Genomic DNA, 72,089 nt, shown 5'->3' on the forward strand with positions numbered 1-72,089 from the left:
GTGATGAGCTAGGGGACTGAGTGTGACCATACTATTTAAGTTATACAAAAATTTAACAATTTTTTATATAAATCAAAACTCATGAATAAAATAAATGTATTTAGTTTATAATTTTCTTAATGTTTAATTTTGTCTCCATTGTATTACACTCAATTATTTATTTATTTATTTTGTTTGAAAAGTTAGTGCATGTTACAATCAAATATATAACTACCTAAGTTTTTTTTTTTTATCTTTGCTTTCTAATTCTGACAACTCTGATAACTCTTGGGATAGGAAACACCACCACCAAAGGGCAACTTATTGATTAATATTAGACCTTAGGCTAAGTTAGGTATTTGTACCCTTTTATAGAAAGTTTCTTAAAAACTATTTGTATTTTTCAAATAAATTTAAAAAATGGGTCATTAGGCTAAAGAAGCCCCAAGCATGGCCTAGCCCGCGAAGCCCAAAACCGGCCTATTACAAATATAAGGAATAATATATTTAACAATACAATTGTTACTAATATGTTTAGAGGAAATTATATTTTATATGGCTTTTTTAAGAAAGTTTTAAAAAATATGGCTTCTTTTTTACAAGTATTATTTTATGGCTTTTGACACATTTTATTCACTATTATGGGTTTTTTTTTCCCATAATTTTGTATTAAGTTATCATTATGCCATATTTTGATTACTAATGATATTTTATAAAAGTAGAAGGGTAATCATGTAATTTACATGTTATTTCAAGTATTTTAAATTGGCTATTTAGTTAAAAAAAAATCAATGTTCAGTATTTTAACTTTTTAATTGATTTTATATATTAAAACATTTTGTTTTTATTTACTTTTTACAAAAGCTTCATACCCATATGTGGTGATTTGGGGCTTTCTGCAATATTGGGACAATCCGGCCACGAGCTTGAAGGCGGGCGACCATCGGAGTTGAGTGCAGGCGAACAGTGGTCGGTGAATGGAGGCGAGCTGTGGTCTTCATAGTCGTCGATCAGAGCTGACTTACTTCGGTGTACGAAGTGTTGCGGCTTCAAAGAATGGAGGTTTCGAGTGGCGAATGCCGAGATGCCAAAAGAACTTGATACTCAGTTTCTTCGCCAAGATATTGCTGTTAGCTTGTATTTTCATGGGAAGAAGAAACAAGAAGATGGATATTTGACTGACAATGAGTTTAGTGAAAAGCTTTTGGATAAGAGGCAGAAAATGAGGAAGACTGCTGCATAGGTTATTTAGGAAGCTTTAGGAAATGATATTAGACTTTTTTTATTTTGTCTATACTCTAGACTATATCAGCTTTTGGAAAGGATATTTGACTTTTGGAAATGATGACAAATAGTTAGTTGGATACTTGTATATGTTAAATTGCTACTATTGTAAGACCTTGGTTACTTAAGACTATTTTATATATCTTTTGATCTTTTTTGTGTTCTTTATCTGTATATATTTAATTAGTTTTCATGGATATTTTAATGGTAACTAGGTACTTTTTTTGGTCTTCATCTTATATACAAAAGGGTAGCTAGTTACCTTTGATGCTTGATGTTTTTGCTATTTTTTTGTGTGGCAATTGTTAGAGAAAAGTACCCAATTTTATTTATTTAATTTTTTTTTTGTATTTCACGTTTAATAACTATATATTATAATATTCCACTTTTTAAAGCAACTGAGATACTTTAATGGTAACCAGGTAATTAGTTTGGTCTTCATTTTATATACAAGGGGTAATTGGTTATCTTTGGTGCTTGATGCTTTTGCTATTCTTTTTCTTTTTTTTGGCAATTGTTAGAGCAAAGTGCCTAGTTTCTTGTTTATTTCTTTTTATGTATTTCACGTTTAATAATTATATATAATATATATTCCACTTTTTAAAGTAACTAGGATATATTAAATGTAACCAATTACCTAGACTATTGTGTTTAATTTTTAAAAAACATGTTTTTCAGGTGTTGGTGGCATAAATATATAACATGCAACAAAAAAACCAACAATTTATTCTAAAAGGAATTTTATATGTTTGTGTAATCATTCAATGTATTTGAATTTGTAACAGACCTAATATAATACTCAATAACAATTTATAAATATGAAAGACACTCATTTAATGAATAAAGTTATGATATGGTTGTTTTGCTATAAAATATCAAGCTATGTCTTCTGCTTTTTCTGATTGTTAAAATCTCAAGTTAACATATTTTCATTGATGGAAGCATTGTTTGCTTGCATTAATAATGCCCCCACCTCCATTTCTTCTGCTGTAACTTTCTGATTTGTTAGTAGAATAAGGTTATTTTCATTGCTTAATTCTTGAACTATAGTGACACACAATGGTAAATTTGTTATTTTTGCAGCAACTTTTTTCTTTATTTCCATGTAGAAACAACACTTAATTGTGTGTTTCAACATTCATTGGTGGTGTTCCTTTGGCTACTTGATAATAAACTTCAATAGTTGATATTGTTTCCTTTATATCCTCTTTTATCAAATTCACCAAGTTGTCAAGAGAACAATTTGGTGAAATCAATATCCCAGTCATTGTGTTCCATTCGTACTCGTTTTTTCAATCCACTTGCCTCCAAATTGAACCAAAAAAGTAGTATTGTCCATACCTGCAAAATTTGGCAAATTTTTCAAGAGTTAGTTGGTTGTTACTAGGGAAGGTAACTGGTTACCTTAGTCTGTAATCACATACCCTACTGAAACACTTAATTGAAAATATTGACTGTTTTTCAAGGTAACTGGTTACCTTGTTGTTACTGAATGTTATTGCAGTTAAAATTCACACCAATATCCAATGAATTTTTTTTATTGAAAAGACAAGTTAGAATCTAAAATTTTCATAGTTCTTGTGTTTTTGTCTATTTTTTTATCAATCAATGTACATATATCAGTAGGATTAAATATTTTTTTTTAATTTTTTAGTTTATAAATTGTTTGTGTTTTTAGAAAGCACATCATGATCATCATTATTATCATTATATTCAAGATAATAGTTAAAAAATAATTTCAATTTTTTATGCAAACAAAATATATTTATGTAGAACATTTAGGAAACTAATAGTTTTGAAATAGAAGAAGATGACAATAGAATATAATTGAATATATTAAGGTAGCTGGTTACCTTAGTCTGTAATCACATAAATTACTGAAACACTTAATTGAAAGTATTGACTGTTTTCAAGGTAACTGGTTACTTTGTTGTTACTGAATGTTTTGGCAGTTAAAATTCACACCAATATCAAATGATTTTTTTATTGAAAAGACAAGTTAGAACCTAAAATTTTCATAGTTCTTGTTTTTTGTCTATTTTTTATCAACCAATCTACATATATCAGTAGGTTTAAATATTTTTTTTTAAATTTTTTTAGTTTATAAATTGTTTGTGTTTTTATAAAGCACACCCTGATCATCACTATTATCATTATATTCAAGATAATAGTTAAAAAATAATTTCGAATTTTTATGCAAACAAAATAGATTTATGTAGAATATTTAGGAAATTAATTGTTATGAAATAGAAGAAGATGACAATAGAATAGAATTGAATATATTAAGGTAGCTGGTTACCTTAATTTGTAATCACGTACCCTACTGAAACACTCAATTGAATATATTGACTGATTTTCAAAGTAACCGGTTACCTTGTTGTTACTGAATATTTTGGCAATTAAAATTCACACAAATATCAAATGATTTTTTTATTGAAAAGACAAATTAGAATCTAAATTTTTTATAGTTCTTATTTTTTGTCTATTTCTGATCAACCAATGTACATTTATCAGTAGGTTTAGGAAATTAATATTCTGAAATAGAAGCAAATGACAATATAATAGAATTGAGAGATGTGATGATTTTTGCATACCTTGTTTCTTGATTGTATACAAAAGATGCAAGTTGTTGGAAATGCCAAAAATTGCAGCAGAACTGATTGGAAAATTTCTTTAATTTGAATTGATTTTTGCAGAAGATGATCACCAATTTTCTTGCAAAAGTGACCAGATTTTCTTGAAGTGTTTTTGCTTGAGATGAGTTTGAAAATAACTATTGTTGATCAAATGTTGAGGTGGTCGTCGGAGATAGAAGTTTTCGCCGGAGAAGGAAGGTATCGCTGGAGAAGGAAGCCGGAGATGGAAGAAGAAATTGGACAGAGTTACGGCAGAGAAAAGGCAATGTCACGGTAATGGGTTTGATTGATTTTGAGGAGTGTTGTGTTATTTATTACGATTCTACCCCTCCTTGGGCTGATTTGTATTTGCTTAAATTTTAATTACCATATGTAGTTAGTTTTCCCATAAATTAACTTTTTGTTGATTAAATTTTTCCATATAGATTAGGGAAAGTTTAATTCCCATATTTTGCACAATAATAGCTAAAAAACCATATTTATGAAAAAATCCCATATGTTTATGTGTATATATAAATACCACTATATGTATATTAATTTGTAGAAATAGAATTGAGGGTAGGTATCAGTTGGTACCATGTGTTTTTACAAAGTATCATTTTGGTATTTTGTATTTACAATAATGTTTATTTAGTTCTCAATATTTTAAAATCGTACATATTTGGTACTGTGTATTTTAATATTGTACATATTTGGTACCCTAAACTCAAATTTAATTAATAAAATTTTACCAATTTAATCAAACTACTATCAATTATATAAATTTCAAATTTAAATTTAATTACTTAATTACATATAACTGATGACAGTTTGGTCATATTGACAAAATTTTATCAATCAAATCTAAGTATATGGTATTAAATATGTATGATTTTAAAATACAGTGTATCGTATGAGCATTATTGAAAGCAGATGGTATCAAAATAATACTTTGTAAAAACACAATGTACCAAATAAGTAAATTTCCTATAATTTATAACTTTTACTTTAAAATTTCATCACCATTACATTCTATTAGATAAATTTCCTTGATAACTTTTGTTTGCAATCTTTTGAAGATTCACACACTTTAATCAATAAATAGTTTGTGTTAAAACTAACATAGTTTTTTAAAATATTATGTGTTTTTTTCAAAGTAATAGGAAATTTCATTATAGGATTAATCCAACAAAGTACATAATGTGCCGAAATACTTACAAAATAATTTAAAATGATCAACATAGGCTAAATATTGAGTCGTTTACAATGTCCGCCATAAGAGAATTATTAACCCCAATAATGAGTAAAGACCTAATGATAATCAAAACATCATTATAAAAAATATAGCAACAATACATCTCTCTTGTGGATACTTGCGCATCACATCAATATAACACTAAAGAGACGATTAATAAACATATTAACAAACTCTTGAGTGAGATCTGAAGATGGTTCAATCACATTTAGCCTAGCCAATCACACTTATTAAAATTAGAATCCACTGTTTTAAAAAAATAATGTTACTTCACTGCATGTAATATTTGAGTGCACATATCATTACTCCTTCATATTATACCACACCACATATGACTTCAAATGGCCACCTTATATATTGCATTGTGGTGTGGTGAAGTTTAAAACTAAATATTGAAAGAATTAAGCAATATTCAACATTCATGATATATATACTTCAACAATAATACAACACAGTTTAAAAAATATAACAATACAACTAAAGTTTAAATAACAAGAGCATAATTAAAACTCAAATGAAAATTTTGCAATGTTCAAAATGAAATATAGAAAGCAATTTGAAGAATAATTACAAAATCTCAAGTTGTATACTATTGAAAAAAAAGGGTTATTTGTGGCAATAATACATATGTAGTTAACTTTGTTGCACTTAAATGCTTATGTAAAAATTTTGGCGGCAATAATGCCTACCGTTACGAATTTGGTCCAGACGTTGGTTCCTGGCCGTTAACTCTGATTAGGGACCAACGTGTAGCCATGTGGCGGCACCTGATTGGCCCAATCATTTTTATTTTAATAAAATATTATAAAAATATATATTTTAAATTTAGTTAATTAAAATTTTAATTTAAAAATATAAAAAATATATTAAAAAAAATTAAACTGATTATTAAAAAATAATGTCTTCTTCAACCTCATCTCCCCCCAACCCCATGGGTCTTCTTCAACCTCTACTCCCCCCGACCCCTGCCTTGCGACAAGCTCCGGTAGACGCCATGGGTGGAGTCTCGGTCCCCTCGACAAGCTCCGGTCTAGAGTTTTCTTCATCCCAACGAGTGTTTTGCCTTTAAAAATTTCTTTATCTTTTCATGTGGCTTTCCAGTACCATGCATCGGTAGCTCTGTTGGTTCTCGAACCAGTTGGGTATTTTCTATCTTTTTGATAGAAAAATTGCAACTATTTTTCACCCATTTTCGCTCTCCCTTCATGGAAGAATAAGAACCAAACTTCCCAAAATCCAAGCTTGAACTATAAAAAAAAATCGAGAGAAAATTGACCATCACACCACGAACCAAACTTCCCAAAATCCAAGCTTGAAAGAACTCAATTCAACCCAGAAAAATAAAAATAGAAGGAAAGCTACAGAGATTTTAGATAGTATTACATATGGAATATATATGAAGAAGACCCATGGGGTCGGGGGACCGGAGCTTGTCGAGGGGATCGAAGAGGGTGGAGCCCATGGGGTCGAGGGGAGAAGAGGTTGAAGAAAACCCATGGGGTCGGGGGAGGTGAGTTGAAGAAAACCCATGGGGTCGGGGGAGGTGAGATTGAAGAAGACCCATTGTCGGGGGAGGTGAGGTTGAAGAATACTTTTATTTTAATAATCAGTTTAATTTTTTTTAATATAGTTTTTATATTTTTAAATTAAAATTTTAATTAACTAAAATTAAAAAAAAAAAAATTTATAATATCTTATTAAAATAAAAATGATTGGGCCAATTAGGTGCTGCCACGTGGCTACCACGTTGGTCCCTAATCAGAGTTAACTGCCAGGGACCAACGACTGCATAAAAACATTAACGGTAAGCATTATTGCTGCCAAAATTTTTACATAAGTATTTAAGTGCAACAAAATTAACTACATAGACATTATTGCCGCAAAAAACCAAAAAAAAATACAACTCACACGGAACTACAAAAAACTTAAAACTACTTGTGATCATAGTTTTATTGAAACTAATTTAAATTGAAAATATTAAACAAATCACAAAACATTTGATTGATTGATTATTAAAAAAAATACTAAAATTAAAAAAAAAACTAAAATTTTCATAGAAGAAATATTTTTGAAATATTCTCTTTTAAAAAATTAATTAACCAAATATTTGAAAGTAAATAATTTGAAATATTTAATTTAAAATTATGTTTCAAATTTTGATTGATTAATTGTTAAAAATAATTTTAATTTTAATTTTTACGAAAAATGGGTAGATATTTTTTAAAATAAGTTTTTTTTGTTTATTTATAATTTTTCAAAATAAATACCTAATAAACGTTTTTAGTATGTTTGCAAATTAGATTTTCATAGAAGAAATATTTTTCTAATATTCTCTTTTTAAAAAACTAACTAACCAAATATTTAAAGTGAATTTTAAAAAAATATATTTTGAAATATTAATTTAAAATATGTTTGAAATTATGATCGACTAATTGTTAAAGATAATTTGGGTAGATATTTTTTAAAATAATTTTTTTCTTGTTTATTTATAATTTTTCAAAATAAATATCTAATTAGTATGTTGCCAAATTACAAAATCATCCTCCAAACTTTAACCAATCACGTCAAACTATAATTCTATATATAATGCTCACTTAATTTAGCTTGAAGAGCAAGCAAGAAGAATAAAATCGTCATTTCCTTTAGAATCGAGGGACCAAAGAGTAAATTAATAATTAAACGATTATCTGTGAAGAACCCTAGATTATATTTATTTTTGAGGGCTTCGGCTATAAATAGAGGACGCAGTGGCTCACAAACCCTACCCCTGACTTCGTTCGCTGAGCTGCTGCAGAGAAATAATTTTTCATTCTTCGCGGCCACTTCGATTTCTTCTGAGGTATCTATTCTTCTGGATTCAAGCTTCCTTTCTTTACCGATCTGTTCTATGGTTTAATTTTTGGGTGTTGCAATTTGATATTTTCATTTTGACGATGATTTAGTGGGTTTTTCAGTGGTTTATATATATTTTTTTCCTTTCGACGGTTGTTAAAATTTTGTGAATTTGTTTGATTTTATGATCTGGAGGACTTGTATAATTCCATGTTTACTAGTTTAGCATTTGGTTTTGATTATAATTTATGGATTATTGATTTTGGCTAATTGAAATTATATGTCTGGGTCTTAGTTGTTAAGATGTGTTGTTTTTGTTCTGACTATGAATGATTTTTAAGATCTATTTTTGTAATTCCCAAGTGTCATCTTAAAAAGTTGAAGTTTTTTATATACGTCGTCAGATGCATGTGTGCGTTCAATAATCTTTGATTTTTATCTGGGGTTTTGTATGTTTAGTATTATTTTGGTTTTGGGTTTCTGAATTTGATCTTGACTTGTCCTTTTATTGTGTTATAGTTTACAATTTTGATTCGTAATGGGTAAGGAAAAGATCCATATCAACATCGTCGTCATCGGCCATGTCGACTCCGGCAAGTCGACCACAACTGGTCACCTTATCTATAAGCTTGGAGGAATTGACAAGCGTGTGATTGAGAGGTTCGAGAAGGAAGCTGCTGAAATGAACAAGAGGTCATTCAAGTATGCTTGGGTTCTTGACAAGCTTAAGGCTGAGCGTGAGCGTGGTATCACTATTGACATTGCCCTGTGGAAGTTTGAGACCACCAAGTACTACTGCACAGTCATCGATGCTCCCGGACATCGTGACTTTATCAAGAACATGATTACTGGGACTTCACAGGCTGACTGTGCTGTTCTCATCATTGATTCCACCACTGGTGGTTTTGAAGCTGGTATCTCCAAGGATGGACAGACCCGTGAGCATGCTCTTCTTGCCTTCACCCTTGGTGTCAGGCAGATGATCTGTTGCTGTAACAAGGTGATGAGTCAATTCAATTTTGTATACTTTTCTTTCATGTGTGTGTATACATTTATTGTTTATAACTGACCCTCAGATGACTCTATCCGATAAAGGGGCTCTCTCACAGTAAAATGCTTAGTTGAATATTAGTTTTGGCATTCTTGGACATTTTTGTTGTTCAAAACCGTGACTAGAGCCCACTTTATCGGAAGAATTTTGAGCTTGTTGTTATTGGAGAGATGGCCAAGTTGGTGTAGTTCTCAGAAAAAGAACTATTGGGGGTGCAATTCCTTCTCTCTCCCGTTTGATCTTCAACATTGGAAAATGTTGTTGTGTTTACGCTTGTATACTTTTTACATTCGGATGATGCTTAATGGTTCACTGTTTGTATATGTGATTATTTTATCATCCTCATTGATTCTGTTACTCCTTGCAGATGGATGCCACCACACCCAAATACTCCAAGGCCAGGTATGAGGAAATTGTGAAGGAAGTCTCTTCCTACTTGAAGAAGGTTGGGTACAACCCTGACAAAATCCCATTCGTTCCCATCTCTGGTTTCGAAGGAGACAACATGATTGAAAGGTCTACCAACCTTGACTGGTACAAGGGTCCCACTCTTCTTGAAGCTCTTGACAACCTCTCTGAGCCCAAGAGACCCTCAGACAAGCCCCTCCGTCTTCCACTTCAGGATGTCTACAAGATTGGTGGTATTGGAACTGTACCAGTGGGTCGTGTTGAGACTGGTGTCATCAAGCCTGGTATGGTTGTCACTTTTGCTCCCACTGGTCTGACCACTGAAGTTAAGTCTGTTGAGATGCACCACGAGGCTCTTCTGGAGGCTCTTCCTGGTGACAATGTCGGCTTCAATGTTAAGAATGTCGCAGTTAAGGATCTCAAGCGTGGTTATGTTGCATCCAACTCTAAGGATGATCCTGCCAAGGAGGCTGCTAACTTCACTGCCCAAGTCATTATCATGAACCACCCTGGTCAAATTGGCAATGGCTATGCCCCAGTTCTCGACTGCCACACCTGCCACATTGCTGTCAAGTTTGCTGAAATCCTGACCAAGATTGACCGTAGGTCTGGTAAGGAGCTTGAGAAGGAACCCAAGTTCTTGAAGAACGGTGATGCCGGTATGGTTAAGATGGTTCCAACCAAGCCCATGGTGGTCGAAACCTTCGCTGAGTACCCACCCCTTGGCCGTTTTGCTGTCCGTGACATGCGTCAGACCGTTGCTGTTGGTGTTATCAAGAATGTGGAGAAGAAGGACCCATCAGGAGCCAAGGTCACCAAGTCTGCTGCCAAGAAGAAGTGACTTGTGCAAATGGAAATTGCTGTGGATGGTGTTTCGAAGTACTATTTATCTTTCTATCGTAATAAGTTGTTTTATTTTTACTGTGTGGTTTTGAACTATTTATTGAGTTTTGTTTGGGGTCGTTTTAGTTTGTGCTCGCTTTCCAGTCGTTGCACTCAGAATTGGGTGCTTGACAGGCGGTGGTCACTTTTCGTTTGAGTTTGTTTTGCACTATGTTGTTCCTGAACAGTTTTATTTAGGTCTTGTCGAACATTTCGAGTGTCAAAGAAAATTTATTATATTATTAGCTTTACAATGTCGAATTTTTGTCTAGCACTGTTATACTCTTTTGCCTTATATATATGCGACTTTGAGTGTGATAAATATTGCCAAAAGATATTCTTAAAGTGACCATGAAAATTGAATATAATTAATCCAGATTCCACAAAACTGTTTTTTTTAATACTAAAAAATACCATAAACTAAAAAGTTAATAAAAAGGTGAAAAAGACTAATAAATCATAAAATCACTATACCTAAATATAACCAAAAACGTACACAAAACTTGACTATTAAGCCTAAAAGAGAATGACATTAAGGGAAGTCATCTCATAATCAGATGAACTCAAGAATAGCAAACACCCATTCCAAGCATAACTTTCTCAATGAAATACTATTCCATCCTGTAAAAAATATTTGTTAGATCATACCAATTTCATAGCTGCATAACCATTTTTTTCTTCTTATTCTGTGTTTATCAGTAATGAATCAACTGGAATGAAAAGAACTCTGATTTTCTGAAACAGCCTAAGGAGGATACTTCTTAAAGCAATTATCCATTGGATTGTTTTGGCAATTAGCTTATATAAAACAATGCATAAAATAGTGATAATAATAATGAGTGGAGTTACCATTAAAAACATCCACTGGTGCAATAGTGACTAAATGCATTATCTTTCACAACGCAAATACTTCAAAAATATTTGGCAAATTTGCAATAAAAATATCAAATTTTTGTGATTAATTGTACTTAAGTATCAATTTATTTATTCAATAATACCAAATCTTTACAAAGTACCAAATTAATTTTTTTAATTTGTAAAAAAAAATTGAATTGGTATTTCAATGCAACTATTATAAAAAATTTAGTAATATTGTAGTCAAAAAGTTGAATTAATATTTTTTTGCGACTATCAAATTTTATTTGGTATTGTTTATGCAAATAACCACAATATTATAACGAATACAAAAGATACAAAGTTATTATTCTTTGTTCTCTCTCTTAAACCTTAGTCGCCAAAAGTTTTCTTTAATATTCACCTTCTCCTCTTGGCTAGGGAGGCAATGCCACCTCTGGCGTGCATCAAACTCTTCTAGAGGGGTTGTAGATGTCCCCCTTTTGGGAGGGTGTTCGTTGCTAGCTAGGCTTTTGATTGGTATTGGGATTTGTGCTCCAATGTGACTTCGTCCTCCTATGATTGCTTCTCCTTCTTGGTCAACAACATTGGCTTTTTTCTAAGGTCTAAGATCTAACAATGGTGGGTGTTCTTATTTGGTTGGAGGCACTTGTGGATTTGCTCAGTTGTTCCAGGGGTTGTGGGTTGCGTGTTTCATCTTTAGGTTCTTTCACATGGTGCACCACCCTGTGCACCTCAATGGCCTTGGCTCAGGTTTGGGTAGCGATGCTTTGGTGGGCTTTTGGAATGGGTAGTGGCTATTGGGGGTGGTGAGCCTTGTGGTGGACAATCCCCTCTTCATGTTCCAACTCGGTTTTGGCTTCAGATCATTGCAACGCTTTAGTTTGTTTTGTTTAGTTGTCAGACCTAGTTTTTAATTTTAATAATGGGGATGTACACCATGCCATTTGAGGACTTTGGCTTATGTGTGTTGTACGATCTTTCCCCTGTTCAGATCGCTTGTGGGTGGTGTTGCTGAGTCAACTTTGAGCACTAGTATATTCAACTTAGTTAGCTTTTCTTTGGTCATCCCTGTTGCGAGTTCTATGCAGCTCTTTGTAGCATTGATTGACCTTTAGCATTCCCTTAAAAAGAAAATACAAACAAAATATAAGGGCGTAACTGAAAATATTTAACAGCAGGGGGCAGAATTGCAAACACAAGTCTCCGAAAATTTGAAAGTGTGCAATTGGGGGGCAAATGATAAGTGAGTGTGCGCAAGAAATGACATTTGGCGCGGTGGCGGAGTCCACTTTGGATTTAATTCAAACACTCTTGTGGAGCGCGCAACGGGAAATACAAGACGCAGAAAAAGAGCGTCAAAGAAAGCTTGCGTTTTTCAGATCGCTCGCACCAGAGCTATCATTCTTCCATCATGGCGTCCGGCTCGCCCCGGTCGCGCATTGATCAGGTTCGTTTCTAATTTCGCCTCCATAACCCTAGCAAATTTTAAGTGGCCATGTATTTTCCAAGTTCGTGTTTTTGGAAATCTCTTATTTTGGAAGTATTTTGTGTTTAGTTTGTTCTGAATGGGTCGCCAGTGGTCCTCTCGCAACGATTTTCTTTCGTTTTTGAGCTTGTCTTGGTTTGTTGATCGGTAAAGATACGGTGTATTTGTATTAGGTTGCAGGGAGAAAAAAAAACTTGTTTGGATAGAGATTAATTTTCACTGTGAAACCCTAGATTTTGAGTGAAAGCAGCGAAATTGAATTTCTTTTTTGGAATCTGTTATTGGGTCCGTTACGCCAACTATGAAACCCTAGAGACTAGACATGGTTTACTTTTATGTGCCTTGTATTGAGGGCATGTGAGCGTAATTCTTTGTGGAACGGACTCTAAACCAGGGTTATTCCTATGGATTAGCTTCTTTATGAATTGAGTTGTTTCTGGTACTTTTTTTTTTTACCATTTCATTTGAAAGAGGCTCATTGTTGGTTGGGGTTACCTCTTGCAGTTTTTTGCTTCGAAGAAAAGGAAATCCGTGTCTCCCTGTTTGAAGCATGAGAGAAAGGAAAAGATTGTGAAAAACCTAGACGGGTCTCCTAGTGCCAAAGGCACCTTGGACAGCTACTTGGTGACTTCACAAGGCGATAATAACTCGGATAAGCCTTCGTATGCTGGTCATGATGCATTAGCTCCGCAAGATTCGGTAAAAAGAAATTTGTCATTAGAGATTGATAAGTCTAGGAAGGATGATTGTAAAAGGCTGCTTTCGTCATTTCAATCTCAAGCTGCTGAAGAGTTGGAACCAAATCAGAAGGAAACATCAGGAGAATTACTTGAAGTAGTTGGTGTTGCAGTTGGACATTCTGGAAAGGGTAGCAGCTCAGATTTGGTGCAAGGTGCAGAAAACTCAGAATTAAAGAAGTTTAAAACTGACTTTTTGTCTCTGTACTGTAGGTATTGTACTCTGAATTCACATACTATCAAATGTACAAGTTTGTTTTTGCAATTTTGGCCTACTGGTACTTGTATCTTTTGTCTATTTACTGCAACTTTTCTGATGGTCTCTACTGGAATAATTAGTGATGGATAAATAGCACACACCCTCCCATGCTAAATAAAGTTTTTATTTTATCCAGTGATCTTCAATCAAATGTGGATTCGCACTCAGAGTTAAAAGTGAATGACCACAAGAGACAAGCTAGCCCATTATTGATTGATAACTCTAAAAAGAGGCATTGCATTACCAACCAGTCACATTTAGAATGCAAAACCACTTGCTCTGATGAGAAAAATTCTCAAGACATTCATTCCACTGTTTGTAAAACTGCGGTACATTTCTCATCTTTCATAGAGGGGTCATTGATTTTTTAATGCCTATTTATGTATATAGACTCTCTTTTATTGTACCTAATTTCTATATAATAATAAAGTCTCATTAATGACTAGGTTACTACTGGGAATGAGTCGAATGACTTGATTCCGTTTCAGCCAACTTTAAAGAAATGCAGTAATATCTCTAATTCATCTCTAGACATGATTGAAGTCCATACACCAGGTTCCTTGACTGCTAAAATTTGTTTTCGTGAAACTCCTAAGTCAACACGGGGAAGCTCCATATTTTCTCCAGGAGAAGCATTTTGGGATGAAGCTATTCAACTTGCTGATGGCTTGTGTCATCCAACAGTTAGCTTCTGTGCAAAAGCTGCTGATGAAGTTGGTTTTGCAGAGAGCCGGTGTTATAAAAAGAACTCTGACAATTTGATAGAAAAGATAAATGAAGGTGTAAGTATCGCTCCCTCTACTAACTTACAAGGGTTGCTGGGAAGACATGGAAATGAATTAGAAGAAAAGTCCCATTTTCCTGTTAAGCATTTTGATTTCTTGTTTGATGACAAAAATTTGGATGGAAGTACTGTACGTCATGATGTAAAGATCTCTCATGGAGGTGGTGTGTCATCTGAGTCTGCCTCTGTTCCAATTGATCATAGTTGTCCAAAAAATGACAATAATTTGAACCATCATAATACATGTGAAAGGAATAAAGAGATATGTGGAGAGCAAGAGATGACTCCTGTTGTTGCGGTGGCTAAAAAGGGGAATTTATTGGGCAGGGATGATGAAAGCATGAAGTGTGGTTCTCCAATTGATGGAATTAAGAAGTCAATTAGTAATTCTGAATGTGGTGAAGGTACTCCCTCAAGTGTTATGCCAAGTAGAGATTGGCTAGATTTAAACAGTTGGTTGCCATCTGAAATATGCAGCGTATACAGAAGGAAAGGAATTTCAAAACTGTATCAATGGCAGGTATTATTTAATATGAGAACAAAGCAAATGTTCTTGGTAGTGTTTTTTTTTTAAAGAATATTTTTCTTGGTTAATTCTTTTTCTAAGGAAAATTAGGAGTTGCTCATTTAATTTGCTAAAAGGGCTAGGTTTAATTTTATTGTGAAAGAGATATTTTGCATGGTCAAGTATATGGTGCTGAACATAATTGAGAAAGACTTTTTGCATAAGTAACATAATCATCAACCTTTTCCCCTCTTCTTTCATTTATGTATAACCAGATTAGTGTGGCTATGGATTATAAAGGTTATTTCGGAAATGATAATATGCTTTATTCCTGAATGGATTTCGCTACACAATACACGATGATTTAAAGGAAGAAGGGGCGGCTGGTCTGCCAAACAAGTCTTCCTATGAAAGAAAAAAATAAAAAATAAATGGCAGGATGCACAATAAACCACTTAATATACCAGATTTAATGAAGGACTATTTTTTTTTTATTTAAATAACTAAATCGTAAGAAACAATAAGCTAAAATCAGAATTTCCACAGTAATATGCGTTGGGATCGAGAGGCAAAACCATGAAACACATTTCATCAATTTCGCTACCATGGTAGCACCTTATAATGTGTTCATTGTTTATTTGTAATTTTGTTCATTTTTCGGTGGTCTATTATTTCTGATTTATATTTTTACAGCCATTTTTTTTAATTTTCTAGTATTTATGCATTCTTTGTTGTCCTTCCTCTATTTGTGAATATCTATTTGAGTTTAGTTTTGGCATTGATGGTTCCTCTAGGCTCTAAATGTTTTTGTATGGTTTTTGGCCTAAAGTGCTCACTATTCAGCCAGATGATAAATTTGATATGGTTGGGTTACATATTTAGATAGTAGTCAATATGTCTCATTTCTAGCATTGGAAGTAGTCTAAGGCATGATATTGACGTCTTCTTGATTGTTCAGGTTGACTGCCTTCAGGTGGAAGGTGTATTGCAGAGAAGAAATCTTGTATATTGTGCATCCACAAGGTACTTATATATATGGTGTCTAACTTCTTACAGTTTTGCGCTTTTGGATCTCCTTGAGAAAATTTGTTATTTCAGTGAGGCATCTCTTTACTTCTATTTTTCCCCCTTCTACAGTGCAGGTAAAAGTTTTGTCGCTGAAATTTTAATGCTGCGGCGGGTCTTATCATTTGGAAAGATGGCACTACTTGTGCTTCCTTATGTATCAATATGTGCAGAAAAGGTAATATCTTATAACACGTTTTTTTTCTTCTGGAAGTTAATTGGTTAATATGTTTTTTTTTCTGTTCCTAGATTATTATTAACCATGAAGCTCTGCCCTGATTGGTGCAGGCAGAACACCTGGAGGTTCTTCTTGAACCACTTGGTAAGCATGTTCGTAGTTATTATGGAAACCAAGGTGGTGGAACGCTTCCAAAAGACACTTCTGTAGCTGTCTGCACAATAGAAAAGGCAAATTCATTAATAAACAGACTGCTGGAGGAAGGTCGTCTATCAGAACTTGGAATTATTGTGATAGATGAACTGCACATGGTATTTCTAGTCTCACTTTACTTTGGTATCTACATCATGAATCACGATGTCCTATTATAGTTAAATTTATCCTTCAAGATTCATTTTCCATTCTATTTTTTTTTCTTCAGTTTATGTGTTTGATTTGGATTTCTTTAGATTGTTTACATGCTTGTAGTGTTAACAGGTTGGTGATCGAAGTCGGGGCTATCTGTTGGAACTCATGTTGACAAAACTTCGTTATGCTGCTGGTGAAGGCAATTCTGAAGGAAGCAGTGGTGAAAGTTCAGGTACAAGCAGTGGTAAACACGACCCTGCTCATGGTCTGCAAATTGTGGGGATGAGTGCAACCATGCCAAATGTAGGAGCTGTTGCTGATTGGCTTCAGGTAAGTTGGACTATTAAGCAGCACCTGTTGGGCACTATAATGTTCTCTTGTTAGCATGTGTTCTACTTTAGTAAAAGATCTGCAATATTGACTCCTGTTGGTATGTGAATGTTTTAATAGCTTACTCTGGTAGTAATTTGTGATAGAGCTAAATATGATTCATGTACTCAGACTTGATTTGCAAAATTAAGTCATTTATTTTCAATGTCATTGAGAATGCTGATATTTATGCAAGTAAAAGTAATGACTTCAAATTTTTTTGTTTTTCAACGAGGAAGACCAATGGAAAAATGTATTGTGGTTTGATGTTGCAGTAAGGAATTTTTTTTTTTGCAAGCAAAACAACACTACTTGTATTATTGATGAACAATATTATACGAGGAGTAAAGGGAAGTGCAAAGATGTACTACACAACACATAAACAAAGAACCAGGAAAATAAAAACAAAATTTCCTAGTAAAAATGCCGTAAGAATTTCTTGACTGCAAAACTTGGTTAACTTTATTTACTTTTTTTAGGCCTTCTGACAATTGGTTTGATGATAAATTTTTGTGCATTGCATATTGTTATTTGACTCTAGCTTTTTGACTTGGTCTGACATAAACATGTTGACATTGAAACTAAAGCTTGAGTCTTTTACAAACTTTTGTGATGTATGACAATTTGTTTCTTGTAAAGAGAATTCTCTTTTTAAAATTTTGATGTTTTTTTTTTTCATTAGAACCATTTACAATGACTTCTATTAAAATGTTTATTGCTCTAGTCTTTCTGTGCCACTTAACTTCTCCCCCATTTTCGGGGCTAATTCTTCCCCAAACATTTCCAGGCTGCTTTGTACCAAACTGATTTCCGTCCAGTGCCACTAGAAGAATATATAAAGGTCGGTAATACGATATATAACAAGAATATGGATATTGTTAGGACAATTTCCAAAGCTGCTGATCTTGGTGGCAAAGATCCAGATCATGTTGTGGAATTGTGCAATGAGGTACGGAAACATCTTTTTATTTATTTCTATAATGAAGCTTTTGTAGGCAGCAATTTTAGTGTTGGACGATTGACTCCGATGGGGTATATCAGGTTGTTCAAGAGGGTCACTCGGTGCTAATATTTTGCTCTAGTCGAAAAGGCTGTGAATCAACTGCCAGACATATTTCAAAATTCCTCAGAAGTTTTATGGTTAGCTCTCAGAACAATGACGCTGAATATGCTGATATTACTTCTGCCATCGATGCCTTAAGAAGGTGTCCTGTTGGATTGGATCCAGTATTAGAAGAAACTCTGCCTTTTGGCATTGCTTACCACCATGCTGGACTGACGGTATTCTTTGGTTATTTAGTCATTTTGTCTTAACTTTTTTTCTTTCGGTACCAACAGATTCATCCTGTTGTTCCTTTTTTTTTGTATTGCAACTTCCTCTATGTATTAGTTTTTTTTTATATACATTATCAGGTCGAGGAAAGAGAGGTTGTTGAAACCTGCTATCGGAAAGGCCTCATACGTGTTTTAACTGCTACATCTACTTTAGCTGCTGGGGTAAATTTGCCAGCTAGGAGGGTCATTTTTCGTCAACCTAAAATTGGTCGTGATTTTATTGATGGGACAAGGTATAGACAGATGTCAGGCCGGGCTGGTCGTACTGGAATAGATACAAAGGGTGAAAGTGTATGTTATTGTATTCTTATTCAAATTGTACTTTTTCTTTTACATTTTTTGCTGGGAGCTTGTAAAACTCCTCAGTTTTTTCGTATTTTTCTCCTTCATTACTTTTTATATCCTATTTTTCCTAAAAGGCTCTTTAAGTATTATTTATATTAATTTATCTTCTTGATTTTTTGTTTCTTTAATTAGGTTCTTATTTGCAAACCAGAGGAGATCAAAAGAATTTCAGGTCTTCTTAATGAAAGCTGTCCACCATTGCATTCTTGTTTGTCTGAAGACATGAATGGAATGATTCATGCAATCTTAGAAGTTGTAGCTGGGGGAATTGTTCAAACTGCTAAAGATATTCATCGATATGTAAGGTGTACCCTTCTGAATTCTACAAAACCATTCCAGGATGTGGTGAAATCAGCGCAGGAATCTCTTCGATGGTTGTGCCATAGAAAATTTCTCGAATGGAATGAAGATACTAAGTTGTATAGTACCACACCCCTAGGGCGTGCTTCTTTTGGCAGTTCTCTTTCCCCAGAAGAATCACTTGTAAAGTTTTGTCTTTCAAATGCTGTTGAGATATCTTTCTATATTGTATTCTCATTTCATTTCTTCTTTTCGGTACTGTTAGTTCTTTTTTAATGGAACTTCTAGCTGAACGGCCTCAAATTGTTTGTAAATACTTACGTAGTCAACTTTGATTTTTATGGCTTTTTTTTTTTGGTTCTTAGATTGTATTGGATGATCTTTCAAGGGCGAGAGAAGGCTTTGTCCTTGCATCTGATTTGCATTTGGTTTACCTGGTAACACCCATCAATGTTGATGTTGAACCAAATTGGGAATTGTACTACGAACGGTTCATGGAATTGTCTGCCCTTGACCAGGTATTTTTTCTTTTATACAATGAAAAATTTGTTTGGCTGTAGCCATTTTTGTGTCAAAAGAAAATGCTATTTTGCTTTAGATGAACCCATGTCCACGCTCACCGCACCAAATTGATAGAACTTTCTTAGGTTAGAAATTATCAATCTCAGTCTAGAACACAAAGAATTGAAATCCTTCACAGAATTGCTTTATTGAAGATGAAGACAGAAGTTACACCTAGATTTTGAGAGGCTAGTCTCTCCAAATACAACCTTTCGAGAGGGCTGTTCTCTCCTAGAGTTCATTCTCTTCTATTTCCAAGCTAACCTTACAAATGAACCCCTCCCCTATTTATAGGTACTGGACAGATTAAAATAAGTTGCCAGCTAGGATCTAATTAGAATTAATACAACTCAGCCCCCCTAAACATAACAGCCAGCTAGATAAAACAATTGCCAACTAGATAAAAGAATAAAACAATTACAGTTAGAATACAATATAAGACAACCCTATCCTTAAGTGTTTCGTGGTCTCCTAGTATATACTAACTTGACTGGAGGCTTATCATGATCCACCTCCAGCCCTGAAAAAATATCATTTTTTGTAATTGATCTTAATGATATGTTTTAGCTCTTGATAAATTACTGGGTATTTTTGCTAGATGAATAGTTTAAAGTTATAATCTCACTTTAGAAATGAGAGGAAAAATGTATTGTGAATATACTTCTATTATCAAATACTATTTTAAAGATACTTTGAAATAGTATTATTGGTATGTGACAAGGTACTTTTTCTTTGTTTCTTACTAGATATTATATTAAAGATACTTTAAAATAATAGTATTGTGATGTGACACTTACTCTTTCTTTGTTTCTTACTAAATTAATCTTTAGTCTTGATTCCATGTTGTTGCCGGTCTCATCATTGTGATTATGGATCTCAAATTGTTCTCATTTTACATTTATGAAGTGCAGTCTGTTGGATATCGTGTTGGAGTGGCAGAACCCTTTTTGATGCGCATGGCACATGGTGCACCAATACGCACTTCAAAGTTGAAAGAAAATATGTCAGGATTGCGTAGCAAATGTCAAAACCAACTGGGAATCACAAACAATACTTCACTTTCAGATGATCAAGCTCTTCGAGTGTGTAAACGCTTCTATGTATCTCTGATCTTGTCAAGGCTAGTTCAGGTTTTTTTTTTAAATATATGTTTTTAATCTCTTCTGCTATTAGCACCGGTGTTAATTCTTGCATGTCCTTGTATATTTTTTAATATTCTTTTTTTCCCCTTTTCTCTTTTCTGTCTTAAATGGAAAATCACACTATTTTAGCACTTACACTGTTACACATTGGTTTAGCAACTTGGACCTGTAACTTTATTGTAAATACTGATAGAAAATTTTGTCAGTAAGTACTGGATAATCTTATTAAACTTCAAAATGATATTGTAAATGAAAAAAAAAAAAAATTTTTTTTTGGGGATAAATGGAAGAGAATTGAATGGATCACTTCTAGTTTTTTGGTGACTGCATTAAAACTATTCTATCTTCCCTCTAATTTTTTTTCCTCATTACATTATTGCTTTTTTTCATTCTTTCCCATATTTTCATTCCACCGTCTTTCAGGTGGGTTTATGTAAATATTATTTGTCTGATTAAAATTATATTTAATGTTCTTTTTTGTTTTTGTTTGTATCACGCTCTTGTTGTTGGGATACCTGTGGTTTTTCTACATTCTTGTGCTCTCTTTTAATTAATACAAGGCAGTTTGTTTTAAAAAAATGGTGGGTTTATATAAATATATATAATTTTTTTCTAATATATTTAATTTTTATTTATTAAAATACTCTTATGTTGACATAATCGTTTATCAATTGTGACCGAATTTTTTTGGACTAAAGTAGCGATTGCTGTTTTGGGTAAAAGTTCAATTTAGCCTTTTTTTTAATTATCTATTATTTGTTCCTAAGTTGAACATGGAAGAAATAATGCATGTATCCTTTTTGTGCTTTCTTCTTTTGCTGATTGAAGTGAATAATGTTGGTGGCTTATGTTTATTCTGAACAATCTTTGGTTTTTCTGTGTTGAAGGAAGCACCTGTTCCTGAGGTTTGTGATACTTTTAAAGTGGCCAGAGGGATGGTGCAAGCCTTACAAGAGAATGCTGGTAGGTTTGCATCTATGGTCTCTGTATTTTGTGAGAGGCTTGGATGGCAGGATCTTGAAGGTCTGGTTGGCAAGTTTCAAAATCGTGTTTCATTTGGAGTGAGAGCAGAGATTGTCGAGCTCACTACTATTCCGTATGTTAAGGTTGTTACTCCTCTCTTTCTGTCTTTATGCTACCATTTTTTCAGTGTGAAGTTTGCTACTAAGTACTTCTCACTGTCAACTGCCTTTTAATTGATGCCTCTATCCATTGTGGCTTAAGTAAATGCACTCAGTTAGCCCTGTTTTCATTTGACTTTTAGGGTTCTCGAGCTAGAGCTCTTTATAAAGCTGGCATGCGCACTCCTTTATCAATTGCTGAAGCATCTATTGCTGAGATTGTCAAAGCTCTTTTTGAAACTTCTTCGTGGGCTGCAGAAGGTGATGATTGGAAGCCCTTGTTGCTCGTATTGCTTATTAGTTAACATGTTCATTATAATAATGTTTAATCTCTGCTGCATGTATTTGCTGACTTGGATTAATGGGTTTATTTAATATTTAATGATGCTACATGGAATATTCATTTGGGAGATATAATTTCACTACTTCCTGATTTATCTGGAAAAGTTGTTTTGACTGTTAAGTGACATATTTTGTTAGTAGCAAATGTCAGCCATTGTTTTACATATTTTGTTAGTAGCAAATGTCAGCCATTGTTTTACTTAAGGGTATGTTTGGAAAGCCACCCTGTTATTGGAATTAAGTGTAATTACTCGAATTTGTGTGTTTGTCTGACTGTGTAATTACATGATAACTATGTAATTGGAGATAATTGATGGGTTCCAATTACACTCTTCAATTTTTATAGAATTAGGTGTAATTGCATTATGTAATTACTTAAATACTATCAATTTTAAATAGTATTTAATACACAATTACTAACTATTTTGTCAAACATGACATTAGGAATTCATAAGTAATTAACACTTGACATCTAAAAACACTTTGTATTTTAAATAATAATGTAATTACTAAGATATGTAATTATTATCCTAGTAATTACACAGTTACTCCCAAACATGCCCTAAGAGTGCTTGTATGCTGTTTAAAGTTTTTATCGTGTCCATATTTTTTTGGGTAAGGTCCTGGGTAACATTCTTTTGTTTAAAGGACCCTTATGTATTTGATCATAGATTGGTCCACTTTTTTTTAGGTCTCCCTCATTCAGCTGGAAAAACGTGAAATTCATTTGTTCTAAACCTGTGTATGTGAGTGTTTTTGGGAAAATAATTTTCAGGAAATGACTTTAAATAATACTAAAAAATTTGTTTGGACTTTTTTTAAGTCTTTAAAAATGTCTTTCTAGAAGTGCAGAAATCCTTACTGGGGAAGGAACAGAAACTGCTGCTCTTTATATTCAAAACTTCATTGAAATAGGATAGAGTTAAGCTTTTTTATTTAACTTTATTTTTTTTGTTCATCACTGACTGTGACTGTGATTCATTATTTCATTTTTCTTAATCTTTAGTTTCATTGACCTCATATTAAGAAGTTGACTATATCATTGTAGAACGTTCAGCTCAAAGACGGATACAGCTGGGAGTGGCAAAGAAGATCAAGAATGGAGCACGCAAGATGGTTCTTGAAAAGGCTGAAGAGGCAAGAATTGCTGCCTTCGCAGCTTTCAAATCACTTGGACTCAATGTTCCACACTTTCCAGGACCATCAACTGCTGTGGGAAATTCCCCATCCTTGTCAACTGCTGTGGGAAATTCCTGTGAGCAAGGTGGTGCTACATCTTCTGGAAATGATACGGGCAATAGTGCTGATAATGTAGAGCACATGGAACATGCTACTAAGCCATCTGTTGAAGATATTGTCCAGTCTGATAAAGTATTATCTGTAAGTGAAGAGAAGACAACAAAGACATCAGATACTAGTGTTGTGGCTTTTGAAGTAAATTCAAATGCTGTCATGCCTTGGAAGTTTGGTGCTGATGAATCTATAGTCTTAACTGAACACCCTGATAAAGTATTATCTGTAAGTGAAGAGAAGACAACAAAGACATCAGATACTAGTGTTGTGGCTTTTGAAGTAAATTCAAATGCTGTCATGCCTCGGAAGTTTGGTGCTGATGAATCTATAGTCTTAACTGAACACCCTGATAAAGTATTATCTGTAAGTGAAGAGAAGACAACAAAGACATCAGATACTAGTGTTGTGGCTTTTGAAGTAAATTCAAATGCTGTCATGCCTCGGAAGTTTCGTGCTGATGAATCTATAGTCTTAACTGAACACCCTGTTACCCTTCAAACTGAGCTTGAAGCTACTGTTTCTCATTCCAAAGATGCTAATTTGACACACTTAATTAAGCCACAAGAACAAGGTGGTAGAAATATGATAGGTAATGAGGCCATTGATCCTCAACCAGGAGAGCGGCAGAGCAACATTCATTTAACTGGTGGCTTTAGGGTCAGTGCTAATGAGAAAGGCCCTATGCATGCAACTAATGTTCCTGGTGGATTTGATTCTTTTTTGGATATCTGGGAAAATGCCTCAGAGTTCTATTTTGATGTCCATTACAACAAAAGATCTGAAGTGAATTCTGTTGCCTCTTTTGAAGTACATGGCATAGCCATCTGTTGGGACAATTCATCTGTGTATTATGTCAATCTCCCTAAAGATCTACAATGGTCTGACAAAAGTATAAATGATAGCGTGCATATGAATGCATCTGGTGATAAAAATAATATGTTTCCTGCTGGACATTGGTTGGAGATTGTAAGACATAGATGGGAGAGGATAAGTAGGATAATGGGGAAAAAAGATGTTAGAAAGTATGCTTGGAATTTGAAAGTTCAAATTCAGGCACTTAAATGTCCGGCAGTTTCAGTTCAGAAATTTGGTTCCCAGAAACCTGAAGAGCTAAATAGAGGGTTTGAAATCATAGACAGCTCATTTGTGTTGTTGACCCCTATTTGTGTAAACTATGGAATTGACATGTGCATTGTGGCATGGATTCTTTGGCCTGATGAGGAGAGAAGCTCTAATCCAAACCTGGAGAAGGTAATAAAATAAATCCATAAACAAATGTACCAGGCAGTACAATAACACATAAGAAAATTTGAAGTTAAAACCCTTTTTTATATTCTTGAAAGGTATTTTATATAATGCCAAATGCTGTCTATTTTATTAAAATATCAGGACAGCTAGAATTTTGACATTAAAAGTTAATCTGTGTCACAACAAAAAAAGGTTCAACTATATGTTTTTTTGTTTCTTCTTTCATTGAGTTGGGATTCATTTTAATGTGATGATAGGAAGTAAAGAAAAGGTTATCCAGTGAGGCTGCAACTGCTGCTAATCAAAATGGTAGGTGGAGGAATCAGATGCGCAGAGCTGCTCATAATGGTTGCTGTCGTCGAGTTGCACAAACACGTGCATTATGTTCTGTCCTCTGGAAGTTGATTGTGTCTGATGAACTCACTGAAGCACTTTTGAATGTTGAAATTCCTTTGGTAATTCTTTTATCCGATCTGTTACAAATTTACATTTGTCTTTTTGGTTCAAGTAAGTTCATTATATGATAGTGTAAGCTGGGATCAGAGTAGAAAAAGAGGAGACACTGCTTTATTTGTATTATTCTAACATTCTTGAAAATACATTCAAAGACTTAACACTTAAATAGACAAAAACAGGAAACTAAATCAGTTTAAAAATGGTTAACCAAATCAGAAAAATATTGGTAGAATAAATTACATAACTAAAAAAAAGGAAATAATCCTAAATTGTTTCCTCATAAAGAGAGTCAACAAGTTGAAAGTACCACCTCTAGTTTTTCTTATGGTTGGTTTTGCTTCCATCAATGTGGCACCTATAACAATTATTATAATTTCTTTAAGACAAGCACAGTTAATTCTGGAAGTACATTTTTTTTAAGTACTGATATTAGTAAAAAATTATGTTCTTTAGCTATTGTTCAGGTGCTACTCTCTGACAGTAATTTTCTGTATGTCAAGGTTAACATTCTTGCAGACATGGAACTTTGTGGAATTGGTGTTGATATGGAGGGATGCCTCCAAGCACGAAATTTGTTGGGGAAGAAGTTAAGAAATCTTGAGAAGGAAGCTTATAAGCTGGCAGGCATGACGTTTTCATTATACACAGCAGCAGATATTGCCAATGTACTGTATGGACACTTAAAGCTGCCAATACCAGAGACAGGCAACAAAGGGAAACACCATCCTAGTACAGACAAGCATTGTTTGGATTTGTTAAGGTATTGTCCCTTGTCATATTAGTAACCTTTCATATTAAGGAAAGCATACATGCTGAGTAGATGCAGAAATGGTTTGTAGTCCAGTCAAGTATACTATAAATTTTAGAATTTGAAAATCCATTTTTTCATAGAGATGTCCTTGCATGGGTTCTATTGAAATACTTATCAAATGAAAGTGAATAGAAGGTTGGTGGGAAGGTACACATTTCTCATTGGCGTTATAAGAAGTTAAGGGTTGCAAAACCTTGTCAAAGAATACGTCTTTGTAAATACTGTCATATATGCAGTCCACTGAACCATGGGAGGAGTACAGCTTTACGTACATGGTTTTTTTTTTACTAACACCAGTCACTATTTCTTTGACATTGGAGGAGGGGGAATTTGAACTTAAGACCTCCTTTTTGTGAGGATAGGTGTAGCACCACTAGGCTGCGTCTGTGACCACTACCAATCACTATTTCTAAACAAGTAAAGGACAAGAGGATGACTATGCTTGTTTTTGGAAATATTTACAGAGTAAATATACACTTAATAAATTCTACTGCTAGCTGTACAGATTAGCCATGAATGCTGAGCTCATCTGAATTTTTCTGAATTGGTCCTTCAACTGTTATTTGATCAAATTTTGTAGCAGAACTTTAGCAAAAGTGAAAAGTACTTGATGAAGCATTCTTTTGACTTTGCTGTGGTCTGTGTCCCTTTGATTACTGTCTTTTGAGTTTAATTTGAACCATTTGAGTTGATGGCTTTGCTTTCTATTTTGTTTGCAAGGAAAGCATACATCACAAGATGAAGTAACTGCTTTCCTTCTTTATAGGTTTTCCAGGTCTAGATGACACAGAGTGCACACTGCTTTCTCAACTGTCTTATACACTATAGTTTCTTTATATTCGTTTACTGTTCTTTAATTATTCTGTATTATTGTTGATGTATATGTTTCATGCCATGCATGCTGTGTTATGGAGTTTGCCAAGCCATGCACAAATTAAATCTTTTATTGGTTTCAGGCATGAACATCCAATTATCCCAGTTATAAAAGAGCATCGGACATTGGCAAAGCTTTTAAACTGTACATTGGGATCAATTTGCTCACTTGCTAAGCTCTCTGCTGGGACACACAAACACACTTTACATGGTCATTGGCTTCAAACGTCCACTGCAACTGGTCGGCTTTCGATGGAGGAACCTAATCTCCAGGTTGGGATTATCTCTCTCTCTCTCTCTCTTAAAAATTCAACAGTTAAAGGTTAGTGTTTTCACTAATTATTTTGTAAATATAAACTTATATATTATGCAGAATGTTGAACATATGGTAGGCTTCCAAATTAACAAGGATAAAAAAGGAAAAGAAGCTGATGCAGATTGTTATGAAATTAATGCTCGTGATTACTTTGTCCCTACTCAGGTATAAATTTATTGTTACATTCGAGTACTGAACATGCATGTCTTTCAATTTTGGGGATATTGTTATTTTATGATGCCGATGAGTGATTTCTGTCCTAATTGTTGTATCAGGACAACTGGTTACTTTTAACAGCTGATTATTCCCAGATAGAACTGCGGCTGATGGCTCATTTCTCTAAAGATTCTGCTCTAGTAGAACTTTTAAGCAAACCCAGTGGTGATGTCTTCACCTTGATAGCTTCAAGATGGACTGGGTGTTCAGAAGATTCTGTAGGTTCTGATGAACGAGATCAGACCAAAAGGTTGGTGTATGGCATTCTTTACGGAATGGGTGCCAACACCCTGGCGGAGCAACTTGGTTGCAGTCCTGCTGAAGCTGGTGAAAAAATTCGAAGCTTTAAGAGTTCTTTTCCTGGAGTTGCTAGTTGGCTTCATGAAGTGGTTGCGGACTGCCGTGAGAAAGGGTAAGACAATTTACTGATTTTTTTCCTACACGATAGTCATTATTGTTAATCGGTTAACTTATTTGGTTGAGTTTAGCTATTATCTATTATAATCTACATTAGTTTCACTTTGTGGTTTTTGATGTAGTTCATATCCTTTATTGAACCATCTCAGTACTTGTTCTATGTGCATGGACACAGTATATATGTTAAATATTTTTTAATATTTGTTTTATTTTCTTTGGTTGTTAACTCTCCTTGTGAGTTGTGATCCTTCATTTAGGCAACTGTTACGATATGTGTTATTGTATTTCAGTTATGTGAAGACCATAAAAGGAAGGAAACGGTTTTTGTCAAAAATAAAATTTGGAAATGCTAAAGAAAAATCTAAGGCTGAGAGACAAGCTGTGAACTCTATTTGTCAGGTAGAAAATTAGAACTTTTTTTTTTGGAATGGTTTTGAGTTTTAAGATCATAAGAAATTATTTATACTAACATATAGCTTTTGTAGGGATCTGCTGCTGACATTATTAAGATTGCGATGATAAATATTTATTCTGTAATTGCCGATGGAGTTGTGCCTGCTTCTCTTTCGTCACATGCAGACAAGTTTAGCATACTAAAGGGCTGCTGTCGGATTTTATTACAGGTTGTTTTGGAATCTGGATTTTTCTCTATGATTTGTATAATTTTCTTGCTTCAAATTCGTTGACAATGTGAACGTAAAAGGTGATATGACTTGATGTGAAATCATCTTATACTTCATTGTTTTAGTGGCTAGTGCAGCACATATTAGCTCTTATTGCGCAACTTATGATGTGAAAATCTATTATTTTTACTGTTTCTGTCCAGGTACACGATGAGTTAGTTTTGGAAGCGGATCCCTCTGTAATAAAGGAAGCTGCTTCATTGTTACAGATGAGCATGGAGAATGCTACTTCGCTTCTTGGTATATGTTTAAAGTCTTGGATAAATGGTTTCCATTTTATGGACATGTATTAACAATTCATCTTAAATGTTTGCATTTCAGTACCTTTGCATGTCAAACTGAAACTCGGAAGAAAATGGGGTTCTATGGAACCTTTCCAGGAAGATAAGTTGTGAGAAAAAACTCCTCCCTTATTCCAAAATTTGATCAGAAGAAACAAATGTTTCATAATGTTGGTGAGATGGTTTATGGCTGTTTTCCCAGTTTATGAATGTCTTGTTTAAACTTCAATTTTAGTGGTCCATGTTGGGCTTTAATATTCAACTACCCTGACGACAGTATAGTTTCACACTCAGGGAATTCATTTCAAATTGCTAAAAGTAGCCGAGGAAAGGATTTTTGCAGTACCTCATTGCAGATTTTGGAGCATGCATACCATTATAATGTTCAAAAGGGAATGGTAGACAGGTGACAGACCTCCATGGAAGAGTGCAGCTCAGAAGTCTGCCCTATGCGTTGCCGTGCCATGTCTTCTTTCTGGGCAATACAGAGTTTTTTATTTAGATAAAGCAATATCTCTCGGGGGTTCCACTGACCTTGAAACATTTGGTTCGGGTGTAGAGAGACTGTCATGTCAAACTGACCTGATGGACCAGTGAGTGACGTTCTGAAAAACGATCCTTGAGTTTGTCCAGTTAGGGGCTGGCTGTTCTTCCATGCTGTTAGCTCGCTCTAATGTTGGGACCAGAGCAGCATTGACAGCTGAGTTACTCGTAAGGATGGAATAAAGGACGGCAATGGCATTTCATTTGATTCGAGTTTGATTCTAAATGCAGCCTCACTTTCAAAGCACATCCTCCCTTTTTCTCTCTTTTAAAATAGGCAGTCCATGATGAACAAGAGATCTCATTGCTAATAAACTGGTTGCAATCCAATTTGGTACTTCACTTTATTCTTTTGTCCTCAGGGACGCTGTAATAATGCAATGTAATTTTTGTGGATTTAATTATTAAAATTAAAGCTGATTCATTTGCCAAAGGCAATTACATGGTATACTTTATTTTTGAAAAAGGAAAAGAAAAATGATTGTGTAATTTTTGTTTTGCTTATTTTTATTTTCCTTTGACGGCATCATAACACTTCCGGCCATAATCAATGGCAACACCAGCAACTTTGTAGATGTAAAGTTTTGATGTGAAGCTCAGAGAGGTGGTGGTAGGTGATGCCACCACTGCCATAAGTATACCAAACAATAAAATGAGGTAGAACAATTTACCTACACCATTGCTGCTTTCCCCTCGAGTAAGTGTCATCAAGCCAGAAATAGGATTAGAATTTGAACTAGAATATGATAATCTCTTCTGGAACACTACTCTAGATCCACTCAAATAAAGTCTCTTGCTTAAACCGCTTGAGGCAAAAACGTTTTGCCATATATCAGATATTAAGAATTAAGAAAATATTAATTTGTTATTGGGCCTTGATTTTGGGTCAAATTGAGTGTATGCCATCCAATGGGCTGGTCACATAAATTGTGGGAAAATTTACATTATAAACAGTTTTTTTCATCTTAATTCCAATAATAACGTGGGTTAATTTATTATCAATTGTACCGTTATTTAATACAGTTTTTAAACTTAATTGGTCTTCTTTCTACTTTCTTCTTTGTCTATCCAACATACATTTACCGTTTTCTAGTTTTTTTTATTTAAATGTTGCTCTCATTCTCTCTATCTTTTCCTTAATTTTAAAAATCTTTTCTGGTCACACTGCTAGTTGGTTGGGCTCAAGAATTGTACCATCATGACCTACTATTCAAGATAGTTATTTGATAAGTGAGAAGCATATACTTTTTCGTCATTGTCGGAGAAGATGATCAGAATAAAAAATAACATTTTAGTTTATTTTTTATATTTTGTTTATAAAAAAGTAACTAAATTTTAAACTTAAACAAAATTTTATATACCAAAATTTGTATTTTTATTTTATATTTAAAAGATACCGTGGTGTTCTAAACAACTTTAACCCCTATGTTTGGTAAGAGGGAAAAGAGGGAAGACAGTTTTTTTTGGAGAGAAAAGTGAAAAGAAAGAAAAAAAAATGTATGTTTGGTAGGATAGAAAAGATGGTGTGGATATGAAAAATGAGTGGAAAAAAAGAGTTAAGTCCTACGCAAAAATTTTCTCTCCAGTTCTGGGGAGAAAAATGGATGGAATTTTTTTTTCTCATAATAATAAGAACCTTAATTACTAATATACCCTTTACTCATTTAATTTTAAAATAGAAACAAAGAGTATATATGTAAGGGAAATTTGACTTTTAATGCATATAAGAGGATTGTATTTAAAAAATACCCTATCACTATATGAGTCTCATTTTGGTTATACTATTTACCTTAGTACCCAAAATACCCCTGCCATTTGTTTCCCACAGTCTCTCTGTATTCTCTCGGCCTCTCTCTATTCTTTCTCTCACTTTCTTAGTCCGAAGGATAAAAGCCCTCAAACCCAATTTAATCCGTTAGAACCCAAACAAATTGGAGAAGCATTGTCTTCCACGACCACGACCACGACCACGACCACGACCACGACCACGACCAAGCATCTGTGGCTCGGATATTGTCGGAGTTAACAATCAGAGAAGGCAAAGAAGAAGAGCGTTGAGCAAACAAACCAAGCTTTGAGGAAACAACCCCAAAGAAAGCGAAGGTGAGGGATTTCCTTTTTAATATGTAATATGTGTGTGCCTAGTTTTTTTTTGTTGATTTTTGTTCATAGGATAGATCGGGGCTGGGGAATGAAGAAATTTGGGTTTTTTTTTTGAGAATTTTTATGTACCTCGATAGAAATCGACATGAATCGATAGTATATGTTAGGTTCTGGATTTGATTGTGCCTCGATAGTCTTTGATGGGACTCGATGATATTTTAAGCATATAACTGATTTTAGCATCTACCTCGATATGCCTCAATAGGACTCGATAAAACTCGATGATATTAGACTTATGGATGATTTTAGCATCTGCCTCGATAGGACTCAATATGACTCGATGATATTGGGCATATGGCTGATTTAGCATCTACTTCGATAGGACTCGATGATATTAGGCATAGGACTTATTTTTTAGCACCTGTTTCGATAGGATTCGATGATATTAGACTTATGGCTCATGAAGCACCTGCCTCGATAGGACTCGATAGTTACCAAATTGTTTAACATTATTTTTACATTTTTTTAAACATTTTTTGTGTTTTTTTAGATGCCTGAATTGATTGTGTCATTGGAGAATCACTTTCCTGGTCGTGTCACCTATAGGGGTAGTGCTTACTTAGAAACCCTTATATAGCAATTTAAGAGGCACGGGCTAATTGAACGGGCATAGGCATGCCCGTTGGGACAGTTCTTCAAGGCTAAGTCTTAAAGTTTTTCTGGGGTTCTACTGCATCACCTTATGTTGCGAAAGGTGGAAAGCAAGAAGGCTGAAGAAGGCCACTTCTACTTGGGCAACATTCTTTGCAAATTTGGGATTGTAGAGTTTTCCCTAGTCACTGGGTTGAATTTTGGGAACACCCCGTCCCCAGACGAGTTGAGAGAGCATCTTTCAAGTGATCAGATCATCCATGAATACTTTAATGGTGATTCGAAGGTTAGTTTCAGCCAGTTGGAAGATGATTTGAAGGCCTCAACAAACCCAAAAGATGCATTTAAGCTGGGTTTGTGCTATTTGATAGAGGGGGTACTGAATGCCCCAGAGAAGACAACGATGATATGGGGTGATTCCCTGAAGATGGTTGAGGATCCTGACTACTTTTTTAAGTATCCGTGGGGGAAGCTGTCCTTCAAGAAGGTTATTAGAGGAGTTCACAAGGACATGCAGAAGCAATTGAAGCATTACAAGGCGAAGAAGAAAGAGGGTTCGAGCAAAAAACAGAAGGAGTCGAAGTATAGTTTCAATAGCTATGCACCTGCACTTCTTTACAAGGATTTTGAGGCCATGCTAGCTCTCGGGAGTAAGTTCAGTGAGAACAGTGGGAACCAGATTCCGAGGATGATTAGTTGGGCTACGAAGACCGATATCACTATTTCGACAGCTCAGTTGGTTCCTATATTCGCCAACCGTCGAGTAAGTTCCATTTTATCTTGTTAAATGTCACAACTTAATTGATTAACGATTTATTTTAATTTAAGTTTTTCTGACACATGTTATTCAACCATGCAGTTAGTGGTATTTTCCATGCTGAAGCCACGTCCCGGTGAAGTAGTCTACTACAATAGCCTCCCAGACGTTGATTCTAGGTTATTCCCTGAGTTGGAATCAACTGTGGGGGAGACTGGGACTACAACGGAGGAAGTATTGCCTGAGAATGAGGCAAAGAAGCTGGCAGAGGTTGCAAAGGAAGCCTCCATTTTTTACGAGGATGTCTCGAGGGTTGAGGAGGGCACTTCACATGCCTGTGCACCTTCCTCTAGTCAGGTTACCCAGCTTGATTATGAGCAATTGATGTAGAGGCTGAAGAGGGTTGAGGAGGGCCAGGCAACCTTACTTCACAATCAGACTACGATCATGGCTTAGTTGGCGCAACTGCTTTCAGTGGTCTCAGTTCGAACCAAATATGCATCGATAGGCCTCGATAGGACTCGATTGACCTCGATAGAGTCATAATAATAAATGCATATATTTAGATCAAAACCAACAAAGTATTAGAAGAAGTACTGAATATAATAAATGAAGCAAAATCAATTGAATAATTACATAACACAAATTTTTAAAGCCCAGCTTTACATGACTTCCTATTGTGCCCACTACCACCACATCTGCTACACTTACGTGGCTTGACGATCTTTTCCCCGTGTGAAAGCGGTTTGTCTTTTGCCTACCCACTTTCTGCTTCATGGGCCTTCCTACAGGGGTTTTCTCAACGGGGACGCCGACAACCGTATCTCTGAAGTGATAAGGGATTACCCATTCATCCTCGTTCCCAACAGGGTAAATAGTTTCTTTATAAGTGTCCCTCAATGTCTCGATTCTATAGTAAGGGGAACACGATGAGTAAATGTTTATGCTTTTTTTTTTTTTTTTTCTGGCTGCAGCAAAAGCATGTACACATAGTATCCCAATGGTTTGGAACATGCAACAAGAGCATGATTTTGTGGCCAAGTTCACCTCACCATCACCATTACCATCGACCACAAGAAATTCATGATGACCAAGGACTTGGACATCCAGGAAAATTGCTTTATCACCTATTTTCTTCAAATCCTTTTCCATCTCAGGTGATAACACAGTTGTTGCTTTTGCATCTCTTTCACGTCTATCTACAAACCAAGACTGGAGAGTGAATCTTATGAATTCAAGAAAAGTGGTGATTGGAAAGCTCCTTGCCTCCTTGGTTTTATTGTTAAAGCTTTCTGCGTAGTTACTTGTCATGATATTGTATCGGTTACCAGGAAAATAAGCGCTACTCCACCTTTCAAAACCAATTCCCTCAAGATAATGAGCAATGAGAGGATCAATTACCTTAATCTTGTCAAAGAACTTGTGAAATTCCATTCTTCGAAACACGTATGCTACACACCCCATGATGTCTTGACAGTGGTCAGTTTTGAATTTTTCCACCACATTCATACAAATGTGATGGTAACATGCACTGTGATAGGCATCTGGGAACACAAGCTCCAAAGCACGATTAATGCTTTTATGTCTGTGCGATACAAAAGCTAGGTTCTCAACGTCCCCTATGACTTCCTTCAATTTTCTCATGAAATAAGTCCAAGAGTTATGGTTCTCACTGTCCACCAATGCAAACTCAATTAGAAACAACTGGTTGTTTGCATCCAACGCAACATCACAAAGCATGTGGCCACCATACTTATTCTTCAAGAATGTGCCTTCCACAAAAATTACAGGACGACAGAACTTGTAACCACGCCTAGAAACACCGAGGGAAAATAAGCAATATAAGAAACAACCATCTTCTGCTACAAAATCAGTAATTGTACCTGGGTTCTTAGCTCCAACTGACACAGGTATCCAGGTAACTTGGAGTATGATTCCTCAGGTGTCCCTCTGACATACATAAGAGCATTTTCTCTGCATCTCCACACCTTCTCATAGCTCATTTCGACCCCAAAATGGTGCTTCATGTCCTCCCTTATGTTGTTTTCCATGTACCGAGTACCATCGGTAGCAAATTTCCACTTGATTAGGTGCCCAACAACCCACGGTGATGCTTGACGGTGGTCCTTATCTCGAATTTCTTGTGAGCAAGTGTGTACTTCGTTGTATAGAGTAATCTCGAACATTTCAGATCGTATTTTTTTTTCTTACCCCTCAATCTCCAACCACAATCAGGATCCTTACAGGTAATGTACCACACATCAATCCCATATTTCTTCACCATAAACTCAAAATTATTCTTCATTGCAAATATGGATGCTTTGATTTTCAATTCAATCTTGTTCTGAAAGAACTTGCCAAGGTGCAATTCTCCTGAAGCTTTGCTGGTTGAGGAATGATGTTGATGTGAGGCCTCTATATCCTCTTTAGTGAACATGGGAGCACTCCATGTTCTATGATCTTCACCTAAGTCCAATGGAGAACTCCATCTAAAACTATCATCGGTTCTACTTGGACCTGGACGACTACTGCTGGTCCCAGGTGTTTGCCAATCTTCTATTCTGTGCTCCTCAGCTACCATACCATCTGAACTCTGTGTTGGAAAATCAGCCCTAATATCTGGCCCATCAAGATCTGTTGCATCAACAACAGGATCGTAGCCATAGGGATCGTACTTCGATGTTCATGCAAATATGGCGGATCTCTAACCGGGATATCATCATGGACTATGACGTCTAGATTTGTCTCGGGTACAAATGTTCCAACCTCACTTTGAGTTCCTTTGAAACCATGAAATGGGGGAGAAATGTTCTCTTCAAATCGAACTTTTTTATTAACGCTGGGAGAGGCTGATGCATTTCTCATACCTCATTCTTAACCAATGTCACACATAGAGGAATCAACTTCTCTATAGATTTCGATGCCAACCCAATGAATGCACGCACGTGCCTATCATTTTTTATAACGGTAGGTTTGACAGATTGTGATAGGCATGTGTACGGGACCTCAATTTTCAAGTCATGCACACATTTATCCACTTCAAGCTCATTGTATAGAATGTCAAGCAGTTGCTCATACGTCACACCCTTCCCCAAAGGCAGAACTTGATTTTCAGCATCCTTGAAAATCCAATCCTTATTTTCCAATTCTCAAACACCATTGAATGCAACAAATATGGAAACAGACGAATCTGTATCAAAAAAACAAAATAATAGGTCAAAAATTAAAACTATAACATCAAACAGCAAAAAATCGATTCATATCGAGGTCAACCTATCGAGGTCAACCCATCGAGGCCCATCGAGTCCCATCGAGGCATACACTACATAAATTAAGTTCTATGCCTCTATCGAGGTCCATCGAGGGCCATCGAGTCTCATCGAGGTACCCATTGTCCCTAAAATTCTGAGGATTTTATCGAGGTCCATCGATGACCATCAAGTCTCATCGAGGAAGCCATTAACCCCCCTAATGTGAGGGTTTTATCGAGGTCCATCGAGGACCATCGAGTCTTATCGAGGTAGTCATTTTCCATAATGTGTGAGGGTTTTATCGAGGTCCATCGAGGACCATTGAGTCTCATCGAGGCATATCGAGGTAGACAAATAATATAAACATATGAGGGTTTATCGAGGTCCATCGAGGACCATCGAGGCAGACAAAAAACCGAGAAAAAAAACCAAGAAAGGAACGGAAATCCATTCCGACAGTGAAAAATTACAATAAAGCATGAGGCATACATAGATCTGATCGAAATAGCAAAAGCAATGTTGATAAACAAGTTTCCTCACCACATATAATAAATATATACTTACTGTTGATGCAGTTTTTCGCCAACAGTGAATTATACGAATAACTAGGATGTATTAGTGCTTAATGGTAAACCGTAATAAGAAAATGATAATACTCAAGGATGCTGGCAATCAATTATCAAGAAAAGAAAAATGATCACCCCTTTTTACGTGGTTTGGAGGTTAAATCCCCCTAGTCCATGAGTTAATATTATTACTGTCTCTCTCTCTTGCTATTTTTACTGAGTATTTGCCTTACAAGAAGAATCCAACCCTTTGCACTACCCAGAGTCTTGGTATTTATAGGAGAATGATCTTTGAGTAGGCATTGGGGTCATCCCGTGATTTCTTTATCCTTCACGTCATCTCTGTGACACTGATGATTAATATCTAAACCTTACATTGAAGTGTGGTCTAATCAGTAGGTACAAATAGATAATGGGCCGCATGGCCTAAATCAGGTGTGGGATGTCTGATCACGCACGTTTATATTGCGTATCCGGGAATTCGGGAATAAAACAGACACGTGATGTCCGTTATATGCACGTTTATATTGCGTGGTTAACTTTATAAAGATCCTGGGGTATGTCAGGCCTCTGATTTACCACGAGCTTAATGTAGTGCTAGCTCGTGCCTTTTGATGTCATGTTTACACAATGGTTCCAAGTGATGAGCAGCTAAACGATCCACCAGCTCGAGCTATTCGTCCAGGGTATTGTTCCAGGTTTCCCTGAATGAATGGTGAACACGTGGCGTACTGCTTATGGCTTTTTATTAGTTCGCTTCTCCCGAGCTGCCTTGATAACTCTGTATTTTAGAGTTATTAATTGAGCTTTTGAACTTAAAAATTTAAGTGAAATAGAGTGTTTGTGTTATTATTGTGTGGTTTTAGTCATTTTGTCTTTTAATTTTGTTTATGTATTATGTTTTAATTAATGATAACTCTTGTGGAAAATAATGAGATTATATTCTAAAAATGTGGTATCTATTTTGAAGGCAAAAAGAAAGGGTGCTTGAAAAGCTTAGTGAAACATGTGCAAGGAAATCATCTTGGAGCTGAAATTCTGGCATTTTGTTGTAGCATCAGTCAACTTTGCTGCAGCAAAGTGTGTACAGCCAGCAACATAAAGTTTGCACACTTGGCAAGTGATTAAATGAGGGGGAGAGACTTGAATAGTGTGAGGATGAGGTGGAAATGAGCTGAAAATTTCTGAAAAGAAGAGTGGTCCCCACGTGTAGAAGAAAAAGAAAGGGTTTATACCCAATTTTGGAGCCCTAGAGAGTAAATTTTTATCTTCTTCAACCTTGGAGCAGCCACCATTTTGGAGAGAGAGCTGCCATTGTAGAGAGAAAAACACTCAGAGAAATGAAGAAAAAGAAAAAGAAAAAAATATTTTATTTGAGTGTTAGTTTTAGGTTTGGTACTTTTCTCTAGTAATTTTATTTAGAGATTTGGCAAAAATCAAGAGGAAGAAGAAGAGGATTTTGGGGGAAAAGCTTGGAGTCTTGTGACAAACTCCATATGGGTTTTTCTTTTTATCTTTCTCTAATTTAGAATTTTGTATTTTTGCACATCTATTTATGAGTTAATTTCTATTTTGCTAGTATTATTTTCTTGACTTGAAATTGTGATTTGGTACTTTGTTGCATGAATGTTTTGGTGGATGAGTTTTGTTCATTCAAGTGTGTATATTGCCTAATGCTTACTTTTGTTTGATCACCAATTGTGGGTTGATGAATTAATATTAATTCTGGAAAGGTTAATGTTAATGGACACAAACTTGAATGATGCAAGTTCTTAATTTCTTAGATTTGGATTTGTGATTGTATAGGGATATATTATCACCTTGCATGACTTAGAGGAATTGTACTTATATTGGTGTTCTTGAAATTAATTGGGCATAGGAATATGTTAATTAATTAAAGAACCAAACCATAAACACTTTGGAAAAAGGATTATGAAATTTAAATTCCTAGTCAACTTTGCCCAGTTGCTATAGCATTCCTCTGCAACATTGTTACCATAATTGCATTTTTAGGACAATTTAATAATTCTAGCTTGTTTCTTCTCTTAGTTTTTGTTTGTTAATTTTATTTGCTTTTCATTGATTTAGTTTTATCTTATTGTTTTACTTTTATTTGAAACCAATTTGTGAGTAATTAATTTCCAACTTTCAATCCCTGTGGAAACGATACTTGACTTATCACTTTATTACTTGTTTGACGACTGTGTATACTTGCACACACTATTAATTTCGCAACAAGTTTTTGGCGCCGTTGCCGGGGATTGAATTTAGTGAAATTTTTGTTTGTTAAAATCAATTGCTTGTCAATTTGGTTTCTTATTTTTCATTTGTTTATTTTTATTTTTCCTAGTTCCCATTTACGCCTGTTTGTTTAGTTCTTTTGCGAGGTACTTGAGATGTCTCATAGGGAAGTACTCATTAACTTTGTTCAACATGACTTCGAGCCTTTACATTGAGCATGGCAGAGATACAAAAATTTGTTCACGAGGTTCCCTTACCATAGTCTCTCTAGAGAGTGTTTACTTGAAGTCTTTCTCAATGGGTTGCATGCCACCACAAGAGAATGGGTAGAAAGAGGAGATGGTACCACCAATTTCTACCAATTATCCATTGATGAAGCCTATTGGATGTTGGAAGATATGGTGGAATATGATGAGTGGTATTGTTTGCTTTCTCCAATAACCAACCAAGTTTTGGAGAACAATTTTAGCCATATGGAGCCTACTTTTGAAGATTGCACTCAAGAACCATGGGAGGAAACATTGGAGGATTTTCAAGATTTTATCATAGAAGAGGAACCTCACCAAGTTGATCAATCAAGTTCGTTTGAGGCATTGGTGATGGAGTTTATGGCTAAAAATGATGCCTTGATTCAAAGCCAAGATGCATCCTTGAAGAAGTTGGAGAATCAAATTGGGTTATTGGCCAAAGAGTTGCTTAGTGATATGGAAAATGCAAGGGGAAAAGAGAAAAGTGAGGAGGTCATTTTGAGAAGTGGTGAAGAGTTAGAGAAGTTTGGGGAAAATTTGGAGCGGCACAAGGAGCCCACTTCAATCCAAAGTAGCGAAGAAAAAGGAGAGAAAATAGTGAAGTCAAGCTTGTCTAGTTCTATCTCTCCCCAAGATGCTGAGAAAATGTTTGAGCAAAACAGTGCTGAAAAGTTAGATGTCCACCCACCACCACCCCTTATGCAACACTTTCAAGAGCAACAAGTCCTTGATTCTCAACTTTGGAAGCCACTAGTCATGGAAGCATACACATATGAAGATCCTTTTTGGCCACCAACTCCTCCGCCATCAATAGCATCGTATCTTGTTATCCACCACACCACTCAATCATCGAAAGCAAGTCGAGTTGAGCACATGAGTCTGTCAATTTCACATCTCGCTAAGCTTGAGGGCATTCATAATGAAGAACCATATGTGAGGGCATATGCCACTCTCTATGGGCGAAAACCGCTCTTTGATGAGAACTTTTCCATAAAGTCAAGCCGACGACTTTAAATCAAACACTTCTTGGAAAATGGAATAAAAAAGGGGCTGCGAAGTTTGGGTGATGTTGTAGCAATTTTTGAGGAGAAATAGAAGTTATATTCTGGGGCATTTTTGTTGTAGCAAAGTTCGTATAATGTTACAACATCAATTTTGAGCTTGCTCTCTGACTTGGTTTTGTTGCAGCAAAGTTCTATGATGTTACAACATCAATTCTGGGCTTGCTCTCTGACTTGCTGTTGCTGCAGCAAAGTTCTATGATGTTACAACATTAATTCTGGGCTTGCTCTCTGACTTGCTGTTGCTGCAGCAAAATTCTATGATGTTACAACAAAGTTATTAAAACACAAGAAAAGTAAAATTTGGGCCAAAATCTCTTGCCCAAAGCCCTAGTCTATGTTTGAAACCCTAATTTCATCATCTTCCCCTTCCCCTTCTCTCTGTAATCAACCCAGCCGCCTCCCACCCACCACCCTCGCCACCAAGAACCACACCACCACCACCTGAACCCCGCGCCTCCCATAGCCACGCCTCATCTCCCAAACCCACAATCTCCCAGCCACCTCCACCACGACAACCACGTCCAGAGAACCCCGACCCCACCTAGCTGAGATTCCCTCAACCTGAAGCGGCCAGTCCCGAGCCCCAACCCAGCACTCTCGACACCCCCAGGCCTTGTCTCCGTCCATTGCCGTGAGCCCAGCTCCATTTCTCGGCCAGAAATCGCGAACCCACGCCACCTCTGCATCTCCGTCCCTTCCATCTCCGCCTACCAACCGCGAGAACCCCACCCCCCAAGACCCCACCCCACGCGTTCTTCATCGACCCAAACCAATCCAGCCATGGGATTTCACGACCCCACCCCATCTGTGTGAATCCTAGATCCAAGACATCTTGGTGTGATGTGGTCATTGTTCTACTTTGGTTGCCCATGGTGTTCGAAAATTTGCAGGAAATGGCAGCCAAGGCACCAAAAGCTCACGAACTCCTCTACTCCATTGCTCCACAATGAACCATCGCTTCTAAAATCGACCCTATCTCTTTGGATGATAATCCCAAAGGATAGGCCAGGGGAGTTTTCTCATCACAACACATTTTCATTTAATTCCTATGTTGTTCTTGCTATTTCTTTTGTTCTGTGGTTGTAGCTTTGTTGATTTAGTGTCTTGTTAATATCATTGTCTTGTTTTAGGTTGTGCCTATTGTTGTTTTAGTTGTGTTGTTGTTGTTGTTGTTGTTTTGAGGTTGTTCTTGCTTTAGTTGGTGCTCAACTTGGGGTTCGATGATGACCAATCTAAAAAAAAATAAACAACAATCACAATTGCATTCATGTCACATTCCATCCCCTTGCCTCTTGTTTTGTGTTCTAAGCTAATAGTACTCAACTTTTAATGGAGTTTTAAAAATCTTGATGATAGTGTGGATCCCAATTTTGTGTGCATAGCTTGACCAATAATTTCTTGAACCCATAAAGTTAGCTAGATTTTTGGGAGAGCTTAAGTTTCTAGAATTGCTTAGTGGTTCCCTTGAGGAGAAATCCTAGTCAACACTAAACTGAGGAGATGATTTAGGCCATCTTTGGACCGTTTGTGCTTTTCAAGTCAACCATGATATATATTTTGTATCCCTAGTCACCCCATTGAGCTTATTAGACTCCCTTTCTTTCTTTACCACATGCTAGCCTAGCTATATATATATTCATTCACCATACCCTGTGAGCACCTTGATTTTTCTTGGATATATGTTGAGTGTTGCATCATGAGGGGAGGGTGAGAGGAGTGTGCCTTTGTGAATGGTATTTTGGTGAGTGCTATATTGTTTTCCTTTCTTGTTTTCAACATTGGGGACAATGTTGATTCTTAAGTTTGGGGGGAGTGTGGATCTCGTTTTAAGTTTAGGGGGAGTGGATCTCATGATGTGTCCTTGCCATTATTTTATTTACATTTATATATATATATAAGTGTATTTGTAAAGAAAAGAGTGCACCCCAAGAATTGAAAAAAAAAATCAAAGAGTTGCAAATTATATTCATATAGTTAAAGGCAAGTTTGAGGGTGTAGCATCTTAAAAAAAAAATAGCATTATGTCTTATTTCCTTTCTTTCTTTGTTTGTTTCTGTCTATGTTAACAATAAAGAATAATGGCAAGAGTGACTTTGATTTTTGGGGGGTAATTTTTTGGGGAAGTGATTGTGAGCTCTTACTTGGTCTTAGGAAAATTAAGGCGCTTTTAAAGTGAATTGAGCCTAAAATGACTTATTTTAACCACCTGCACCTAAGCCTTACACTACAAGCTTGTTAAAGACCTTTTGATCCTTGGTTAGTGTTTGTCTACATTAGTGGAGAGGGAATCATTAAGTCAACTTATGGAGACAATAATTAGGCTTTAGGATCAAGATCTAATTTACTTTAGGGAGAATTGAGAATGTTTGGGAAGAGCTATGTATACACTTTAGGGATAAACACTTGATTCTTGGTTTGATAACATCATTAATATTTGAGGAATTTGGTTGAAAACACTTACAAGAGGAATTATATTATCATTTCATCATCATCATCTTCGATAAAAGTTTGAGAGCATTTTCCTTGTTAGGCCAAATACTAAGTAAGCATCTCCTCTTTGTAGTAGTGTCTTTTCTTTTGTTTCTTTATTATGTTGTCTTGTAGTTACTTGATTTTTCTTGTATTTCTTCTTTTAGAGTCATCACTCGGGACGAGCAATGGTTTAAGTTTGGGGGTGTGATAACTCTATATTTTAGAGTTATTAATTGAGCTTTTGAACTTAAAAATTTAAGTGAAATAGAGTGTTTGTGTTATTATTATGTGGTTTTAGTCATTTTGTCTTTTAATTTTGTTTATGTATTCTGTTTTAATTAATGATAACTCTTGTGGAAAATAATGGGATTATATTCTAAAAATGTGGTATCTATTTTGAAGGCAAAAAGAAAGGGTGTTTGGAAAGCTTAGTGAAACATGTGCAAGGAAATCATCTTGGAGCTGAAATTTTGGCATTTTGTTGTAGCATCAGTCAACTTTGCTACAGCAAAGTAGCAAAGTGTGTACAGCCAGCAACATAAAGTTTGCACACTTGGCAAGTGATTAAATGAGGGGGAGAGACTTGAATAGTGTGAGGATGAGGTGGAAATGAGCTGAAAATTTCTGAAAAGAAGAGTGGTCCCCACGTGTAGAAGAAAAAGAAAGGGTTTATACCCAATTTTGGAGCCCTAGAGAGTAAATTTTTATCTTCTTCAACCTTGGAGCAGCCACCATTTTGGAGAGAGAGCTGCCATTGTAGATAGAAAAACACTCAGAGAAATGAAAAAAAAGAAAAAGAAAAACATATTTTATTTGAGTGTTAGTTTTAGGTTTGGTACTTTTCTCTAGTAATTTTATTTAGAGATTTGGCAAAAATCAAGAGGAAGAAGAAGAGGATTTTGGGGGAAAAACTTGGAGTCTTGTGACAAACTCCATATGGATTTTTCTTTTTATCTTTCTCTAATTTAGAATTTTGTATTTTTGCACATCTATATATGAGTTAATTTCTATTTTGCTAGTATTATTTTCTTGACTTGAAATTGTGATTTGGTACTTTGTTGCATGAATGATTTGGTGGATGAGTTTTGTTCATTCAAGTGTGTATATTGCCTAATGCTTACTTTTGTTTGATCACCAATTGTGGGTTGATGAATTAATATTAATTCTGGAAAGGTTAATGTTAATGGACACAAACTTGAATGATGCAAGTTCTTAATTTCTTAGATTTGGATTTGTGATTGTATAGGGATATATTATCACCTTGCATGACTTAGAGGAATTGTACTTATATTAGTGTTCTTGAAATTAATTGGGCATAGGAATATGTTAATTAATTAAAGAACCAAACCATAAACACTTTGGAAAAAGGATTATGAAATTTAAATTCCTAGACAACTTTGCCCAATTGCTATAGCATTCCTCTGCAACATTGTTACCATAATTGCATTTTTAGGACAATTTAATAATTCTAGCTTGTTTCTTCTCTTAGTTTTTGTTTGTTAATTTTATTTGCTTTTCATTGATTTAGTTTTATCTTATTGTTTTACTTTTATTTGAAACCAATTTGTGAGTAATTAATTTTGTGAATTAATTTCCAATTTTCAATCCCTGTGGAAACGATACTTGACTTATCACTTTATTACTTGTTTGATGACTGTGTATACTTGCACACACTATTAATTTCACAACATGCCTCAACAAGGTACGTGCTGATTCTTAGGGCGTACACTTACCCATACGATTTTTATCCGAAATCCAAAATGAAGTTCTTTCCTTGAAATGATTCACAACTTGCCCCTGAAATCCAAGCTCGAAAATTTGTATGGATTAAGCTGCCTTATTTTTTTTTTTTGTGTACAAGAGCTTGAGAGATAGAGAGGGAAAGCGTGAGGCATAGATAGGGAGAAGACAATGGGAGAAAAATAGTGGGAAATTTATGATAGGGGCATTTTTGGGAATCCAAAGAATACTAGAATAAAAATATGATGTTTTTTTTTAACTTTGTATCATTTTGTTATACAGTACCACTTAATGCATTAAAAGTCAAATTTTCCAAAAGTAATTGAAAAATAATTTAACTTTATTTCCTTCCTCCCTACTAAACAACTATGATGGAAACTCACTTTCTTTTCCATCCTAAAATTTTTCTTTCCCTCTTATTCTTTCCTTCCATCCTAATTTCTTTCATTCCTACCAAACATAGTGTATAAAGCTATTTTAGTAATATTTCAAGTAACTTTTTTAAAATAGTTTCTTTTGGATATTGTTTGGTAACTTTTAAATAGAACATAAGAAGACCATTTTTTGTAACTCACTAAGTTTGTTGGTTGCTTTAAATTTGTGGCATACCAAAAAATTTAGTCATATATCACAAGGTAACCAATTGGTATCTTAAATGATTTTAAAAGCAACAAAAATGAAGCTTTTAAAAGTAACTATGCAGTGTACTAAATAATCTCATTTTTTTAATAAGCTATATATGATAACTTGGAATTATAGGAGTAACTTTTCATACTATATGATAACTAATTAGTTTCTAAAATAGACTTGAAGGTAACGTAAAAATGTCTTAAATAATATGACATGTAAATTACATGAGTGACTAAAAAAGTCTATTAAAAATTACTGTGTAGTATACTAAATTAATTTTTATTAATAAACTATATGGTAACTTATTATACTATATGTCAATTGATTTGTTTATGAAATAAGCTTAAAGGTTACCAAAATGTATCTTAAATAATAAGATACCATAATATAATCTAAAAATAACTAATTGGTATATTAAGATGGTTACAAATGGGTTTTGGAGGTAACCGAAAGGTATTGAAATAATATGATCTAAAAATAAAGCTTTCGATAATTAAAAATGACTAATTAGTATCGTATCGGTATCGTAAACAACCAAAATGTAACTTTTTACAACCCAGAAAAAAAAAAAAATTTTGGAAAGCAAGATTTCCCAATTTTTTTCAAAATCTGGTATGCTATACTGATGTGGCACTGATATTTGTTTAAATAATTTGGTTGAAGTTATTTTTGTAAATAATTTGGATTCTAGGTATATAAATGTAAAATTCTGTAAATTGTGTCCAAGGAGACTATCTATTTATTAGAAAAGAGTAATGATACATGCACACACAAACACTACACACACTTACGTGGCAAATCACTTTAACTTAGTGGGACTATTTTAAATATATATGATTAGTTGAAATGATTTGACACATTAGTATATATAGTATTTGTGTATGCATGTATCATTACTCGTTAGGAAAGAGTAGTCCACGTATATATTTTCAATAATAACATTATAGCGTTAGGAAAGACTACGTCCACGTATATATTTTCAATAATAACATTACAGCAGATGTGGTTGTTCAACAATGTTATAGAGAAAATTACATTTTATATGAGATTTTTATTAGAGTGTGCAAAAGTATGGCTTTTAAAAAAAAAGTTAATCTATGGCTTTTTTTAAGAATTTTTACTTTTATGAGTTTATTTTCTCATATTTTTGTATAAAAGTTGGTTTATGCCATACTTTTATTCTTAATCAAGTTTTATTAATTTGGAAGGGTATGTATGTAATTTGATTATTATTTTCTTAGCTTATTTTTTTTATATTGTTTTTATATTACTAATTTTATATTAAGTTTTTCTTTGGTTGTTTTGAATTTTTTTTTGTAATATGAATTATTTTTTATTTATTATAAACATATATTTTTTTAGATTGTACGTTTTTTTTTCAAATCCTGGGTAAGGTAACCAGTTACTTGATTGATCTTTGACAGTTATGTAAAAAAAAAATCTGGAGCTGGGTTAAATAACATGCACCAGAAGGGGTAACCAATTATCCTGAGATGAGTAACTTTCTGCCATAAGAGGAGTAACCAATTACCTAAGAGGAGTGACGAGTTACTCATATTAAATATGAAAAGAAACATCAAATTTGTAGGAAAAAGTGGAAGAACACTTCATTAAAAAATGAAGAAGAAGTAACTATGATTTTAGTAACATAGGTAACCAGTTACCATAAAGAAACTATAAATATACACACATCAGAACGTGAAGGTAACTAGTTACCCTTAGAAATATACACACAAAGAACGTTAAGGTAACTAGTTACTCATTCACATTTTCATATTTTTATTAGTTTTCTTTCCAAATTTTGGTATTCCTATAAGTGTTACAGTAAAAAGAAAATGCTGAAAAAATTTATTTGAATTTTTTTTTACATATAGTGGAAAAAACTATAAAAAAAATTACAATAATAAATGATAATAAATAAAAAAAAGTAAAATAATTATGTAATGCTAAAATATATGTGTGAAAAAAATGAAAAAAAGTGAAAATGGAATGGTAAAAGAATAAGTAAAAAATGAAAATAAAACAAAAGAAATGATGAATGAAAAAAAAAGATGAAGAAATAAAAATGAAAAGAAGAAGAAGAAAAATAATGGAAAAATGAAAAGAAAAAAAAATATCTATGGAAAAATTAGTAGAAAAAAATGAAAAAATGAAAGAAGAAAAAAGACATAAAAAAAAGCTCATACGTGTGAAAAAAGAAAAAAAAATAGAAGTAAAAAATAATAAATACAAAAATGAAGAAAAAATAGAATGAAAATGTGGCGTTTCCATATTTTATTTAGTTACTAATTGTGTTTCCCATAATTTAATTTTTTCTTTAGTAAATTTTTCCTACAAATTAAGTAAAGTATAATTTCTATATTTTTGCATATTAATAGTATAAAATCCATATTTTTAAAAAATTTCCAATGTTATGTGTGTTTATACTAGTACACATATATACTTTCAACATATTATTGTAGTGTTAAGCAACTCAAATGCCTTTTATCACTATTTTATATTCTAAAACCACACAATAATAAGATAAAAAGTAGAATAAAAATATTTATAAAATGAAAATGTGTAATAAACCTCATTACAGTACAAAACAAACTGGTTTTGGCACATAATATATCCACACCATCATTATCCAAACTTCTTTATTATTATTATTATTATTATTGAAGAAAACAATCGATGCTTCCAAGCATGCAAAGCTTCAAACAAATGTGAGACCTTGCTATTTATCGAAGTTTGTCAATAGCTTTTTGAGCTTTATTCAAATCCCACTCTCCATTTCCAAATAAAGCGCATTAGTTACTGCTGACCATACTTTGGAAGTCTTAGAATGAGGGAGCCAAGGAGATCAAGATAGAGGGACAACTGTTTCAGAGCAAGATAAACCATCGGAAGGCACAATGCCCCGTACAGAGCATACGCCACATGCCTATGACTCTCGTCAATGACGAAAACTATTCCGGAAAGAAAAGAAGTGACCAAGGAAGCTATGGATATGAAGAGTGTCGAGAAACCTAAAAAAAGTTTCAAAGGGAAGTCCTTAGCGTATTGGTACCGAGAGGCGAGCATGGATAGGAAAAATACCAGCGAGGTCACCGAGGAGCAGAAAGCCACAATCGATGCGAGGCCAAACACATCGAACGCTGGTCTTCCCCAGAGAGTTGGCACTCCTTTATCAGACATAGTGCCACCAGGTATAGTCGATGCCGTCGCGAAAGCCACAGACGCCACAAGCGCCGCCACAACGGAGCACGACTCGGACACCCTGTTGAGCCATTCGTTCACGTCTTTGATGAGTTTTTCATGCGACTTGATGAAAGCCTCCTTAGGGGTCTCTCTCTCAAAGTTTACGCGTAAAAGGAAATCCTGTGGCATCGTGCTTTTGACGAACTTCATGCAAAAATTAGCCAAATATATATAAGTAGGACAATTCTTCGACCGCCGCTTCACTTTAAGCTTGCTGCTGGTAGGACTTTCAGTGTTCTCGACTTTTGAATAGTTTTCAGTGCGATTTTTTTTATGACCGAGTATATTGAAGCTATTTCGAGTATCGGTGCAATTTTAAGAAAACTCTGAATAGTTTATAGTACTGAAAATTAAGTTCAAACATATTTTTGTACTCGTGATTAATTTTTTTTATATACGTGGAAAGTAACATGTTTGAACTTAGTTTCGGTACTGTAAATTATTTGGAATTTTTTGAAAATTTGCAGATGTTCTAAACAACTACAATATATACAATCATTAAAAATAATCGCGCTAAAAAATATTTACAAGTCGAAAACAATGAAGAACCCTATCTTAGACTTAAGGTGAAATTCCTATAAATTTTTTTTATCATATATATGGACTTAATAACATATATCAAATGCAATAATAATAATAATCAAACTTGAAAAAGAGAAACTTTAATGAATGCATACCTTGTACCATTTTAATTCTTGATGCATTTGAACCAAACTACGAGGAATAAGCCAAGACCAATTGTCCTGACACTTAGCGGCCATGTGAAGTGCGCTGTTCCCCTTTTTATCAAGTTTATGCAAAATGGCTGTGTTTTTAGCGTACTTGTTCAACAAAAATATATAAAGTTGGGGATGTCGATTCTCAATGGCCAACAACACCACATTCTTTCCATCTTGGTCGGAGTCTTCGATTGCCATTGGAAATTCATCTAGGATTTTCTCTACCATCTCACACACTCCCTTCCTTGCCGCAATCAATATTGGTGTATCCATAACTGGTGGTACTCTTTCTATACCCATTTGTTCTTCAGAAGGGAGATTATATAAATATATGTCTTCTTCGAGACCAGGATTCTCTCCACCGCGAATCATATACTTGTATAAAGTACTTCGGTTTACCATTTCATCCATAACACGTTTAGCCCATCTGTGTAACTCTCTCTTTCTCTCCAATTTTTTTATCCTCCAATCTGTGTGGATATTGTGTTTGCATATATTTATATATATGTATGACAATTTTTCTATACAGGAGCTTCACTTTAAGTCTTATCGGTAGAGCTCTTTACTGTTCTCGACTTCTGAACAGTTTCTGGCGTGATTTTTTTATAACCGTGTATAATGTAGTTGTTTAGAGCACCTGCAAATTTTCAGAAAATTCCGAATAGTTTACAGTACCGAAAATAAGGATCAAATATGTTACTTTCCACGCGTATACAAAAATTAGTCACGCGTGCAACAATATATTTGAACCTAATTTTCGGTAGATTGAGAACACTAAGAGTTCCACCGATAAGACTTAAAGTGAAGCTCTGATAAAAAAATTGTCATATCTATATATAATACAAAGAAAAATATTAATATAGGTATTTCATATATTAATATAGGATTATTGTAAAAGAAACAAATTTCAGATGTACAAACCAAATCCGAATCCGAGGAAGATAACAATCAGAGCCTTCATCATTAACTTGAAGAATGAAACAAACCAAGCATAATTCGGTGGGAATAGATTCCAAGTAGACCATCCCCTCTCTGCTGTCAAATAGATTAATTCCAATGTAAGATTATATAATTGACCAACTCTACCACATAAAATAAGACAATTAATTATCAGTACTGATATGGCCCTAAATATGAGATGTAAAACGTCATTGGATTTATTAGTAAAAAATGATTGACAGATAGAGAAAGAGAAACTAAATTCAACAGATTTTTTTTGGTAATTAAATGAACACAACAAAATGAAAGTGTGAAGAAACTGTAAACAATAATAGAGAGTATTGAGAGAAAACACTCTCTTTGTTGAATGAAATATTGAAGAAGCTTAATTATCTTTTTATATAAAGGAGAACAATGAGGAGGCCAAAAGTGAAAAAAAAAAAAAAAAAAACTTTTTTACCCAACACATGGGTTCGTTCCTAATATTGTTACGACAAAAGAAATAAGAGGTTAACAACTACTATTTTTATAACAATGTAATTATATGTTTGAATAATTATACTATATTTTAAAATACGATGTGCTTGGATATTGAGTGATGACTTATGAATTCTTATTATCATATTTGACAAAACGGTTAGTAATTGCATAAAAAAATAATATTGTGTAATAAATATTATTTAAAATTAATAGTAATTAATAATTATACAGTATAATTACACTAAATTCTCATTGAGGTCATGAGAATTATGAGTGTAATTGAGATCTCTCAATTACCTTTAATTACATAATTTCTGTGTAATTACATGATTAGATAAACACGTTAACTTGAGTAATTACTCTGAATTATACAAAATTTAAATTACAAACCCTAAATTTATTGTGTTTGTGAGATGCACCATAAATATATATATATATATATATATATATATACTTACTTTCGATCTCTAAATGGTCATCCTCCCTTGCATCTTGTGTTTGGTTGTGACGATCGACATGCACAACCAACTTGGCTGTATTTTTTGCTTCCTTGTCCTCATCATCCGCAACTAACACTGACCATATAATAAAATTAGACAAAATATCTAACTCAATTTTACCTTCGAAAAGGATGTACATGTATGTCTATTTATTTATAGAAAAAAAAAATTAGTATCAAATAAGTCACTAATGTTTTTGCACCGTTCTAGATTATCATTTTATTCAATGCACTTTTACTTTTACTTAGTTTTATTTATAAAATTTATTAATTATTTTTATTAAATTGTCATATAAATTTCAAATAAATAAATAATACTATATATAAAATAATGACATAAACATATTAAATAAATAATTAAACCAAAATGTTATTTATGATTTTAAAATATATATACATATATAATATGATAACACTTTTAAACATAAATGATAATATTTTAAAAAAAATTAAGATTATGTATTATATATTATTATAATAATATTTTATAATATTTAAATTTATATTAATATAAGTATTAAATATCTAGTCTCTTGTATTAATATTATTATAATAATATTTTATAATATTTAAATTCATATTAATATAATTAGTAAAAAATTAGGATTATATATATTATTACCATAATAATATTTTATAAAATTTAAATTTATATTAATATAATTATTAAATATTTAAAATTGTATTATGTATTATTATAATAATGATATTTTATAACATTTGAATTTAAATTTATATTAATATAATTAGTAAATATCTATTTTTTATTAATTTTAAAAATACATCTCGTTAAATATTTAGAATATTCTATTAAAATTAGCAAAACAAACCGTTCAAACTAAAAATTTCTGAAATCTACATATTTTTTTATAGAATAAATATATATAATTTTATGTAATCTAACATATTTTTCGTACTCTCTCGTAAGTATTATAAATAAATATGTTAGAAAATACTTCAAAATAAATTATAAATTGAGATATGCTACAGATAAAATAAAATATTATATTATAGATAAACATATTATTAAAATAAATCTTTATATATGGAGAGAGACAAGATGTTAGATTTTTTATTTTTATTTTTTGAATGAAATGATGTTAGAATGGTTTTGAATTGCATATAATTATTAACTTATTATATGTAGAGATTCATACAAGAGTAGGCGATGCGGTGAAAACGTCCCAGCCGACTGCTGCTTCTGAATGCATCGGGCTTACTGGCTAGAACGTGAAGCGGAGTCACGCCACGCTCGTTCACACTGTCAACAAAAGCCGGCCACTGCTGGATGATCTTATATGCCATACCTAAGAAACCCAAGAATACATATTATGCAATAATCTCATATTTTTTGGAATTTTTACAGTAGAAATTCTGAAAAAAGTTTCTATCAATAGTAATTTTACATACAAGTTGTAATTTTTATTTTTTTTAGAATTGTTAAGGAGCTTCATTGGTGCACAACACTACAAGAAAGTAACATATCGCTATTGGTACAATCTAATATTGAATCCCATATATTTGAATTTAATAAATATTATAAAGTACTGCTAACCAACCATAAAATGTCAACTCATGTAGTGTTGGCACTTTAAGGTACCAAATAACAATACTTTTATTTTATATGAATAACATCTATTACAGTTATATAAAAAACCTCTCACAATTTTTTAAAAAATTCTATACAATTTAATGTGCCAAAATCATAATTCAAACTGGCGCACAACAAGTTATTTAGATCCTATAATTTTTCCATCCTAAACTATTTACAACTTTTTAAAAAATTGTAAAAGTTAATCTATAACTACAATAATAGCTCTTATAAATATAAAACAATGATATATGTATTCGAACATTATATAAAGTTACTTAATAATTAAGCCCAATTAACCATATTTATTAAAATTGAAATCCATTATTTTTAAAAGCAATTCCCGTGTGTAATATGGTTGGGTTACATATCATATCATTACTAGTAAATATATATAAATAAATAAATAAATAAATTAGACTAGTGGTTACCAAAGAATTCAAAGAAGATAGCCACATGAAGAACGTTATCCCCGTTACTTCTTCTATAATATTCTTCGCGCTCGTCTACCTGAAGATAACTGAAAACATCGTCTTTGCCATGAAGGGCTGCCAAGAAAACTGGGGTCTCACCGAACCTGTTACGAACCCCGAGAACGTCGGGCTGTGTGGGGGCAATTGCTTGGCATATTTTCAAGTTTCCAAGAGCAGCTGCTAAATGGAGAGGCGTATTTCCTTCATCGTTTCGCATATATGCGAAAACATCAGCTTGGTGTTGAAAACAATATTGGAGCAGTTGCAATGCAACATCAGTTTGGGAATCGGACACAGCTCTGTGCAAAGCAGTGTCTCCCGATCTTGTGATCTTTGCCACACAAGCGTAAGGGTTCTGCTCATAGGCCTTAATAACCTCCTCCCACCGGCCTTTCATGCTGTTTGTGAACAACAATTCTTTAATGTCATCATTTCGCCTTTCAGTATAATATTCTCCTTTTAATAACGACATCGATCTACACGCGACAACTAGCTGGCCTCTTCGGCTAACACCACCGATGCTTCTCTGGTTTATGTGGTACTACTATATTGTCTCCTAATTAACTTAAATATATATATATATATATATATGCATGGGAATTTATTCCTTTGATACTCTTTGGTTTTGCAAATTATCATTCTCGTACCACATGTTTTTAATAATGCTCATATGTACCTCATATTTTGAAAACATAGATATTTAGTATCCTAATTAATAAACTTTTGTCAATATGACTAAATTGTAAGCAGTTATATATAATTTGTAGCTCGTATGATTGAGAGTAATTTGATTAAATTGATAAATTTTATTAATTAAATTTAAATTTAGGGTACTAAGTATGTATGATTTTAAAATACAGGGTACTAAATATGTATGATTTCAAAATGTATGATATCAAATGAGCATTATTTGTAAACACAAAGTACCAAGATGATACTTTGCAAAAACACACTGTACAAAATGGTTACATACCCTATATACATTTATTTATGAATAAATATGATTTTTCCCTATTGAATTATGATAGTTTTCCCCCTAATTATTATTTTTTAAAAAATTCTCTCGAACTATAGCAATTATCACAAATGTGCTCCTTTAGTTACATTTTGTTTATTTTTTCAACGAGTTGCTAATGTGGCCATGAGCCACATGTATAGTTGCAATACAAATGTCTATTTAATTAATTTAAGCTAGCCGAAATTAGTTTTATTGACACTAAATATACAAATATTAGTTTTAAAACTGCAGATATAAATTCTCATAATTTATCATTAAACTATTATCTATATATGTATCTTCCGTCCGGACTCTTAAATTGTGCCAGATTAGTGACACATCTGTATTACATTGGCAGATTGTTTAAAAATATAAAAGAAATGCAACTGAAAGAGTATATTTGCAATGATTACAATAGTTCAAGAAGACTTTTACAGAAAAACAAAGTACATGGTATCGAGAAAAATAAAATCATATTTATCATTCATTTGTTAAAAAAATATTAATAATTTCGTACAAAACACGTGTACCTAATAATAGTAACTTGATATTCATGACTTCAAATCAAAAAAATCTCAAATACTTTCCACATTAATCAATCAGTAAGTAAAATCTAATAACTTAACTAATTCACTCATCAGCAAGTAATAGAATTTTGGATTCATTAAAAAACCTTATATATTTTTTTCATGCCTTATTTTCCGTAGCATTGCAAAAAGGCATTATATATATATACACACTTAAGTTGGTGAGTGATTTTTAATTTGCTAACTCAAGTGGTGTTAGGTATTGGGCTGTAACATTAATTTTCATTATTATATATACTATAAAAAGAAAGACGAAAAAAGTCTGTCGCTATTAATTATATTACAACCCTAGATTTTTCTAAAAAATGACATTAAATAAATATATACATATAATATAGATGCTTGGATTAGGACTTTTTTCTTTTACAATAACTCTTTATACTCTAATTAATGTCCAAGCAAGCTACTTATAAAGCCAGGGACAGAATTTTCCTGTTTTGCCAGCCATTCAGATTCTCTGCTCTAAAGAAGGAAGATTGGATCTGACTACCTGTCGTAATGTTCGTCGAGTTAAAAATAAAATTTAAATTCGTGCACAAAAGTTTCCAATTTGCTTGGTCTTTAATTTGCAGTTATATTCCGAATTGAAATTGGGTAAAGTATATAGTTATGACGTGGTCATTTAAATTAACAATCTACTATTTTTTTAAACAAAAAAATTAATATAACCCATTATTATGTGTACTTTATTTTGTCACTAGCATTATTCATTTAGCTTTTAGTATTTAAATTATTAATAACTAGCTAAATGATATGATTTGCATCTGTTTCTCCCTTATCATTTTTTTTCTTCATTACAATGCGACTTTGTACTAGTAATTTCCAATTTATATTGCATTTTGCACTTACATCCACTACAAAAAATAAAGAAGACTTTCACCAGCGTCAAAAGTGTCAGGGAACTGGCATGTTCAACAATTATTAATCACTAGCAAGAAGAAGAGGAATTATTGTTATCGTGCACACTCTTTTTTAATAAATTATCTATTTTTAACAAAATGATCGTCATCGTTATCTAACACCACTTTGATGCTCAATTTGCTTAATAAGTCATCAAGCACAAAAAAAGTATTTTCGTGTTAGAAGTGAATAAGAGATCAATGGGTGTCTTTGCCTTCAATCTAAATCTTTTATTATTGCTCATTTGTACCATCGTTATTGTCATCAAACTTTTTGAAGAATGACTTTTGTAGATGTTAAAATCTACAATCAATGAAGTTGATTGTCGTAGACATTAATAACTTGTTGAACAAAGACAAATGAGTAACTAGGAAATCTTGAGACACCAAGATGGTGTCAGCGAAGGTAGTCCAACAGCCAAGTCTATAAATTTGTAAATAAATATTGCAGAAAGAAAATAACAAAAAACAAATACAAAGTTTGAATAGAGAATTATGGAACTGAGAGTTCATCAAGGGTCATGGAATCAAAGTAGTTTTGAGTATTGAGTATGGTGACAAGTCCATGAAGTGAATAAAAGTATAGTTTTATATATATATATAGAAAATTAAGTAATATTCTCTTTAATCTCTCTATATATATATACATACCTAGCTTTGCTATATATATAATTTTATTATATAAAAGATTTTTTTTCCTTTGTATAAATATATAATTATTAACTAATTTTTATATGTTTTCGGTATAGAGACACACAAAATGTAAAAATATTCAAAAAAAAAAAAAAGAATTGAATAACTAGATTTATATATATACATTCTTTTTTTTTTTTTTTTTTTTTTTGCTTATACACATTCTCAATGATTGCTTTTATTTCACCAAATCTCAAGAATAGTAAATCTACTATTCCATTAAAATAATCAAAACTAACAATTGATTTATGGTGGAATTTGAATTTGAAATTGTATATTTTTTTTTCTTCGAAATCTTCAAATCATGTCATAGTAACTTGTTACAATAAAAAAGGTTGTAACTAGTTACAACTATTCATTTTTTGAGAGTTATAACTAGTTCTATGTTTGCGATTTTTTTTTTCAATTTGGTTGCAAACTTGTAACCAATTACCATTCTAAAACTAAGAAATATTGTAATTAGTTCCAAGTATACGGTTTTTTTTTCTTTTGGTTCCATTCTTGTAACTCGTTACTATTCTCAAACTGAGAAATATTGTAACTGGTTACCAATATGTGAAACTGAGGAAGTGGTAACTAGTTACAAAGAGAATATGACATAATATTTATATCTCACTTGATTAATATTTAAAAATTTTTAAAGTGGGTAACTGTAGATGTGATTTCCTACAATTGATTAAACAGGCACCAACAACCTGTCAAGAACAAGACACAAGAGTTTAATTGGGAGTACCGGTGGGGTATCAGCCAAAGGGACTCCGATGCTCAAGTTAATCGGTTGTAGTGAATTTTAATTGAAAGTAATAAAATGATAACGTAAATAATGATGAATGTATGAGTAGAAGAATGGTCAAGGTGACGACAGAACTTGGCAACTGGGTTAGGTCCAGTCAGGCTGACTAATTCAACTCGCTTAACCTGTATCGCTTCAAGAGAGTAGTGCTAGTCAGAGAGAGTTATTTGATGATTCTTTGTTAGCCCCTGAGGGTCCTCTTTATAGTTATTTTCCTTACAGTTCCAGTTCTGCCTACCTGATCCGTCTGACCCATTATTAGTGGTCCCCCCCCCCCCCCCCCCCCTCCGCGCAATTTTCATGGGAGGAGTTGCATATACCTTGATTGTTTCAAGGTCTCTAGCTAACTAAATGTATATGGATTCAGTTCTAGATATTTTTTGATCAATCAGATGGTTCATTTGGCATACATAAGTCCATTTACATTGGGTTGGGCCTTACTAGCTTGTTTGGTTGGCTTATTGGGCCCGGTTGGCTAGTTCGACTAGTTTCATGGATTATTTTAACATGTAGACAGATTTTTCCTACTATAGTTTGTCTCTCACTCTTTGGCATAGAATTCATTCTTATCAAAGAGTTGGAAAAATTAATTATATCATAATTTATTCATCTCAATTGGTCTCAAAAGTGGGAGAAAGCGTGTTAGAATATGCCTTGAATATGTTTACCCTTAAAGGGCTTAGTGGCCTGGCCGAGGTGGCCGAGTGGCCCGCCTTGGGGTCGACTGGTCTGGCCGAGTAGGCCGAATGGCCATGCCCTCACAACCCTGGTGTCATGCCCTAAATTTCCTAATAAGGTTTAGGACCTTGATTAGGAGGTCTGGAGGACCATAATTGATTTATTGTGTTATTAAATGATAAATGCATATTTAGGTGTATTAAATATGCATGTGAACCCATTTATTAGTAATTGGGTGATTTTCATATTTTCGCCATTTCGGGCATATTTGGCATATATGTGATATGTGTGTGGTGCTATATTATTATTTGGTTATGCCAGGGTTACCCAGCACAAGACGATCCTAGGAGGTGAGCTAGTGGGAAAGTCACAACGGGATTTATGCTTGACTTGGAATAAGTCAAGGGGTATTTAGAGCATTATCGGGTTATTGGGTAATGGGAATTAATATTTGGTGATAAATTGGGAGTTAGTAAGATCAGGGGGAGATTCTGGAGGTTTTGACTATTTTGCCCCCGGGAGTGTTTTTGGGACCCCGAGTGTTAGGATTTGGTTAAGGCTACTTAAGCTTGAAGTAATCTTTTAAAAGAATAAAAGATCATTCTGTATGTTCTCTCTCCCTTAAAGTTTCCTTTTTGTCTCCCGATCGCATTTTCGAAGGTAACTTGAGTTCTAGGACTCGGATTCAAGCGAGGATCGATGCATAGCAATCCTAGGAAATATTAGAAGCTTATTAGCCGAATGATTTAGTTGGGAAACAATTTAATTGGAGGTAATTCAAGTTTTAAGTTTTTAAGCTTGAATTGGATTTTGTGTTTTGATGAGTTTTTAATTGATTTGAGACTTGGGTTTTATGGGTTTTGGATCATGGGGATGTTTGGGAACCTTGATTTTGGGATTTGGAGATGTTTGGATAGGTTTTTGGAAGGTTTTAAAAGTGGAAAAATGAGGAAAGGTGGCTGGTGCGAGGTTGGGCCGCGGCCCTAGCTTGATGAAGGTGGAGGAGGCTCTGCCAGGGGGGCGGGCCGCGGCATGGTCCTTGTAGGGCTGCGACCCTTAAGGGAAAAAATGGAAAATGTGAGTTTTTGTGATGGGAACTTAACTCTAAGGGCTTGGGGTCGATCCTACTACCTAGTTGAGTGGGATTCGATGTCCCGGAGGCTTGGGTTGGGTTTGGAAGTATTTATTTACCCATTTTGATGAGGTTTTATATCATGGTTGTGACTAGGTTTTCACTAGGGGCTTGGGATCAGGATCGTGCTTGTGGCTTGTTTATTAGTAACCTGTGCTTGGACCAAAGGTAAGAAAATTGCACCATGTGTATATGTGGCATGCATGGTTATTATTGATGCATGTTGGATTATTAAATGTGGCATGCATGATTATTGCTGAGGCATGTCAAGTGGTTAAATATGATGCATGTGATGCATGAGAAACATGTGATTAGGACATGCTTTGTATACTGAGTATGATATTGTTCAAAGCTTGAGCCTCTGTGTTTATGCATGATCCTAATTGTGCTAGTAATTATTGAGTAAGCATGCTGAATGCCTTTATTTGGATATTTGACATATGATATATGTTTGGTAGCATTGCTTACTTGTATATGTACTGACTAGTCAGGGACACTGACCTAAGAGTCAGAAATGTCATAGCGTCATGAACGCCGAGCCAAATGAAGATTAGATCTAATCGATATCAGCATTGAATGGCTCTAAGGCATTAACGTTGGACCGAACCTAAGGTCGATGAACTTATAAGCGCTTGTCTAGTCTAAGACTAGTTACTAGAGCTAGGGCCTAAGGCCCCGGTGACTGCTTTTCACATGGCTAGGGAACGATGTTCCAGGGTTATGACTCTATGGTTATGAGGAAGGTTATGTTGGTGACTAGTCATCATGCACCTATCCTGTTTGAACTGATAAAAGTTCACTTGTCTATTAAGCCCCGGAGACCCCATCGTCACAAGGCTAAGAGAGCTAGACCCAACTTAGTGACTTTTGCGACTGTCACCTATTTGTTTGGACTGAAAGCCTTGGATGATTATTATGATCATTGGTTGATGTATTATACTCAACATTATGTGGATTTGTTGCCTGTTGGAATAGGGATATATCTGCTAGGCGTGTGCCTTATGATCTGATGACATGTTATAACTGTTCATGAGCATATTATGTTTTCTTACTGGGCTTCGGCTCACGGGTACTATGTGGTGCAGGTAAAGGCAAAAGAAAGCTGGACCATCCTTGAGTTGGAGAGCTTAGGTGATGATGTGTACATATGCAGCTGCTCGACCACCACGGCCGATGTTTGAAGGGGAACTAGGGCTTGACCCTGTTTTGCCGCTTAGATCGGCCTGTTGTAAATATTTTCTTGTAATAGACCTCTAAATTATATTTTTGGGATCCCAATGTATATAATAAACATTCTAATGAAGCGTTATATCTTAACCAAAAATTTTAATCCCTAAACCGCTAATCATACTTAGTACACGATTTTGGCCAAAAGACTTGATTAGCGAGTTTAGCACTGTTTACAAGGCACACCGTAACGGTCCCTGGAGTTGGGGCGTTACACCTGGTGTCCTCATGGGTCCAACAACAGGCTGAGTGGAAGGATTAATCAGCCATAAGGGTTGAGTGCTAGGGTAGTTGCATGGTCTGTCGAGTGGTCCGCCTAGTGGCTGACTCGACTGCTGAGTAGACCGGGTGCAACGCCGAGGTGGTCGAGTGGACTGTTGAAGTTGTCGAGTGGGCCGCCGAGGGGGTCGACTGGCTTACCGAGTGGTCCACCTGGTGGCCGAGTGGTCTGCCTAGTGTTCATTTTCTTTTCTTGGGAACATTCGGTACCTTTTGAGGAAATCAAGTACTCTTTGGTAAGACCTTCTAATGGTTGACACTTGGCATCCATCTGATGGTGGTATGTGACTATATAAGGGGAGGTTGTCTTTTACCCTTACATACATTTCAGGAGGGTTTGGAGGAGAGATGCAAAATGTGGAGTGAAGGAGCTCTCAAGAGGTAAGTTTTCTCTCTTCGTTTTCCTTTGAATGTTCTTGTGAACATTCTTCATGTTAGTTTAGGCAAGTCGAACTATTATCTTTGTCCGATTCTGTAGATTTTTTGTTTGTGTTTGATCTCTTCAAGTGGTAACAACTTCATTTTTACTGTTTATCCTTTAGGATAGCACTTCTCTTCTACATAATGTGTGTCTATCTAATTCATGGATGATATTACTTGCTTAGTGACGACCTAGCTAGGTAGTTTGTCTGATTGACTAGTGGAAACTTGGGTTATCCAATAGGTATGTCTTGCTTAAGGGTCCGTCTGACTGATTGATGAGGCATGTTGTTACTCAAATTATGTAGTAGTTCTTCTGTTTGATTGGTGAAAAACTCTTGTTTGCATAATTGTATGTCTTGATGAGTCGTCCATCTAACTGATTGATGAGGCAAGTTTCCACCCGAATTGTATAATAGTCTATCAGATTGATTGTTGAAAACTTTTGCTTGCTTAATTGCGTCTTAATGAATGATCCGTCTAATTGACTGGTGAGAAATTTGTTGGTCCCTACTTGCATGTCTAGTTGAATGTTTTACTTCCATCAAACTTAGTTATTGTTTTGCTCCAGATGATTAACTCATTATGTTTACTAGTAAGTGTGACAGTCCTGCTAACTCTTCAGTCGACTATCTCGTTCATTTAGTGGAGAAGGTTATAGTTCTCAATTTGAAATTTCTACTGAGAAGGTTCACTGCAACCGAGTTACAATAGTATAATCAGGTGATCAACCTTTAGGTGGTGCTAGTAGAAGAGAAATAGATTTTGATGAACCTATTGCTGGTGGTACGCCTGGTACTGGTAGTATGCTTAGTCACAACCCCAAATCTTTGAATAGTTTAGGTGAGTTGCCTTACTTCCGTCGTTACGATGATATACCTGATACCTTTAGTTTACATGCTCTTGCTAGTACAGAGCGACCTAACTGACAGTTACTTGGTTAGGTGTGTATGTATGAGCTTCTTTTTAAGGATGGTTTTTTATTCCCTATCCCTATATTAGTGGTCAAATTATGTGAATATCATGAGATATCGTCTGGACAATTAATGCCCAAATTTTGGCAGGTTCTGATGTCTCTCGAAGTCCTTTGTGAGAGATATAGTATAACGTTTGGGGTGACTAAATTATTGCGAGCTTATTACTTGAGGGAACATCTAAATGACAAGGGTAGGTATCAGTTAACGACTAGGGGGAAGAACCCACCTCTAATTACTAGCTTGAAGTCTGGAGATAAGAAGTGGAAGAATCATTACTTCTTCGTACCTTTTGATTTGCTGGGATTACCAGTTGGTTGTAGGATTCCTTGTTCATGGTCTTCTGCATGTGAGTGTTTACTGTTCTCTTATTTGGTCATTTATTTCATGAAAGATTGGTTTGACTCATTATTTTCTAATACTTGTATTGATTTGCATGTAGGCTCAACATTGAGTTTCTCTGGGATTCGAGGGAATTTTCCAGTCGACTCAAGTATATTCGTGACATTCCACAGAATGATCATGACTAGAATGATCTATTGTTTGAGTCGAGTCTTTGTCAAAGCTCTTTGTGGGGTCTCGTCCTTCAACTTCCTGAAGGTATTCCTCCTTTTCAAAGTCTTGATAACCCTTGTATTGTGTTTATCAAGAGAAGTTTTGAGGCCTTGGGATATAATTCTACTTTGTTGACTGAGTTGACGACCAATGAGCGGTTATTTGCAGATATAGCTATGTCTCAACCATTTACTCTTCCTCTATCTAGTTCCAATGCTTTGGAACGTTTACGTTGAGCAAAGAAATCATTTGTTGGGAGTACTGATGGGAATAGGGAGGTTGCACCTGCCGCTAAACCTCTTGTTTTGAAGTGAAAACAAAAGAAGAAGAAGAAGGTTGCTCAAGCTGAGCCTTCTGATTCGTTCACTGATATTGTTGATCTTTCTTTCCCATCTTCTACTGCTGCTTATAGTGAGCTTGGGCTTCATTTAGGGGAGATTGACAAGTTGTTGTAGCCTAAGGATAATGATAGGATGGATCAAGTTGGTGTGGATGTGACAGTTGATACTACTGTCTCCCACTTATTTCAAGTATGTAGATTTCTCTTAGTTTATCACAAGTTGACTAATTAATATCTCATTTTGCCTTTTCTCCTTGATTTATGCAATTACATATATGAAGACTTTTTTTTTTCTTTTCTTTGAGTAATTACATATATGAAGACTTAATCATTCTTTAATTATATATGTTTATGGAGACTTTATGTTGTATCACTTCTCTTTAAACGACAAAAGATACTTGAGCTAAATATGTATTTTAGCTATTCTAACGTGAGTGCTCTCATAATCATTTTTTTCACTTGTTTTTTTACTACATGTATTTTTTTAGTTTATGTATTTTTTTTTTAGAATTTTTCTCAATTTTGTACTGTACTTTTTTTTTTCTAGGTTAGAGTTAGGTATTTTTTTTTTATCTTTTTCTTTTTTTCTTTTATCCTTTTATTCATTAGTCTCTTCTTGGTGTTTCGATGAGGGAAGGCATATGGTGGTGCTATAATAATAATAATTATTATTACTATTTAAACTCACAAAAGTAGGAATATTGAACTAACTTCTTAGCTTGCATGCATATGTGGTTCCCATATGTACTTCTATAGTGTTGGAAACAAACAAATTTATTACTATGAAATTTTTTATAGTTTAATTTATTACTAAGTTGATAAGTAGTTATTTCATACTCGTACTTTATAGACTTGATTAGAACCACTCTAAATAATAATTTCTTATACTCAATTTTGTTCAGAAAATAATTTCTAGACTAAGTTTCAACTACTCACGACAAACGCAATCGAAACCATGCCATGTTATAATAAATATAATGAATAGTCGAGACTTAATTAGTCTTAAGTATAATATATATATATATATATATACGTTATATATGGTTGACTTAAACAAGTCGATCACTTCATGGAGACTATTATTATTATTTAAGTTTCAGTAAATGTAAATAGTAATTAATATATAGCATATATATAAGCTTTCAAAACTGTTGAACTCTTCTTAAAGAGGCTTTGGAAAAATGAAAACTTCATATTAATAAGGCAGTGTGATGTCACACCACGTAATGATCATTATTAGAATATAGATTTTTACTTCATTTTTTACCCATACAATATAAAAATACTGAAATAAAAATCTTTCAATGAGTTTTTACTTCACTTTTGGGAATGGTAGTAAATAAATAAAAGGCTTTTTTTCGGTTTCCTAAAAAAATGAAGCTAAAATAGAAAATAGACAAGGGTTATGTTTAGTTTGCACACTATATTAGTAAAAACCGAAGTGAAGAGTGGAGCAAGCCAAATGCGGCCCTGAAGGCTTTTACTTCGGTTCTTATATAAAAACCGAAGTAGAAAGGGTACTTTCTACTTTGGTTCTTATACAAAAACCGAAGTAGAAAGTACCCTTTTTACTTCGGTTTTTATATAAGAACCGAAGTAAAAGAGTTTTAATACCCTTAATATATAGATCCCGCCCCTCATTCGTCTCTCTGAAGCAAAAATCTCAAATGCCAAACCCAGAAAACCTCTATTGTTGTCGTACTCCCACGAGAGTTTCACTAAATATACCATTTTTTATGCTTTTTTTACCATTTGAAACCATTTTTCTTACTTAAAAACAGAAATATTAGTTCCATTTTTATTTTTGAGGGAGAAAATAAAGACTTTGGGTGTAGGTATTTTTAGGGTTCGAAAATGGGTATTGTTATTGGACTTTAACTGGTTTTCTTACATTAAAATAAGTTCTTGAGCTTCAAAAAAGGTATGAATCACTAATTCTTTGTTTGTATGATTTTTTTTTTCTATATTATTTTCAGATTTTTTTTCTTATAGATATAATGTGTTTATTATATATAGGTTTTAGAGTTGTCAATATTGATTTAGAGGTTAGTTTGAGCATCAAAGAAGGTTTGTTCCCTTAAAACTTTGTTTGTGTTAATTTTTTTTTTATATTATTCCGAATTTAATACTTATTTTTTAGTATATTTGTGTTATATATTTTTTTATTTTGTTATTTTATATAATGTTATTAATTATATATATATTAGTAAAATTTAATAATTGTTGTGACTTGCTATTTAAATTTCTAAACGTAGCTTCAATAGGTAATGTTGTTGTCAATGTTAGAACTTGAAATGTTTGGATTATTAGTGACATTTGTTTTTATTTTCTATAACTAGCTAGCTTGATATGTTGTTTGATGATTATGTAACTAGTTTAATTAATTATGTAATTGATTTTTATTTGTTTTTATTTAAGCTTTTTAGTAGGGTTGTTGATTTAGTTGCCAATTTGGTATTGATTTTGGGTGACTTCAAGAGTAATATTGGAGGTGAGTAATCTTTAAATTTTATTTATCACTATTGCAATATTTATTTATAAAATTAGAGTTAAATCATGCATGTTTTACTTTAGTGAAGTAGGTTCTGAGAAATTTGTTGTTGGCGGTGATATAAGGATGGAATTATGTATATTGATTTTGTGTTTGTTTGTGTTGAATTTATATATAGCTATAAAATTGGTATATGTTACAAAAACAAAGGAAACTCTGCCAATTTTTTTTATAGATTTTATTAATTATTTTCTTTTTTCAATTCGCACATTATGTCGAGATATTTTGTGTGTTATTTACAGGTTTTTTAATTTTTGGAGATGTTAAAATGCAGTTGTTATGCTGCCGAAATTTTGTTAGACTTAGAAAAATTTAATAATTAAACTTCAATTATGTTTGATGTCCTAGAAAAAAGAACTAGGAGTGGAAGATGTAGATAGATATGAAATTTGGATAAGAGTGCGAGAAACAAAGATGACTCTTGTTGAAGATAATTTGGACAACAAAATTGAAGAAAGAGTTGTAAGTGTTTTAAAGCAAAGTAGGAATTTTTTTAAGTGTTGTTACAAGTTACTAATTTAATCTATTATTGGTTTGTTTCGTAGAATGAACTAAATGACAAAATTACTAATAGTCAAATTGTGGCCAAGGGTCGGGAGGACATCTTGTCAATCCAACAAGAATAGTTAATAAGCCGATTGATGACTTAAATTTATTAGTAAGACTATTTTGTTTATACATACATTTAGTTTTATGTGAATGTATATTTAAATGTTTAGGCTAATTTACCTAATTACAATTATGTGAATGTATATATGAACGATTAGGTTATTCTACTTAACAATTATGTGAATGTATAAATATTTAATTTTATAAGAATTTTAATTCTAAGTGTATAAATTTTGTGATTTTTATTTCTGTTATAAATTAAATGAAAATAATCCAATTCCAATTGTAAAAATATGTATAACTATAAATTCATATAATTAGACTCTTTAAAAAAAATTAGGGAAAAAAAATATATAAATAGAATTTGGCCATTTAAAAATAATTAGAAAGTCTATTTTTTACTTCGCTCCAAACTACTGCGGTTGCGAATTTTAGTGAAAACCGAAGTAAATCCAGCTTAAAACCCGAAGTAAAAGCCATTTTTTCTTGTTGTGAATGTTATATTAGTATTGGTGTAATTCATTATTGAATTAATAAGTAATACGAGAAATTGAAAACCACTTCTTTGTCACCTAGTAGCTGAAATTATATACTTAACCTATTTATTATAACATGGCATGGTTATAAATGTACTTAAGTTCAATAGTGTTGGCCATGAGTATCGAGATTCTGAAAAGAATACCTTTTGCTAATTAATATATAAGTGCACACATCTTCATTTAAAAGTCTAGTGGACAATATTATTGTTTGCAATAGCTTTTTTGTTGTTAAATTTTGTCATTGTCCTTGAGAAGCTAACGAGTTTGTTCATGAGCAATGAGTATTTTAGTGCACTACAAGAATGGAGGTTATTAGCGGCGTAAGTATTAGTGGCGGACCAAGTCTGCCTGTATTGTACAGTATATTAGCGGCGGAGACTTGGAGGTCCGCCGCTAAAAAAATATATTAGCGGCGGACTTTACTACTATTAGCGGCGGAGCGTCTGCCGCTAATATACTAAATTAAAAGCCCGGGAAAAGTTTTTAACTTTTATTAGCGGCGGGCAATTACCTATATTAGAGGCGGACAACCCACCGCTAATAGAATTAGCGGCAGGAATTCACCTTTATTAGCGGCGGGAAAGACTAATAGCGGCGGGTCCCGCCGCTAATGATTATGTAGAGGTTAAAAATTGCACCGCACCTTTCTTCTTCGCTTCTGTTCTCTTCTCCCGTCTTCTCCGTCTTCTTTTCTGCACAAGACCTTTCGACTGCATAGCTTCTCCGTCTTCTCCGCACCTTTCGACTGCACAGCTTCTCCATTCCACAGGTTTGTTCGTCTTCTCCGTCTTCTCTTAGAGTGGTTTTGTTATCAGTGAGTCACTACTATATATATCTTAGGGTTGTTTCTATTTCCTGCCGAGTATTTATTATTATTATTATTATTCTATTTCTTAAGGTAGTGAAAACTGAGAACTAGTAGGCAATTATAATTCTTCATGCATTAGAAATATATTGTGCTTAGACTAATAAAAAAAGAACACAAACCAGTAGTGATTTTTTCATTTCTGTTGATATGTATGATGATATTTTTCTGATTCTTTGAGTCATGTAGCATAATTGGTTTTAAGCTACTCAGAGATTTATTTTGAGTTTAGGAGAACCCCTGACAAGCAAATGGATTTAGAGATGTACTGAGTCAAACTGAAGAATATATATGAGTTATCCAAAAAGTAGGCATGGGTGACGTGGCATAAGTTTTTAACACGTGGCTGACACCTGGCAGAGGTTCTGTTCGACCATCTACCAGTGAGATTCCCCTAACGTAACATTTGAAGCTTATATACGACCAGCCTGGTCGTATACTCCATATATTTTTAGATAATCTTGTACAATTGTAATCATATCCGAGATTGTCTCCCATGATCCATGATGATTCGATTATTTAGGAAAGAATATCTGTAACTGATTCGTGTAATCCTCCTTGAGCCTATAAATAGAGAGAAATAATTCAAGGAAGGGACTTTTGGCTGATTTGAGTTTACATTTTATGAGAGAATTAGAGCTATTATCTTACGATTGTATTATTCATCTCTCTCAGGTAGGGGTGGCAATTCGTGTTATCGTGTCGACACGATTATGACACGACACGATTAGAGTAAACTCGTACACGACACGATTATTATTCGTGTCAGAAATCCAAACCCGTACACGACACGATTATCTTAGCGGGTCACATGTGTCGACACGATAACACGTTTAATAAATTTGTCATTTGACACAAATCTAAAACTGACACGATTAATACACAATTAAACATGTAATGACACGACATGAAATTGACATGAAATTGACACGATTAACATAATAATGAAAATTATAAAACCTGTCACTCAAACACACAATAATACAACAATTACAAACACCATACATAAATTCATAGGTTTAATCTACTCAAACATAATATAAAGGTGATAAATTCAAAATTATAATCTTGGTCTCAAACATAATATAAATGATGAATTCAAAGTTCTAGTCTCTAAGTTAAACTAATAAATATTTGGCTCATCAATCTCCATTGTTAGGCAGCTTCACTTTCAAACTTTGAAGTTCAACCTGCAGAGAGTATTAAAGAAAAATCAAGATTTACATACTGAGAATGGTGCACATAAAAAATTATAAATATAATAGCAAATAAAATATTCAAAATACCTTCCATTACTACATTACTGTCTTGTTGAACACTGTCATGAGAACTTTCAGTTTGAGAAGATGTTGAATATGTATGGTCATTGATATCCAAGTTAAGCACATCATCAATAATTGTATCCACAGCCACACGAATAGATTTTGTGTTCTCTATATACATTTATAAAACAAAAATTAACATGTGATATATATATATAATAAAATAGATGATAAAAAATCAATAAAATTACCCATATCTCCAAATAGCCAATCTCTTGTGCAAATCAATGACTCAACTATGTCTGGCTTAAGTGAACTCCTATATTGATCAAGTACCCGACCACCCACACTAAATGCAGCTTCTGAGGCAACAGTAGATATAGGAATGCTCAAAACATCACGAGCCATAGCAGCAAGCTCAGGATATCGAAACTGATTTCCTTTCCAATAGTCAAGAATATCACAATCAACATTGATACTTAATCTTGGTTCATCTAAATAAAATTCCAATTCATATTTTTGTGTAGCTGCTTGTTCTTGATTTTCAAAAGAATAAAAGTCATGCAATCATTTAAAAATCAAACTCAAACCAATATGAAAGTAATATAATAGAATAAAAATTCAAAAGATTAAACAAGTTATGTTTACCTTCACGAGAGTCTTATTTTTTTTAAGTACTGAGTTCCTGGAAGTGTTTGGAGCATCACTTTTAGAAGATAATGACATAGAAGGCTTCTCTGTAGAGTACTTAGAAAATAATTTGTGTAAATGCTCCTTTACCTCAAGAAATTGTGGTGATCCCTTTACACCATAAACTTTGGTATATGCATAATCCACAAAATTCAACTTGTAACGAGGATCAAGAACCACTGCAATGGCCAATATTATACTAAAATCTTTCCAATACTTCTCAAATTTCTCAATCATTAAACTACCCATACTTGATAGATATGAATCATCACTCTCCTTTGCTGTTTTCAGTGAAAAATAACAAGAATACACTGATGGAAAATACAAATTAGATGTGGGATACTCAGTTCCAGAGAAACTACAAGTGACATTGTAAAATTGTTTTAAGAATTCATTAATCTTCTCAGCTTTTTCCCATTCGTATGGTAAAGGACAATACTTGTAGCTTCTGTCAATTAATTCCAAATGGCAAAATGCCTGACGATAATATATAACACTATCAAGCATAAGGAAAGTTGAATTCCATCTAGTTGGCACATCTTGCTTTAAACCCCTCTTAGAGTCAAGACCTACAAGATTGACACATTCTAGAAACTTCTTCTTTCTAACTTGCGAACCTCTAACATATTTTGCACTTTCACGAATTTTTAGAACCACACCATCAATATCTTTTAACCCCTCTTGCACTACCAAATTAAGAATATGGGCACAACAACGAATATGAAAAAATTTACCATTGCAAGGAAGTGCATTTTTAGCTGTCAAATCTTTTTGCAATAAATCAACAGTCACATTATTGGAAGAAGCATTATCCAAAGTAAGAGCAAACAACTTCTTTTCAATTCCCCATTCACTTAGTAACTCATACATTGTTGAACATATTACAACACCAGAATGTGGTGGAGGAATGAAACAAAAATTTAGAATTCTTTTTTGTAGCACCCAATCTTTATCAATGAAATGAGCAATAATTGTTATGTAACCATCAGTCACTATAGAAGTCCATAAATCAGATGTCAAACAAATTCTACTAGAATTATTATTCAACATTGATTTAATCCTTGCCTTTTCTAATGCATACATCTTAACAACATCAGCCTTTGCAGTATTCCTAGTTACTAAAGTGATTCCAGGATACAAATATTCATATGTAGCTCTCACACCTTCATATTCAACAAATGAAAAAGGCAAATCATATAAAATTATTGCACGAGTCATCAATTCACGAAAGTGATTCGGATCAAACCTTTTTGAGCCCAAGGCCACAATTCCTTTGTCTTGAGAAACCACTAGCTGCCCAATATCACAAGTGTCTCTTCTTTCACAACTTTTCATGTGACGACTTAAGTTTCCTGTCCCATACTTGGGGTCAGCATTATATATTTTACCGCAATGCTTGCATTCAGCTCTTTGTGTTTGACTATCTTGATCCAAAGGAAGCATATTAAAACAAGACCAAACATTTGAAGTCAATTTTCTTCTACGTTTTCCTTTTGCAGTTTTAGAATCTACCTCATTTTGAGTTGACTCTTCTGTGTTTTCAGTAGTCATATTAGTGTTATGTGACTGCACCAAACTCTCTTTAACACCCTGTGGTTGATCTTCCATCTAGCATAAATATTGAAGATAGAAATTAATAACAATTAGTATCACAGAGAAACAATTAATGAGAAAGAAACTACAAAAGAAAATCTGAAAAAAAAGCATTACTTTAATCATCATCCAGCATAGAAAATATATAGGAAAAAAAAATAACAGAGTAAAATTACCTTGAGTCAATGCCTTGAAAATACAAACTCCCTGCTCCAATATCTGCAAGATAAATTCACAAATCAAATCTCAGTGAAGCACCAAATCTTTAGAAAAATCCCCCATCAAATATGTTAAAAATGCAGTCCCGTCCAATTTTTCTTGCCTAATAGTTACACATACACAGACCAAAACTTATATACTCAAACCAAGACATTGAAAGTGGTTCAGAATTCACATAACATTGGGAGCATATAACCAGTAAATACCAATCAACATAAATAAAAATGAACATAATATATAGTAGCAAAATAAAACCTAGTCTGTTTTCATCCAAGAAAGCAAAATACAATATCAGAATAAAGAAATCAAGTTTGGCTGGGAAATCTAGAAAATAAGTAGCTAACCATATAAAAATTACAAGTAAGGCAGAGCTCATATTCAGAACAAAATCAATATTAGAATCCACAAATAGAGAACCACTGTCTTTCGCTTGAGTGTAGAAATGCCCACCTAAAAACAAGGATATTAAAACTGAAACAAATCTAATTCATTCCCTATTGAAGTTGATATAATAACTTCAACATAAACTAAGTTTATTGTCTACATTATAATTTATAACTAGAAACAAATCTAAACATATATAAATAACAATACCATTTTGTTGTGGCTGTGGGTGGCAGAATGACGAAAGGACGACCAAAGAAAGAGAGAGAGTGGTGGAGAGAGGAAGCTAGCGCAGAAGAGGAGAGTGAGCCTCTCGTGTCTGAACTCCGAAGCCCATCCTGCTCCTCCGTTATTTACAGAACAAGAATGGAAGGGAGAGTGAAAATGGGGAGGTTGTGTCGAGATGGGAGGTGAGGTTGTGTCGAGAGGGGAGGCTGTGTCGAGAGGGGAGGCGAGGCTATGTCAATCACGAGGGGGAGGCGAGGAGGTGAGGCTGTGTCGATCGAGAGGGGCGGCTGTGTTCGTTCGAGAGGGGAGGCTATGTCTGTGTGAGTGAGATCTGAAACTGAAAGTGAGTTTTAGAGGGTTAGGGAAATATTATGTAACCCTAGTTAACTTTAAGTCATGGGCTTCAGTTCAGATTGGGTTGGGCTCCTTAAATAAAAACTAAGGCTTTATTTTCATGTTTTTTATTAAGCTGCTGATGCCGCCCCATAATATAAATAAATTAAAATGTTTATATTATCTTAAACGTGTCATAAGCGTGTCATTTTCGGGTTAAGCGGGTTGACCCGAAAATGACACGTTTAATAAACGTGTTAAACGTGTCGACACGATTATGACACAAAAATTAAATGTGTCACCCAAACCCATTTATTTCGTGTCGTTTTCGAGTCGTGTCATCGTGTCGTATCGAAAATTGCCAGCCCTACTCTCAGGTCTATGAAACTCAGAGAAC

At 34.0% G+C, this 72,089-nt stretch overlaps 3 protein-coding genes across 7 annotated transcripts; 2 read left to right on the plus strand and 1 right to left on the minus strand.

Annotated features, from left to right (window-relative positions):
• The first annotated feature begins 7,840 nt into the window (after window positions 1-7,840).
• Window positions 7,841-10,567, plus strand: LOC133819809 (elongation factor 1-alpha). Its single transcript, XM_062253155.1, has 3 exons — window positions 7,841-7,972; window positions 8,485-8,965; window positions 9,384-10,567. The coding sequence occupies exons 2-3, from the start codon at window positions 8,504-8,506 to the stop codon at window positions 10,263-10,265; spliced, it is 1,344 nt and encodes a 447-aa protein (XP_062109139.1). The 5' UTR covers window positions 7,841-7,972; window positions 8,485-8,503; the 3' UTR covers window positions 10,266-10,567.
• Window positions 10,568-12,434: 1,867 nt separating this feature from the next.
• Window positions 12,435-29,626, plus strand: LOC133819810 (helicase and polymerase-containing protein TEBICHI). 4 transcript variants are annotated; one of them, XM_062253156.1, is made up of 27 exons: window positions 12,435-12,611; window positions 13,155-13,600; window positions 13,783-13,975; window positions 14,093-14,950; window positions 15,894-15,958; window positions 16,073-16,178; window positions 16,289-16,489; window positions 16,656-16,856; window positions 17,683-17,844; window positions 17,937-18,176; window positions 18,309-18,521; window positions 18,708-19,058; window positions 19,241-19,393; window positions 20,348-20,566; window positions 21,466-21,684; window positions 21,843-21,960; window positions 23,090-24,585; window positions 24,840-25,037; window positions 25,539-25,798; window positions 26,806-26,995; window positions 27,096-27,203; window positions 27,314-27,666; window positions 27,962-28,070; window positions 28,157-28,294; window positions 28,498-28,594; window positions 28,676-28,809; window positions 28,918-29,626. In XM_062253156.1, the coding sequence occupies exons 1-26, from the start codon at window positions 12,576-12,578 to the stop codon at window positions 28,747-28,749; spliced, it is 6,804 nt and encodes a 2,267-aa protein (XP_062109140.1). In that variant the 5' UTR covers window positions 12,435-12,575; the 3' UTR covers window positions 28,750-28,809; window positions 28,918-29,626. The 4 variants fall into 4 exon arrangements, with proteins under 4 accessions (XP_062109140.1, XP_062109141.1, XP_062109143.1 ...); XM_062253157.1 differs by having other exon boundaries at window positions 28,930-29,626; XM_062253159.1 differs by having other exon boundaries at window positions 28,676-28,805.
• Window positions 29,627-47,445: 17,819 nt separating this feature from the next.
• LOC133816795 (uncharacterized) lies at window positions 47,446-53,368 on the minus strand. Of its 2 annotated transcripts, none has more exons than XM_062249104.1 (6): window positions 52,804-53,368; window positions 51,939-52,088; window positions 50,741-50,857; window positions 49,785-49,895; window positions 48,822-49,333; window positions 47,446-48,288 (listed from the first exon to the last, which is right to left on the minus strand). In XM_062249104.1, exons 1-6 carry the CDS (start codon window positions 53,315-53,317, stop codon window positions 47,698-47,700), a joined length of 1,995 nt encoding a protein of 664 aa, XP_062105088.1. In that variant the 5' UTR covers window positions 53,318-53,368; the 3' UTR covers window positions 47,446-47,697. The 2 variants fall into 2 exon arrangements, with proteins under 2 accessions (XP_062105088.1, XP_062105087.1); XM_062249103.1 differs by having other exon boundaries at window positions 47,447-48,288; window positions 49,785-49,898.
• Window positions 53,369-72,089: the final 18,721 nt, after the last annotated feature.

Source organism: Humulus lupulus, chromosome 2 (genome assembly GCF_963169125.1).
Source record: "Humulus lupulus chromosome 2, drHumLupu1.1, whole genome shotgun sequence".
Taxonomy (NCBI): Eukaryota; Viridiplantae; Streptophyta; class Magnoliopsida; order Rosales; family Cannabaceae; genus Humulus; species Humulus lupulus.

Bases quoted from the DNA above. Each gene is read 5' to 3' on its own strand.
- LOC133819809 (XM_062253155.1), top strand. From the start codon at position 8,504: ATGGGTAAGGAAAAGATCCATATCAACATCGTCGTCATCGGCCATGTC. The intron at 8,966-9,383 runs GTGATGAGTCAA...TACTCCTTGCAG, and splicing joins TGATCTGTTGCTGTAACAAG to ATGGATGCCACCACACCCAA.
- LOC133819810 (XM_062253156.1), top strand. From the start codon at position 12,576: ATGGCGTCCGGCTCGCCCCGGTCGCGCATTGATCAG. The intron at 14,951-15,893 runs GTATTATTTAAT...TTGATTGTTCAG, and splicing joins CAAAACTGTATCAATGGCAG to GTTGACTGCCTTCAGGTGGA. The intron at 15,959-16,072 runs GTACTTATATAT...CCCCTTCTACAG, and splicing joins GTATATTGTGCATCCACAAG to TGCAGGTAAAAGTTTTGTCG.
- LOC133816795 (XM_062249103.1), bottom strand. From the start codon at position 53,317: ATGTCGTTATTAAAAGGAGAATATTATACTGAAAGGCGAAATGATGAC. The intron at 49,334-49,784 runs GTTTGTACATCT...ATATCCACACAG, and splicing joins CTTCCTCGGATTCGGATTTG to ATTGGAGGATAAAAAAATTG. The intron at 48,289-48,821 runs GTATGCATTCAT...TTTTGCATGAAG, and splicing joins AAGAATTAAAATGGTACAAG to TTCGTCAAAAGCACGATGCC.